We start from the raw sequence: 62,416 nt of genomic DNA on the forward strand, positions 1-62,416 counted from the left end.
TTTTGGGGTTTAATTCATCCAAAATTGCCGTAACATGCCACCTAACTATCAAGACCAAATAGTCACAATTACTTCAAGGCCTTGCTGCCACGTTGGTTGATTTCAATCTTATCCAAATATCTCTAATCACTTGATTAACTTGTTAATATCTCATTAACCAATAATTATCCGCTTATTCACATAACTAAGAATTATCTTAAATTACTTAAAATATTGTTCATTTTTAGCACACCTTGTACATATCACTATCATGGTCATGTGGTACCTTGTATGGCACTAGTCCATAAATACCGGGTATTTTAGCTCGGGCCGCATTTTATCCCAAAATGTCAAACTTCGACAAAATTCATTTCCTTCGATTTGCTTACCCTCCCACCTTCACGAATTTACTCATCACTTGTTTGAAACATCATAATGCTTATAATATCCAAACTAATCTCATTTTCAAACTTACGTCGATTAACTTACGACGAAACTTTATCATACGAAAATGCAGGATGCAACATCTCATTTTTCGAGCTTCCATCAATTTACTTATGGCGTACTTCCATGTACGAAAATATGGGATATAACAGTTTTAGTGAGGGCTTCTTCCCATAAAATTTCTCATATGCAGACTTGTTTTCTAGTACAGAACTTGGCATTCTATTAATCAGATAGGCTGTAGCTAATACACAATATCCCCAAAACTTTATAGATATGTGTCCCTAAAATCTAATTGCTCGTGTAACTTCTAAGATATGTCTGTGCTTTCTTTCAGCCACATCTTTCTGTTGTGGTGTGTAAGTACAGGTTGTCTGATGGATTATCCCAAGATTATTATTGTTGCGGGTTGTATTGACAAACTCAGTGCCATTGTCAGTTCTGATGACTTAAATTATTTTGTTAAATTGAGTCCCTACAAGCATTATGAACTGTTGAAGAATAATGCAAACATCAGACTTAAGTTTGAGCAAAAACAACCATGTTGTTCTGAAAAAGTCATCCACCACTGTTAAGAAATACTTGTTACCATCAAACGTAGCTACTTTATATGGTCCCCAAAGATCTACATGAACCAAATCGAATGAAGCAGTAGTTTTAATGCAACTAATAGGGAAATGTTGCCTTGTTTGCTTTGCACATGGGCATACGACACACTTATTCACTTTTTTTGCTATAAGCTCTAGTTTTATAGGTAGTAACTTCCTAAGTACATTTGTTGATATATGTAACTTCACTTATGTTTCCTGCTGCTTGACTTCTTAGTATGTACAGACCATCATCTTCCTTACCAAGCATTTTCACCTTCCCAGTGAAGAGCTCCTGAAAAATACAAAAATCAGGGAAGAAGGCTACTAAGCATCTCAACTCTTTTGTCAGTTTAGAAACTGAGAGTAGATTGAATTTGAATTGAGGAATGTAAAACATATTAGTTATTGTATTTCTACTTGCTAAGGTACTAGCTCCCGCGTGTGTAACATGTGTCACATCTCCATTAGGCATAAACACTTTTTTTCGATACTGAGTTTGAACTATAGTAGACTTGTCCAACAAGTCCATGTATGCTACCATATGGTTGGTAGCTCTAGTGTCTATTATCCAGTCTTAAAATACTTAGATGTACATACTACATTAGCATTAGAAGTTGGCCCAGCATTGTTGTTTAGCATATGGAGGATCTGCTCATACTACTATTTAGTAAAGGTGCAACTGGTCAGCTGACCTTGCAGGTTAAGTTGATTACTCATGTTCTGTCCCATTGATTGGTTTGCAGTATCTATTGATCCAGTGAACTGGCCAAATATATTTCCTACAGTCTGATTATTCTACAAATTGTCTTCATTTAGAACATTATAGGCAGTTGCATTATTAAACCTTGTATTTCCTGTGTATTGATTGTTTTGAGCTACAGATTCAGTCGGTGTGTTATGAGCAGTATAGTTCCCAACTCCCCCTTTCTTCCGGAGTTTAAAGTGTGTGGGATCATATTTTTATAACACTTTTCTTTGTTATGACCTCTGAGTTTGCAAAACTCACATTGAACATTGTAGTTCTTCTTTACTTTCTGATTAAACCTTTGATTTCCACATGTTCTTGAGTACATAGCCACATCATATTGTCCAGCAACATTAGTTGGATTTGCACCTAATAATCCTGCTGAAGTTGCTACTGTTTTTTGGCTTTCATCACTTATGATCATTGCATATGCCTGATTGACAGCAGGCATGGGACTCATTAATAGAATCAGGCTTCTTGCTTGACTGTATGAGTCATTTAACCCCATCAAGAACTGAAACAGTTTCAATTTCTGCAAATGCACTATGAATTCTTTTGATTTTTCACAATCACATCGAGGGGATGGAACCAATGCTTCAAATTCTTCCCACAAATCCTTCTATTTTGAAAATTAAACAGACAAATAGGCAATTCCTTTACTTAAGGTTGCAATTTCTTTATGCAAATTAAAGGATCTTGCATCATCTACTTTGTTAAACCTTTCATACAAATCATTCCAAACAGCTCGAGCACTTGAAGCATATATAATACCACCTAATAATCCACTAGCTACAAAATTCATGATCCAAGAAAGGACTATTGCATTAACTCTTTCCCAATGATTCCATATTATTTCTGGAAATTTTTCTTTAGTGCAAGAACCATCTACCAACCTCAATTTGTTCCTTCCCAATAGAGCTACTCGCATAGATTGATAGAGTAGTTTACAATACCCGTCAATTGGAATGATATGATTTGAATTCTACTGACATCTGAAGGAGACAGAAATGACGGATGATTGTAATCTATTCCAAGTGCTTGATTCACTCCCGTTGTAGGAGTTGGAGCTAGTGCATGAGTATGGTGCTCAGTTGTATGATTCAGCAGATCTTCGATCGCCATTGTCAACCAAGAATTCAAGAACACTAACAGTAATTTGCAAGTAGATTCTGTGGGATTAAGATCGAACCACAAGCTAGAGATTACTAGCTATGCTCTGATACCATGAAATTGTATTAAGAAGAAGAAGAACATAAAGGTACAGACCCAGTAGAGAAGAAGAGAAAGAAGACGAAAGAGAGAAGAAGATGATGAAAAATGCGAAATGTTATTCTTGCATTATATGTGAAGTGCACATACATATGTGTATATATATATATATTAACACTTGTCTAACTAACTTAACCACCTACTTAATTCTAATTGGTTGAGTATAGTAAAATGACTAATCTAGTCTCTAATGAGTTTATGTAACACCTTTCTCAATAAAGAAAAGAGGATGCATTTTTGGTATTGGGAATTCCCGGCAATTGTAAGGCCGTAAGGTACAATCTTGTTTTCTTTGTGTTGTGTTTGAATCAACTGCTAAATTTTCAAAGTATCATCCGATTCTGATCTATAAATTGTGAACTCCATTTGGTTTGTATTTTAATAGTTTCAAGAATGATAACAGTGTTACGTTTTATTTTCTGTAAAAGTTGCAATCATTATTAAAGTTGAAAATATGTGTCTACTCCTTCTACAACTAAAGTATTAGACTTTTATTACAACTGAAAAATTGAATATTCTAATAAATCAAATATTGGACTCTTTCTACATCTAAACAACTAATTATTCTAAAAAATATTATTGCAGTAACATATTCAATCTTTTTTTTGAGAAATAATCTTCTTTTTTTTAACTTTTTTTGTTTTGCTGGTTTAGGACCTTTACAAGGATGAGGGAGATGTTGACCTTTTCTCTTCATAATTTTTGCTGACTTTTCTCCTTTCTTTTTTCGTTAAGCATAAAACATAACAAAGTTTTCTTCTTTCTATAAACCATCTCTACTGCTGCGGCGATAATGCTACCACTGACTCCAACAATAAGTCACTCTCACTCTATTTAAATTTTTTAGCTGGATATATAAAAATTAGCTTGAACTTTGAAGTTTAATTATTTTTTTTCCTCTTTTTTTTACAACAATTTCAAGTTTCTTGCCCTATTCAACTTTGCACTATTTTAAGGGTTGAGTGTAGCTTGTCGAGGACAATTATAAATTAATGATATATTTTTTATGATAATAGTAATATTATTGAAAGTTTTATGCGTTGCTCCAAGAAGTCATAGTTCTTAAATTTTTCGTTCAATGTTTGTCTAGTACAAATAGCGAGTTGCTTTTTCATAAGGTCATTGAACTAATGAAAATTGGTTAGGAAAGTCACTTTTCTTTTATTTTGTAATTGAAAGGTCACTCAATTTTACCCCTGAAATGTCACTCTATACTTGTAGAGGATTTTTTACGGTTTTATTTTCAACCCAACTATTTTTCCATGATCCGACTCGTTAGACCTGTATGGATACCTTATTTGGCTGTGTAAATAGCGCGAACTGAAACTCAAAATAGATCAAACCGACCAAATGAATACCCCATTTAGGTGTCTGACAGTTTTGTTGCTCTATCTTATTTGTAATCATTCAGAATTTAGCACTTCAGGGTTTACAATCTTTGTTTTATGTCTTTCGCATTGTTTTAATTCAAATTAATTCCCATAAGATGGCTGTCACCTTCATAAATTTGATAAACATTTAATTTCCTACTAAGGCGATATTTATTAGCTTGGATAACGATAGAGTATTTATTGGTAAGGTATTGTAACTTCTAATCTTATTTCTAGGATCATATTGGTTTTAATCATGAGACAAAATTCTCTTTTACATGCACCTCATATAAAAATGGTTTTGCCAAAACTAAAAATCTCTATATTCTCGAGATTTTTTTCGTTACTCACTGGTTAAGTGGGGCATGTATTATATCTATGCTTCACTTTGAGGGAAAGTGTTTCTACGAGTTATGCGTTGTAATTACCTAAACAACAATAATAACAACAACAACAACAACAACAACAACAAACTCAGTATAATCCCACAAATGGGGTATTGTAATTACCTGAAATTAAGGTATTTCTGCATATTAAAAATTTGACAAGTTCACCATCATCACTATACTGTAATTAGAGAGCATTTCTTCCGAACCAAATTTCGTTGGCATTCATTTCATCTCGTGTATTCACGAGATCGCAAGGAAATGGTATGAATTTTGAAATCAAGTTAGTGAATCCTCATAGAACATCTCTGAAATCATGTTCCTCTCGTTCCTTTTTGTTACTACTAGAATGAGTAATGATGTTTGTTTTCTGTCTACAGCAACTTTTGAAAAAAGTAATGATATGTGGGTTGTATTTGGTGCACATTAATGACTCTATAATTCGGATGTTGTTTATCATTGGTGAACTGTTGTTCCAAAAAAAAATGGTAGCTAGGTACAGCTAGGCCGGGAACATCCAACCATCGTACTATAAAAATTGGATAGGTTCGATCTATAGTCGTTATGGCCTCCTAAAACGATCTACTAAATTCATCGAGTTGTTCCAAAGGATCAAAACAGAAACACAAAAAAACTATAAGGGCCGAAGGGGAAGAGGTGTGGACTGTGGAGTTGAAAAGTAAAGAGAACAATATGTACTCTTCGTTTTCTGTAATCTTGAGAAGTGGAATCACAACACAAATACTTTGAGAATAATTCATTAAATCTTCTGTTGAGAATATTGAAAGTCCCTTGTTGGGGACTGAACTCATCCTTCTCCATTCATTATATATATATATATATATATATATATATATATATATATATATATATATAAGTGTGTGAATAGCTATGAATTCATACAAACATATCAAGATGTCTCAGAAAACTGTTCTAGTTGAACAAATAGTATCTCTTAGTGCTAAAAAAATTGAAGGCAGTGATGATCTTTTAACCAAGATTTTACTCCTCCTCCCACCAAAACCGCTCTTCAGGTTCAAGCTTGTCGAATACGGGAATCAAAATGACTGAGATTCCTCCACTGATGAAACTCTCTGAGCTTCAGAGAGAAGGTTCTAGAAGAGAAAGGAATTGGGGAAATGAATCTCACCCTTTTTCCATTTCTGTAAAATGTGTATATATACACGTGCGTAAAGAATAAGGAGAAAATACGGAAGTGCCTAACTACAAAATTACCACTATTACTAATTCCACTACTCTATTAATACTACACAGCTAATACACACATAAATATAATCATTCTCAATACCCCCTTCAAGTCGGAGGTGAGAAGTTCACTGCCAACTTGCTGAGAAGATCTGAATGTTTGACCCCTGTGAGGGCCTTTGTCAAGATGTCAGCCAGTTGAGCGGAGGTGGAAATTTGATGCAGTTCAATTAGTCCCTCATGTATCTTGTCCCGGACAAAGTGGCAATCCACTTCGATATACTTTGTCCTTTCATGGAATACAGAATTTCTTGCAATATGTACAACTGCTTGACTGTCACAGAACACAGTTATGAGATTGGCACACATGACTGTCAATTCTTCGAGCAACCTCTTCACCCATACCAATTCACCAACAACCTTCCTGATTGACCTATATTCTGCTTTTGCAGAAGACAATGAAACTGTAGTTTGTTTCTTTGACTTCCAACTGATAGGGTTGTCCCCAAGTAGCACAATGTACCCACTTACAGACTTTCTTGAATCAGGGAAAGCAGCACAATCTGAGTCACAGTACGCACTGACAGTATAGTTAGGATCATTGGATAGAAAAATTCCCAAAGTAGGATCTTTCTTCAAGTATCTGAGAGCATGTATAACAGCCTTTAGATGGGGTTCTCTTGGTGCCTGCATAAACTGGCTCAAGTGTTGAACACTATAGGCTATGTCCAATCTAGTATTTGTCAGAAAGTTTAGTTTCCCAACTAGTTTTCTGTAATACCCTGGATCAGACAGTAAGTCTCCATCTTCACTCCTCAGTTTGATGGTAGAGTCAAGTGGAGAGCTGACAGGAGAGTATGTCAAGCAATCATACTCCTTTAGTAGATCCATAGTAAACTTTCTCTAGCAATTCAGTACTCCATCTGTCTTGTATAACATCTCTAGCCCCAAGAAGTAATGTAACTTTCCAAAATCCTTTATCTTGAATTGGTTATGTAGGAATGCCTTCAATTCTTTAATTTCCTCCAAATTTGTCCCAGTAATAATCACATCATCTACATATACGGCTACAAAGACTGCTGAAGTCCCCTGTTTCTTGTAGAATAATGAGTAATCACTAGCTGAGTGCTTGAACCCCCTGGAATGCAGGGACTCTGTCAACTTACCATACCATTGCCTGCTAGCATGTTTTAGACCATATAATGACTTCCTAAGCCTGCATACTAGATTTTCATTAGGCACCATCAGTCCTTTTGGAACCTCCATATACACTTCTTCATGTAGATCCACATGAAGAAATGGATTGTTTACATCTAGTTGGTAGAGGTCCCACCCTCTCTTTGCTGCAATGCTGATCAACGTTCTGGTTGTGGTTATCTTTACCGCTGGTGAAAAGGTCTCTGTATAATCAATTCTTACTTCTTGTGTGTATCCTTTCACCACTAGCCTTGCTTTGAATCTTTCCACACTTTCATCAGCCTTGTGTTTGATCTTGTATACCCACTTACAGCCTATAGCTTTCTTACCTACAGGTAGTTCAACTAAATTCCAAGTATTGTTAGCATATAAAGCTTCAAATTCCTGTGTCATTGCCACTTGCCATGCGGGATTCATGGATACCTCCTCATAAGAAGATGGCTTACAATCATGTGAAATGTTTCTAAGCAATTGTTGACTTTCAGAATGTAAGACATTGAGAGAAACATGTTGTTTACTGTTACAAAATGTATTGAATGATGTGGGAGTAGTGTGATATTCAGGTTCTGTGTCATGATGTTGGAGGGTTGGTAAAGAATACACATAATCTTTGAGGTGTGCAGGAATTGTATGTGTTATGCCTGATCTTCTAGGTTGTGAGGGATTTGTTTGTAAGGGATTTGGTTGAGAATTATTAGTCTCAATGCCTTGAGACTCAACATGATGCATCTGTGTGGGTGGTTGAAAAACAGGGTTATTTTCTAGAGATATGCATATCATGGTTAGATGTTGTTGGATTAGGTGAAGAAAGAGGTGCAGCATTGTCTGATACATGGCTGTTGGTGACAGAAATTGATGCATCCTTATCATACAGATTATAACTATTTGGAGTCCCAAAAGTAGAATGAGTACAAGGTGGATTAGAGTTCATCAGATGTAATACATAAGGAAAGCTAGAATTTTCAGGTGAAACTGCAAAAGAAAAAATATTTTCATGGAACACTACATCTCTAGATATATGTATTCTCTTTGTGGCCAGATCTAGGACCTTGTAACCCTTTGTACCAAAAGGATAACCTATAAATACATGAGGTGTGGCTCTTGGTTCAAACTTATCTCTGTGAGGTTTTAGTACATAAGGATAGCATAGGCATCCAAAGCTTTTGAGCTGTGAGTATTTGGGCCTTTTGTTATACAGGAGTTCAAAAGGACTTTTGTTATTCAGAATAGTTGATGGAAGCCTATTTATTAGATAGGTGGTTGTTAGAATACACTCCCCCCCAGTACCTTATAGGCAGTTTGGACTGGTAAAGTAGGACCCTTGTTGTCTCAAGCATGTATTTGTATTTTCTTTCCACCACACCATTTTGTTGTGGTGTGTATGGACAAGTTTTCTGAAGTACTATGCCCTTTTCTTGGAAATATGTCATGGTTTCATTGTTGACTAATTCAATACCATTATCAGATCTAATGGTTTTAACTGAGGTGCCAAACTGGTTTTCAATTATGGATAGAAATCCTTTAATAACATGAAAAGTGTTGCTTTTACAGCTTAAGAGGTGAGTCCAGGTTGACCTGCTAAAATCATCAACCATGGTAAGGAAATATTTGTATTTATCATGTGTGGATATATGGTAGGGGGCCCATAAGTCTACATAGCATAGTTCAAATATTTTGGTGGATGAAGTGGTTCTTTCACGGAATGGCAACCTTGTCTGTCTCGCCATAGGGCAGATTGAACAAATGAAGGGTTGTTTGGGAGCAAAATTGACTGGTATAGTAGATATTTCCTCATTTTTACAAAGGGTACATGGCCTAGCCTACTGCGCCATAAGTAGTCAACATTATTTTCAGAAGATGTAGAGCATACAAGAGAAGAACTCACACTAAAAGGATCAGTTTTATTGCATGAATGGATAGTATTTACATTGTTCAATGGATAGGATGACTCATTTACAATTGACAATGAATGAAATGGACGAGTCTAATTCTTTTTCTTACTAACATTGTTGTTAGGAATGGAAAAGCATGAATGAGGTAAACTGGAAATTGAAGTAGAAGATGTACTAGAATCTGGACAACTATGACACTTCGAACAGAGAAAATACAGTCCACTTCTTGCCTTACCAATCTCCAGAGGCCTCTTCATTGAAGGGGGCTGCATCAGACAAAGGTATTTGTTGAAGTTAACCATGCAATCAAGGTGCATTGTTAATGAGTGGATTGAAATGAGATTGTATTTAAAACTAGGTATATACATGACTCTGACTAAAGTTAGTTTAGTACTAAGGGGAGCATCACCAATTTCTGTCACTTTTACCTTATATCCATTAGGTAAGGTCACAAGAAAAGGATAAGGTAGGGTTCTAATATTAGTGAGGAAAGACTTTCTATATGTCATATAGTTTGAAGCTCCACTGTCTAAAATCCATAAGTTAGCAATTGAATTTGAACATTTACATGTAGTTGTTTCAGCTATCTCTTTATAAGTACAGCAAGCTAGAATACCTGCAAAGTTCACAGCTCCACTGGTGATTATGTTTGGATTTTCCCCTACAGTATTGACTTTGAAGTTCTCCAACAAATTCAGCAGTTGGTTGTATTGTTCCCTCGTCAGGTTCTAAAGGTTTTGGTTGTGATTCCTGTTGTCAGCATCTTCACCATTACAAGTTTGGATTTCTTCACACTGACCATGAACATTTGCAGCAGATTCTGTATTTTTACCTTTTGTAAACTTGAAGTCTTGTGAAAATCCATGTATCCTATAGCACTTCTTCCTGGTATGCCCCGGCTTTTTGCAGTAGTCATAGTATAATTTAGACATATTAGGAGAAAAATTAGGTTTGTACGAGTTATGTCCTGTAGTATTAGCTTGTGGAGTGTAATTGGTTCTGAATCTGATGTTTCCTTGTCCATTTACATTCAAAGAGGTGGATTATATGGCTAGGCGACCACTTGGTTTAATTTCTCTCTGTTTTTCCTCCTGAATAAGGATAGAAAAGGCATGTGCAATACTAGGTGGGGGATTCATCATTAGAATACTTCCCCTAACAACTGTGTAGACTTCATTAAGTCCCATTAGAAATTGAATTAATCTTCGATCTTGCTCTGCTTTGTACATGTTTGTTTTGGCACCACAGGTGCACTGACAACCACATTGGGCATGTGCATTTAAGGTATTGAGTTCCTCCCAGAGTTTTTTCATCTTCGTGTAATATCCGGTTATATCTAGGGTTCCTTGATTTAGGTCATTGATTTTCTTTTGCAATTGGTAAAGTTTTTGCTCCATTTGTTTGGTCATACCTGTACTCAAGCTCTTGCCATAGCTCTTTTGCATCATTCACGTATTGTAATCCATCAGCTAAATCCTTTGAGAGTGAATTCAGAATCCACGAAGTCACCATATCATCACATCGTGCTCGTTGATTGTAGGTCGCTTCTCCAGCATTAGGCTTTTTGCACTTTCCTGTGATGAATCCAACTTTGTTCTTCATAGAGAGAGCTCTGAGAACGCCTCTTCTCCAAGATTTATAGCCGGTTCCATCAAATACCTACTAGCACAGTCCCAACACTTTCCGATGGGTGCATGTATAGCGGGTTGGTCGAATCCAAAATTGTGGTAGTATCATTGGTATCTTTGTCTCCAGCCATGAATTGATGTAGAAAATGTTAGGAATTTGAGTCGATTGAGGGTTGAAAGTGTATGAACCAGTGATTTCTAGGAGAAATTACGAATTGAAAAATTTCCGATTTGCGATTTCAAATCGGGTGAACACGACGAAGAAGAAATTGAAACACAGACTAGACGTAGATCGGAGGTTGCAAACCTTGCTCTGATACCATGTCGAAGACGGGAATCAAAATGACTGAGATTCCTCCATTGATGAAACTCTCTGCGCTTCAGAGAGAAGGTTCTAGAAGAGAGAGAGGAATTGGGAAAATGAATCTTATCCTTTTTCCATTTCTGTAAAATATGTATATATACACGTGGGTAAAGAATAAGAAGAAAATGGTGAAGTGCCTAATTACAAAATTACCGCTATTAGTAACTCCGCTCCTCTATTAGTACTACACAGCTAATACACATATAAATATAATCATTCTTTTCTAAACGGTGGTTGTTTCTCATCTCTGATCCCCGTTTTCTTCTCTTTGGAGGCCTAAATCTTCCCAAAGCACACTCATTCTGCAGTCGTTACAAAGTCTCCATGAGTCTTGTTACATTCCTGATAAAGCAAATTCTAAGGCTTCTCTTAGATTCTTGGATTTTATCAAAGTCGATCCCCATGATGTTGTTCGAGTTTTGAATTCCTGTGGTGGTTTAAATTCTTTGTAGCAGGTGCTACTACGAGTACGTTGTTTGTAACCCAACTACAAAGCAGTTCACTACTCTTAATTCCAAGCCCAACTATGGATTCACTAGAAATGAGTTTGGCCTTTGACCATTCACTATCACATCATTACAAAGTTAGTAATGTCGCCTTTCACATAGAAAGAATTGGGCTCTATCTCCATATTGAGATATACTCTTCAGATACTAACTCTTGGAGGCGATCTCGAGCTCGATTTCCAAAACCATTTGAACCGTATTTCCCATTTGAAATGAGAGTTTTCTTCAGTGGAGCTATATTTTGGATGTTTAGGCAGTTAAATAGATTTGAAAAGGGAGTTTTCTTCAGGAGGTCCTGCCCGTTGTCCTACTTATATAGATGACTTTGTTTTGTAAAGAGTGATATGTATGAATGTTTAATCTGCTTATTTCATAAAACGGTACAGATCCAATTTTCTTTGAAGGTGATTTTTATCAGATTGTATAATGGTTGAGTATTCGTTGGTAAGGTGTTACAGTTTTATTTCTCGGATCATATTGGTACTTTTCATTAGCCAACATGCTCTTTTACGCCCCAAAATATTGGTGTGGCCGAAAGGAAAAATCACCTCATTCTCGAACAATGTACCTATTTTTATACTTCAAAACTCCTTTAGTATACATTTCTGCCTTAGCACTTTGACCTAGTGAGTGTTTTATACCTATCTCATAGCTCAAGTTGCTACTTAACCTAAATGTTGTCTGGCTTCATCTTAAAACAAGCAATAATATTCTCAGTTTTATGTATCATACTCTAAGAATGAAAAGAATGAACGAAATCTTCTCCAGTATTATACTAATGAATTATGAAGCTCCATCTCTTAAAAGGTTTTAACCTATTGATTGATTAGGCCTTCAAGACGTATTTGCTATATAATGACAAAGCTGGATCTATCTATGAACACCTGGCTATGTATTTGACTTTTTCCTGTTTTCGTTATTTCCATTCTCCCACTGTTAAACAGGATCTGTTGAAGTATGATCTACATATATATATATATAAACTAGGAAAAACATGAAAGTGAGAATCCAACAAAGTACTTGCTTATGTTTATGTTAACCTCTTGTTAACATTCAAGTGTTTATTTGGAAAAGTTCTTTACAAAATTCTTTACATTGTAGCTCATCAGTGAGCAGAATTTGCCTTTGATTCTTTATATTTTCAATCAGTTGTTTCATTTACAAAGCATGTATCTAGGAGACTAATCTGTCGACTAACACTAAAAGTTGTATGTACATGTGGTAGAGATTCCTTTCTTATAAAGAAGCTTAAGAATATAGCTGAAAGTCCTGTATCAATGTTTCCCTGACTTCCATTCTTTGATAGCAGAGAGAAGTGTGTAATTTGCCAGCAGTTGTTTATGTGGTAATGGTGAATTCGTCACTGGTGAATGATCGTTGTCCTTTAGCCATGACTCTATTGCCTTCCGGTCATAAGTGTATCCATCAGCCGCAACACAAGGGTCATGCATCACTTCCTGTAGCAGAGTTTCCCTTTAGTAAATGAAGCAAAGAGCAGGTACTGACTTTGTAATATGCATTATAGATATAGCCTAATGTAAATTAGACCTGCTTTATATTTTTTCTCGGCTGCATATTTACTGTCAAAAATCAGACCGAAATATTACTAACAAATATAAGTGTACCTTGAGTATGGGGCATTTGAAGTGGCTAGGAGATGGAGATAGGATATATATCAAATCTCGAGCTCTATCAGCGACTTCTTTCAATCTCTCTAAAGCAGGGAGAACTTCATCTTTCAAGTCAGGTCTGTCTCTACGTCGAAGCTCAGTGCATTTTATAGCAAGCACAGCCAATTCCTTTGTCTCTTCAATAGGCCATTCACCGGCTTCTTGATCCAGCAACTCCACTAAGTTATTGTCTTCGATTGCCATTTCTACCATATGGGCTAAAGCTATGGCACGTTTCGCAGTAAGCAACTGCAGAATGACCATTCCAAAAGCATAAACATCAGATTTTGTAGAGACTAATCCTGTCCTTTGATACTCAGGATCTATATAGCAAAGTGTGCCAACTGGACTCGTGTCTTTGTATGCCGTCATTGCTGAGGAAGAGTCTGAGTGAACCATTGTTGAAAGTCCAACATCTCCTATTTTGCTCACCAAGTTATGATCAAGCAGTATGTTAGCTGGCTTTAAATCACGGTGTATGATCGGTTTTGGCTTCGTGTAATGAAGGAAAACAAGAGCAGAAGCAACTTCCCAAGCTATCCGAACCCTGTCAAACCATGCAAGTGGCGGTGTTTTGTTTTTCCTTATCAACCTATCCTCCAAACTTCCATTCTCCATGTACTCGTATACTAGGCAACCGCGTTCAGGGCATGCGCCAAGTAGAATTAACAAGTGAGGGTGATGAATTGTGCTCAATATTTCAAGCTGTAAAATAATTCAAAAAAATGTAGTTAGTTGTATTCAAAGCCTGATTTGAGTAGTGGCAGAGGCAAAACCAGGATTTGATATTTATGGGTTCAGGATTCTGGACCTTTTAAATGACTGTGTTCTAAACTAATAAAAGTGGATTTCTTAAGATAAATATAGAGTTTGGATCAAAGTTACTGGGTTCGGCCGAACTCATACTTTGGTTCAGGGTTTGGGGTGAAACTAGTACACTTTATTCAAAACTCCTTTATGCATTCTTGTTTACTTATTTCTCAGTTTAGATATTTCTCATACCTCTTGTTGAAATTGCTTAGTTCTATGAGCCTCGGTGGAATGAAGAACTTTCACTGCTGCAGTTGTATGATGCAAATAGCACTTGTAAACCATTCCATATGATCCCATTCCTATCTTAAGATCCTCAGAGAAAGATGCGCTAGCCGTCATGATCTCTTCCCACGTGAATTTCTGGTAGTGATGGAGAGGTAGTATTAATGATTTCTCAAGCTTTTCTTTAGCTCTAGCCTCCCGGTTTGCAATGCTTTCTGCTGCTCTTCTTTTCTCAACTTCTCTTTCAGCACATTCCATTGCATAGTCAGCTTCCTTCTTTGCTGCTTCACATTTTAACTTCTCTTGTTCTGCAAATTCTTTGGCTTCCTCCTCCTTAAGGTTTATCTCCATCAGCTTATTCGCTTCATCCACTCGAAGCTTCTGAAATTCATTCAGCTGACAAAAAACAGAACCAATGAGAATAGGCATTCATATAAGTTAGCAGTGTAGTCCACAAGTGGGGTATGAGAAGGGTAGTGGTTCCGATATTTGCCACAAATTCAGTTTGAAATTAAAATTACCTTCCGAGAAGCATCTATTGCCTCAGTTTGAGCTATTGCATACATTCCTTGAATATGTTTGAGCTCAATTCTCAGTTTTTCTAGGTCATAATTGATGTTAACCTGCATATATGTAAGAACTTTAGTGTTGAAATTCATAAAAAGAACTAGGTCATTTTTAGGTAACTGCTACCACATAATATGACTATGCATAAAACTGCTAAACCAAGACATCCTAAGATACACTAATCCTTAAGAAAGTTGCTGGAGGCAATAGGAAGCTCCTCATATAAGCAAAGTGAATGTATATTACTGCATGTTAAATGAAAGAAGGCATAATTGGGCAGCCTGGTGCACAAGACATCCCGCGTTCGCGCAGTGTCCGGGAAAGGGCCGCACACCAAAGGGTGAGATGTAGACAGCCTACCTAATGCAAGCATTAATGGCTGCTTCCACAGCTTGAATCCGTGACCCATAGGTCACACGGAGACAACTTTACAGTTACTCCAAGGCTTCCCTTCAAAGAAAGTATAATTGAAAGAAGAATATGATCACCTGACTTCCAGATGAAGAATCTGTTGGAGCATCTGAGTTGGAAGACTGACTTGTAGACCATTGTTGATTGTCTAATTTTGCTTTCTTGAAACTTGAATTAAGACTATTTGGATCAGTAATTCCTGAGCTACTGAAATAGCAACTTTTGTCATCCTCAGCTTCTCCGGTAGCAATAGTCATAGCTCTAGGATGGATGACTTCATTCAGATTTGCTCTTTTAGTATTGTTTTTAATTGAGAGGGCTTGAAATGCTTCTCCAATGTCGATAGATGAAGTTCTAGATTGGATGGTTTCACCAATATTTGTTCTTTTATGGAGAAGTGTCTGCAGGGCATGGTGTGTTGGGGATTTTGATTGATAGCGTTGCAATTTACGAGTAGGAGAATACAAATGAGAGTATGAAGCAGGTGAAGTTGAGCTGTGATCCGTCCTCTCTGAGAATTAAAGGACAAGATATTAATGTTATGACAATAATTGAATAGGTACAACTTTCTTTTAAGATTCTTGTTTATGACATATACAATTAGACATCTCTATAACAGTCATCTTCTATAACAATATTTCATTATAACGGCCAAGTTTTCTTTGAAACGTACTTTTCATGTTATGTTATGTTATATGTTCTGTATTACAGCATTTTGCTACAGCAGCCAATAATTTTCCGAACAAACTATGCCATTATAGTGAGGTTTGACTGCTTCTGTTTTCCTCAGGATGGACCTATCAAATCATTGAGATTTTCAAATGTCTCCAACTTCTAGCTGGTATTAAGTATCTTCTATTGGTTCTCACTTCATCACTTGTTCACATTGTTTTAATGTAGTTTGTTGTAGCCTTCATTAATTCATATGAAAGTGAACACATATATGAATAAGAAATTTGTACCTCCTTGTGAGCTAAAACTTTGGCCTGTAGAATTGTTGGAAGAACTACTTGTATCACTGCTATCATCTATAACAGCTCCATTGTTTTCATAACTCGATGGACGCACTGACGACAGTTTTCCCTTCGACACAGCATAAACTGTGCAAAAGGTTGGAGCAGTTTCTGAGATACTTGCAGATAAGTTTCTTCCCCTGTGCATCAATTAGAAGTTATCGCATCGTCATGAGTTTATACCGTGCTAATTGCAACAAGAAAATGTCGCGATATCTGAATGGATATACAACTAAAAATCTTCAGTTAAGACATAGCACTCTCTAAACTTCTGAATTTTGAATTTTTATGTCTTACCAGCCACTTATTCTTTTGAATTTTGAAGAGCAAATATAATTGGTACCTTGAAAATAGGCCAGGGGTTGAGGTTCCAATGACAAGCTTGTTGATAGAACATTTAGATACCACCCCTGCTATTGCATTTACAACATCATTTGATTCAATTTGAACAACTCCTACTTGCACCTGCATTTAGTTAAACAATGAGCATTTTTTACCATACTGTAGTTCCTTAAGGTTTTTCAAGCGTAGGATATAAGTCGAACCTTTCTCCTAATAAACATCGTCTTGTAAGGAAGAAGCTTTTCACTTGCTTGCAACTCGACTTCCTTCCTGAAGGCATCTGCTACATCCTCTCTTACTTGTGCAATAGGAATCAAGTTTCCCACTAGAAAAAAAGAAAATGTGACAACTTGCATGTTTAGACTCTAATTACAACGCATGTAACAAAATGTACCATGCTCTAATGCTTCCATTAGGTCAATTGTGTTATATAAAATTACACACCGTATAGGAGACAAAGCTAGGGTGGTGAAAGGGATGTTCATCTGAACCCCCTTCAACGGAAAATTACAACTATATATATAAGGTCAAAAATATTTTACATGTATATATAATAGAGTGTGAATCCCCTTGGCTTCTTCGAGTGTTCACTTCTTTATATTTTGAATCCTCTTGGTGAAAATCGTAGCTCTGCCACTATATAGGACAACCAAAGGGGTCTGTAGAGGTTTCTTTTTTAGACACTCCATCCATTGCTTTAAGGTTTCAGTTGGATGCTCAAATTCTTTCACATGGTATCAGAGCCAACTTTTACATCATCCTTGTAGTTGTAAAACCATATTAGAGTCCACACGTCAAAATCAGGTTATGCTTGTGGAAGGGTGTTGAACTATAAGGTTTTATATTAAGTATACAAGGATATCAGAAGGAATTTATACAAAGATTGCCACAACGCCATTGCTTTAAGGTCTTAGATTGAATGCTCAGGTTCTTTCAACGTAAGATGTTCTATCATATATTCTTTAACTAATTCCATGACTTGAGCAATTGTAGGCTTGTTTCAAAAAATTCAACTTCTTGATTGAAGAACAGACCAAAAAAGAGACATAAACTTACTAGGAGTTGGAACTGCAGTGATCTCCGGACGGACATGTAGTAACATGAAGCGTGTCTCTCCCTCTGGAACAAATTTGTCCAATGCCCATTTCACCACATATTTGCTATTCTTGTTCCCACTGATTGCTATAGCAACAACTGAAGATGTTGGAGACTGCACTGTTCCTTGCCCTTCTGTTTTCGATATATCATTCTCCTCCATACTCTGCCACTCCTCTTCAGTAATGAAAGTTCTGCAACAACCACAAAAATGAAAGATTAACTCGTGTATTTAGCAAACACGGATCAAAAATTTGTTCTGTAGGTTTAACTCAACACATTGCTTTCAGATCGAACTATGCATATATATGCAAAAGCATTTAAAATGTATACATATACGATCACGCTCATTCTGAATCTACTGACTCCAGATCCTGAATTTGTCTTCATATGCAGATTATTTACATTCTTGAAAATGCCCAAGAAAACACAAAAAGGAAAGAAAAGAAGACTAACTCTTTCCAACTTAGTGCTCTCTTAATACGTGATGGACTTCTTATGTAGTTAAATGCAGGCATTAGTGATCTACTTTGGACCTCAGATATCTTTCAAAATGAAATTGAGTTCTCTTTATCATACTAAATAAAGAAGCAAACAAGGTTAAATAGGAGTATCACAAAACCTTTGACATGATCAGTGCATTGACTATATCTCCTATCATTTGTTGCTGAATGGAATTAAATTATAATTTTTAATTAAGGATTAGTAAACATGCATTAGCACTAACAAAATTAGAGAATATTAAAATCTAAAAGTAGGAAATCTTGGTATATTCTTGTGATCATTGCATACACAGATAAACTGTTCGGTCAGCTCTCACTAATTCTATTTTTGACTTTATAATCTTCAATTGTTTGTTTAATGAAGTCTATAATCAAGAAACTGATTGGTCCAGTGCTTATCTTCAATGCATCTTAATTATAAATTAGTCATTTCATTTGTGATGGATTAAGTTGTACTATAAAAATGTATTATTTAAGCGTTGGACTTTGCAGAACAAAATTAGTTGCAAACACGTCCTATATATGATACATCTGTAGTTCTGTACTAAAGGAATGTTATTTTATATTTATCACATTGTTGGATAGAGGAAGAAAGGTTTTTTTTTCCACTAGGTATTCGGTGTCTAGCGGTGAGCACCCTCCACTTCCAACCAAGAGGTTGTGAGTTCGAGTCAGCCCAAGAGCAAAGTGGGAGTTCTTGACGGGAGGGAGCCGAGGGTCTATCGGAAACAATCTCTCTACATCAGGTAGGGGTAAGGTTTGCGTACAAACTATCCTCCTCAGACCCCATTAGTGGGATTATACTGGGTTGTTATTGTTGTTGTTGTCGATATTCGGTGTTTGGTATTCGGTACTCGCATTGGAATCTCGAATAATTTGAACTCGCACCATGTAAGATCTATTAAAGAAAAAGGTGTTTCGTACCGATATTTTTTTTCTTTCCTAGAACAATAGAGGAAGAAGTAAATATATTATTCCCTCTCTTTTTTGGTGAAAGAAAAATGATCCTGTGAAAGTATAACTAAGTATAGAGTCAACCTCTCAAAGAAAGAAAATTGAAGAGTGAGTTACAACTTTAACTTTTTGTGTATGCTAATATATATTCTCCTTTTCTTTCACTTGTTAAAAGCAAAAGCGACAAGAGTGAGTTGATTTCAACAAGATTTTGAATCTTTCTCTTATGACATAGTTTAACTTATTTACACCAAAAAAATTACATTATCATGTCACTCAAAATATATTTACAAGTAATTCTTCATACAAAGTAGAATTTATAATCTTAAATAAAACAGGTTACATATTACAATAAATAAAAGCGATTTGGTAGGTATAAATATTTGAAGGAGAGTCTTGGCGTAACTGGTAAAGTTGTTGCCATGTGACCAAGAGGTCACGAGTTCGAGCCATGGAAACAACCTCTTGCAGAAATGCAGGGTAAGGCTGCATACAATAGACCCTTGTGGTCCGGCCCTTTTTCGGGCCCGTGCATAGCGAGAGCTTAGTACATTGTGCTGCCCTTTTTTTAACGATGGATATTAGTTAATTTCATCATATAATAGATCATTTCCCGCGAGTTATTCATTTTTTTACTAGATAATATGAGTTGACCAATGTTTGACCCGCTTTAAGTGCATCAGGTATCTAATCTATTTTTTTAGCGGATAATATGGATTAATATTTGCACATTTTATCCATTTTGCCATCTTTAGTTGTGAGGCATGGAGGAACCAATTTAATATTGACCAACATTAATACTAAAATACTCCATGTGGCATGATTATTGTGCAACATTAATATTTAATACTCCATATGGCATGAATATTAAGCAACATTAATATTATATTATTGTGGCATGCTTTTCAGTGGAGGGTTACCTCAAAATACCAATCAGTCATTGTAAAGATCATTGTCTGACCATATAGAATTTGGTGGTGACACAATCTTTTTAAATACATATTGTAGGAATATCCAGTATCTCCTAAGAATTTTTGAAGTTGACTCAAACCAAGTCCAAGTTTTTCTTCCTTTTGGGACTAAATCAATATTTTTTTAATTTCATCAAAAAAATCAAATAAATAATAAACAAAAACTACATGCTCGGCAGCTTTTCTCAAAAGTTAGAACTCAATTATGCAACAACACCACATGAAATTTTGAATAAAGCAATTGATAATTTTAAATTCAAAATTTTAAAATATTGTAAAAGAACAAAAACCTACACCCTCATCTAGTTTCCCAAGTAAATGATGGGATACGCACGGAATATGAGAGCCAAACATCTTATGTTTTGATTTGATTTACAAGGGGAAGCCTAGAAAGGCATCCGAGTGCGCTTCTGGTAGATGAATACTGACTCAGTCCATTTCTGTTGTGGGGAATCTCAGTCGATTGATGTCGGATCGACTCCTAAGGTACTACTCGCCTTGGGAGTGGTTCGGCTATCAAGTTACTTTGTGGGGTAGGAGACCAAACTGGTGACTGTTACGACATAGCTACAAAGTATATGACATCCCCAAGTTGACTAGTGCTAAGCCAAGAGATTTTTCTTTGGATCATTACAGAGGCATGCCTAACTCTTTAGAATTAGAAAATATACAAATGTTGAAAGAGTGAAGTATGGGGATAAAGGCAAGTTGTATATGGAAATGTTGTTTGAAACTTCAAATAATAACAGTATGGACAAAGATAGTGTAAACATTAGAAGAAAGAAAAAACATTGAAGTCTAATCCAGCTATAAACTCATCGTGATATGGACATTCCAAATAGAATCGTGGAAATTGAGTAGGTTTTAGCTGGGAAAGTTTGATCAGATCAATTTGTCGCGTCTAACTTATTATTATGATTTAGACTAAGGTTACATTATTAAATTTGCCTTATGGGACTTCTTTGTTTCTTTTGTGCCTCATAAATTAAAGACCATTCATCTCTCTTTCGGTTATATATAAATGGAGATTATTTTAGAGCTAGATTTAGAATTTAAATCAGTTGATATGAAGTATTATCATATATGCTACCTTTTTTTTTTTTTTACGATATTGGTATCGATTTACTAGAAATATACAATTTTAAATTTTTTTTAGTCGAACTGCGTAACATTCAAAAGAATTCCTAGGCAATGTTCTTGTCTAAACCGGTGTTACACCAATTATTTGTTCTAGTATTGAACCCCAAATCAGAATTCTAATTTGGATCTTGTTGTAGGCTTGCTTTAAATATCTAGTATCAGAAACCCACTAGCCGAATAATTTGCACCGAATATATCCAGTTTTTAAAAAGTATTTAAGATTTTAGCCAGTTTTGGCAAACTTCAGACAGCTCATGCTGTTGTTGTTGCTTCTTCATCGTCTTCTTCATACCTTGAGTCAACTCCAGACCTTCAGTCTGAATTTGAACTACATTCAAACTTTAGAATGTAGATCTAAAGTTAGACTTTCATAGAGGCTCATTTCAGAGCCGACAATCTGAAGTTGATTCTAAGACGGCTAAACTTTAAAAAGTTTGTTAGTTTTTTATTATTTTTTAAAGGATCTTTATACATATAGTGGGTCATATTTATTATTTACTTTTCTAGTCATATACATAGATTATACATGTATAACATATAAATTATGCATATATTATACCTCCAGACCGGCTACTTTTAGTTTAAATGGTTGAGTGGGCGGCTATTTGTATTAATTCTTCATTTTTTAAACAGGGGTCCTAAAAACGGCTATTTGTGCATTTTCCCCTTCAGGACCATAAGAGGCCCAGCAGAAAGAGACCAAGGAAATGGTGGCCCAATATCAAGCCCAAATGGTTTAAGCCTAAAACCGCCCTTTTCAAGTCGCAGTATTATCCAAAATCTAAACTTAGATTCACGATATACTCTCTCTCTCTCTCTCTTTCTTACAATCCCGCTTATATTTCCTCTCTTCAATTTATTCCTCCCTTAATTCGAATTCCAATGGATTCCCAATCCCACCCAGTTGCTCCCTCCGAAGCCCTAGCTCAAGACCCTTCACAAAACCTAAATTCATACGAACAGTACCCTCCTCATTCAGATCCGTACTATCAAAACCCTTCACAAACCCTAGATTCATATCCTCAAGATCCCCCACCAAGTGTTCGTGAAAATGCCCAGATGAACAAGATGAGTTCAGACAATCAGAACTTTCTAGAAAACTCATCTCATGAGAACCAAGCTCATGCAGGTGATAATTCGGTTCAACACCAGCTGTCTTTGGAGCAAAATCAGGTCGACCCGAATTCGAATTCGGATCCTATGTTGCAGAAGCCATTGTTGTCGGAAAATGGGTTGACTAATAACACTCATAGTGGTGCAGAGAGGGACCAATCAGGGGGCGAAGAAGAAACGAGCAGTAGGAGGAGGAGGAGGAGAAGCCGATGGGACCCACCTCCGACTGAGGATGGTACTGAAAATGATGGAAGTGGGACCGGGCGAAAGAGGAAATCAAGGTGGGCAGACGATGAACCGAAGCCGGTGATTCAGTTGCCCGATTTCATGAAAGATTTTGCTGGAGGTATTGAATTTGATCCTGAAGTACAAGCTCTTAATAGTAGATTACTTGAAATTAGTAGGAAATTGCAATCTGGTTTACCTTTAGATGATAGACCTGAAGGCGCTCGTTCGCCTTCCCCTGAACCTATATATGATAATATGGGTGTACGTATAAATACTAGGGAGTATCGTGCCCGAGAGAAATTGAATAGGGAGAGACAAGAGATTATATCGCAGATAATAAAGAAAAATCCTGCCTTTAAGCCACCAGCTGATTATAGGCCTCCTAAGCTTCAGAAGAAGCTTTACATTCCGATGAAGGAGTACCCGGGTTATAATTTTATTGGGCTGATTATTGGGCCGAGAGGGAATACTCAGAAGAGGATGGAGAAGGAGACAGGAGCGAAGATTGTGATTCGAGGGAAAGGGTCGGTTAAAGAGGGGAGGTTACAACAGAAGGGGAATTTGAAGCATGATCCTGCGGAGAATGAGGATTTACACGTGTTAGTGGAAGCTGATACTCAGGAGTCGCTTGAGGCGGCTGCAGCTATGTTGGAGAAGCTTTTGCAACCTGTCGATGAAGTACTTAATGAGCATAAAAGGCAACAGCTCAGGGAACTTGCAGCGTTGAATGGAACGATTAGAGATGAGGAGTTTTGTAGGCTATGTGGTGAACCGGGTCATAGGCAGTATGCTTGTCCTTCTCGCACCACCACGTTTAAGAGTGACGTTCTCTGCAAAATATGTGGTGATGGGGGACATCCCACTATAGATTGTCCAGTGAAAAATACTACTGGAAAGAAAATGGATGATGAGTATCAGAACTTCTTGGCAGAATTGGGAGGGACAGTTCCTGAATCGTCAATTAAGCAGAGCTCGGCGACCCTAGCTCTTGGTCCTGGAAGCACAGGCAGTAATCTTCCTTGGGCCAGCAGTAATAATGCCGGTGGTGGTGGTAACACGTCACACCCTGGATTAGGGTCAAATATAATCAAGCCAAAAGAGTATGATGAGACAAACTTGTATATTGGTTATCTTCCCCCTACTCTGGATGATGATGGTTTGATTAATTTATTCTCTCCCTTTGGTACTATTGTGATGGCTAAAGTTATAAAGGATCGTCTCAGTGGTCTTAGTAAAGGTTATGGTTTTGTTAAGTACGCAGATGTTCAACAAGCTAATAGTGCTATTGCGGGCATGAATGGTCATTGTCTTGAAGGGAGAACTATTGCTGTGAGAGTTGCGGGTCAACCCCCTCAGCCTACTGTACCTCCGGGCCCTCGTGCTCCAGCAATGCCCACATACCCTGTTCCTCATCAGGCTGCCGGACTCTATCCGTCTCAGCAGTATGCGGCTGGTGGTCCCATTGGCACTACTCCCCCTGGTGGCTATGCTGGGAATCCAGTTCCTTGGGGACCACCTGTACCTCCACCATATGCCTCTTACCCGCCTCCTCCTCCTGGCTCAACCATGTATTCTCCTGGTCCAGGTCAATTTGTTCCTCCATATGGTGCACAGTATCCTCCACCAATGCCACCGCCATCTTCTGGTGTCCCTGCTCAAACCGTTTCTTCTGGTGAAAACCAACAAAATTACAGCTCTTCTGGCGAGACACAACAAAGTTATCCTCCCGGAGTGCCATCACATAATAGTGCACCTGTTCAATCTCTTCCCACCTATGCCTATGGCAATTCTGTCACTGCAATGCCACACAATGCCCAACCTGCATACCCAACATCTTCATACAGCTATCCTTCTTATTATGGCATGGCACCACCACCTCCTCCAACTGCGTCACAGTCCAATGTGGATCATTCACAGAGTATGAGCAATGTTCCCTGGGCCTCAAATCCACCAGAACCTGCACCTGCCCCTCCGCCTCCGCCTCCACCATCATCTTCTGAGAAACCTCCCTATGGTACAGATGCAGAATACGAAAAGTTCATGGCAGAGATGAAATGATGATTGCAGTTAACTTTGTATTGGCTTGCAGTACAAGGTATGGAAATGTTTCATTCGCAATGTTTTGTTGTATGTACAGTTTGGTTTTCACTTTTCATAGCTATCTACATGTGTATACACTCGTACCCACACTTACACTGGGACAGCTTGATTTCTTAGCAGCCTATTTGTTGAGGAGAATTAATTATTTTTATCACAGCTGATGATAAATCACCTCTTTTCCACCTTTTAGGAAAAATGGCCCTTGGAGGTGGGCGGTTATTCTTTTATATAAGGCATACACTTTATGCTTTCAGTATCTAACCTCTTCAGCATATTTTGTGACTTCATTTATTAACTCCTCCACTTCCAGAGAGTTTCCCCAGAAAGAAAAAAGTATTGACGAGAAGGAAATAGAAAGTACGAAACCTAATTTTATAGTTGATTAGCCATGTCCATTTCACATTGTTCGTTTCCTTTTTGAGTTGTTGCAAGTGATGCAGATGGGCATATTCTACCTGGACAAGTATCTATTTTCTAGAGTTTGGTCCTTCTGTTCCACTTGTTGGAGTTTGACGTCTTTCGAGATTTCTTTATCTTTTCTTTTTTACCCAAGTTTGAAAAATCCTTATTTTAATTTAGTTTAATGTATTAAAGAAGTGAGTGTATTCTTTGATGATTTGATCTTAACATGTCTCCTCTGTTGATGTTGCCATATTTGACAGGCTGATTTGTTGGAGCACTTCACCTGATTTCTTACCTCTTGCCATGTCTTCTCTTTGGAGTTTCGGACTCACATCTTTAACCTTGCTGTACTATTATGACATTTGCAGAGAGATGAGGAGTTTGGTTCAAGTGTTGGAGCAGAGGTCTTTTGTCGTAGCTGCCTAGCATATCATTTTCAAACTTCTTAATTATTTTGTTGGAATTTCTTGATGACTGACTGACATTTTTGTCTGTTATGTTTTTTCTCGACTTACATATTCACTGCTTATCAATTTTGGTTCTCTGCTAACTGGTTTTCGCTTTTAGCTTTCTCTACTAATTTAACTATGAATATTCAGACAGCAGCCTGATGCTTCCCTCTGCTGTTTCTCTCCAGAAGGTGATGCATCTTCAAAATGTGAAGGTCCTCAGGGTATGTGACTCGATAGTATGACTACTGCATTCGCATGTCTCTGGATTAACTCTTTGTTATTTCATTCTGATATATTTTCCAGATGTCTTGTGACAGGAAGATGGTTGTAGTGGAATGGGCCTTCCTATTCTGCACTGATTTCTTTTATGTACTTGCTTGCCTCATAGATAGTTGTATTAAATGAAACCTTGTTGGATTTATTAGGTCACTGATTAAGCAATCAACATGGAGCTCACTGGAGGGATTAGAAGCCTAGGGGCTGTACATAATGATTCCTGATTGATTCCCTTAGTATATTTTATCCTAGCAGTAGTAGACTATGTTTATCATGTCGGAGTGGGCGTTAAGGGGTGAGGAATTACTTGATTTAGCTCTTTGTTAAGAGGGAAGAGCGTATTTTTGTAAGAGGTAGCAATCACTTAGAATGTGGATTGATGCTTTCAGATGGTTGTGGTTGTGAAGTCTTGGAGAATAAGGAGAAGGTTAACATAGTACCCTTAATGACATAATTTTATCCCCATAGAAACTTCATGGTATGTTTAAGACTACAAACTTCAAAAAGTCAAGTCTTTCTTTCTTAGATTCCATGTTAAGCAAAACATTTTCACATAGCATGAAACAGATGGAGTCTATGTTTAGGGGCCTTCTTGTGAACATGTTGAACACATCTCAGAACTTATCTTTGTTTGAAGTTATCTTACCTAATTCTTCCCTCAGTATTTACCTGCTATTCCAATCGTTTTATTGAAGATGTGTTTTTGCATATTTGGAGTATTAAAATTAGCACCTGTGAGTTGAACAATTTTTCAGTGTACAGTTGTCTTAAATTTGAATGGAATGTTTTCAAACTATAACTAATGACGGAATGAATCTCATACACTGATGACTTGTGTAAGATTTAGTTGGACTGAAACAGGTATAATTGCTTAAGATATAAAGTAATTATGCATCCACTTTGATTACTTTACGATTGAGGCTCGTAAGTCATAGCAGTTGCAAAGAACAGTAACTGTGGAGTGTCCAACTCTTAGCTTGGAGATTGCAAGAATCGAATAAGACTTTAAGTCCGATTCAGTTATCTTGGATATTTCGCATGTTGCAAATAGCTTTGACTACTCGATTCAAACTTTACCCAATCAAATTATCATAAACCTATTAGAAATAGGATAAAAAATAAATTGAATAACTAATATAGCAACACTAAGATACTCTTTTGGCGGATCCACGAATTTATATATTGAGATTGAAAAGCTCACTAGATTACCACATCTAAGATTTGAACATATAATCTAAAATAATTTTAGACCCCTTTTGTTATTATTGACCATATTAGAATCTGCTTTTATGTTAAGAGAATCGAACAATTTATATATAATCAAGAAAAAATTGTAATGTAATTTTTCAGCGAGAGAAATTTGATTAAACCTGCTTGCATGTACCTAACTGTTCTTTTAAAGATATGTATCAAGTGGTTAAACGAAAAAACAAGAAAATGACTAACTGCCATGGTCATGGGTTTTTAAAGTAACAATATGAAATAATTTACATGAAAAAAATAATTGTATTACCCTATCATAAGCGGACAAAGCTCCCTTTTGTGCCCGATATACTGTGCCAAATTCAGTAAAACTCGAAAATTTAAGCACAAACTCGTGAAAAGCATTACTCTAGATTTTAGTTTTTTGACTTATTTTCTTGAATAGACTTTGCGTTTCAGTGTCGATTATCCAAAACTTTCATCATGTAAAATTACCGTTTTTATACTTTCCGGGAAACTATAGCAATTTTCCACTTCTCTTGAAAAACAATACTCTTATCTATCTTATCGAAAGAAGGACCAAAATACTGAAAAGTGAATCACACAATCTTTTACGAGAAAAGAAGCTAGTACTTGTCCGTTTGGACATAAGAAATTTTTCAGTTTTTTTCAAAAATTTTTTACTTTTTTTCCGAAATCAGCGTTTGGTCATAAATTTTCTAATTTTCACTTGAATATGCATTTTAGAATTTTTCGAAAATTTGAAAAACTTCAAAAAACTGTTTTTTAAAATTTTCACTCAGATTACTCACAAAACTTCAAAAATAACCCAAAATTATATTCATGTCCAAACACAACTCTAATTTTCAAATAACATTTTCACTTGAAAAAAAGATTTATTTATTTTTTTTGGAATTTTACAATTCTTATGTCCAAACGCCCACAAATCTAATTGAGTTGACATACAGTTTTTACAAAATTATAGTAAGTTAATAATGATTAGTCCTAACAATTATTATTTTAACTTATTGACAAACCTGTGATATTAAACATCTATAGAACGGTTTTCAAATGTGTAGGCGTAAAGATATGTTTTTTTTTTTTTTACAAAATCAATGTATTATATTACCTTCGTACTATTAACCATGCCCATCGAAACGTCTTTGTTATTGATTTACATTCAAAACTTTTATATAAGTAGTTCCCAATTCACTTGTTAATTTAGTCTTAACACCGCATGCTTGTAGCGAACTATGAGTCTATGAATACTTGATTTTAAAGTGTTGATAGAGTAATTAATGGATGATGGTACGTAGAAAATTAGAAGATCAAGATATGTTTGATAAGCCTGAAATCATTTTCTTTTAGAATATTTTTTTGGTGTTAGGTTGGTATAAGAAAAATATTTAAAAATATTTATTTAAAAGTAATAATATTGTTATCAAATCGCAAGTGTTTTTACTGAAAATTTTAAGTACTAAGATTAATAATAATATCAAAACGTTATTTAGAACAACTAATATAAAAATTAAGATACTTCTAAATGACTTCCGTCCTAAAGTAATAGATGTCATATTACCCCTTTTGATTTTCACATGAAAATGATTTCATAGAAGAAAAAAAAGGGTATTATCACTTTAGCCCGCGCCAGAAACTATTTACATTCGATAGCCAAAAATGGTGTAAAATTTGTAGTATAATTTTTGTATATAACATACACAATATATATATATATATATATATATATATATATATATATATATATATATATATATATATATATATATAAAAAAATATTCGGCTATTATTTTGAAAGCAGTTATACAGTGTCATTTTCCCAAAAAAATAAAAAAAGGACTCCTGTCGTACCAAACAAGCAAACACATTAGTGGAAATAGGATTACAAAAATTTACCCCCTTCTCGGTTATTTTACCAAAAATTAGATCCATGGTTTATCAATCTTTATCATTTAATTATAGTTAATTAATATATACTCTCATATTAGTTTGTCACTTAAACCCATGATAAATGAAAGTAAACTCTTTGTACTATGAAAAAAGGTTCAAATATTATATTTTCCAAAACCCTAATAAAAAGAGTTGTCAGGTCAATTGGTCACAGAGTTATTTTCCCTGGGGAACGTTTAGGGTTCGAACCACGTCGTACACATTATTTTTCCTTCTTCTTCACCATCTTCCTTGCAGCTTTTTTTTGCAGAATCTTCTGCAATTCTGGTTCAGATCCTTTAATTCTCGTTCATATTTTTCACAATTTAGCTTCAACTCTTTCAAATTCTGCATATGGATCCAGATTTACCCTCATCTCCTCCCAAAACCAGAAAGGTTTTCAAATTCCCAATTTTTCTTCCATTATCCTCCAAATTTATTCTCTCACTAATATATTCATTTTTAACTTCTATTTTTTACAGGTTAAATTTGCTCCGAAAGCACCTCCCCGTCGAAAGAAGCAGAATCCCGTACAACCTAAAACGTACTCCTATTTTATATTTTCCTTTTCTTTTTGGCATTTACATTGTATTTTTTTACTACTGCTTTTATTATTATTCTTATTCTTATTTTTTTGTTTTATTTTTGCAGTGAAGCAGATGGAAATGAAGATACCAATGATAATGAAGCTGCCGAGGCTATTCGGCGCCGTGTTAATGTAATTCGCCCTTCCTTTTTCTTTTTATTTATATGTTGTTTATGTGTTATCTCTATTTTTAAAAATAATTATTATGTGTTTATAGTTTTAGCACAATAATTAAGAGATCGTAGTTCTATTTTGTAGTGTCACGACTTCAAATTACAGTTATATGGTAGGTAAAAAAAAGTATATTAATTATTTTGTGTTTATTTTATGGATTTAAGTTAATAAGAGGTCTCCGTGTTTGAGCTCTCAAATGAAAAAAATCTAGGGAAGAAGTGTTTCATGGATACCGGGCACCGGGTGAAAAATTCAAAAAAAAAGGTTACTCCCTCTGTCTCATAATATGTGTCATGCTTTTCTTTTATACGACACTTAAGAATATTAATTAGAAAAGGGATTTGACTATTCTAACATTATTTATGTCTTAAGATATAATCTCTCTTCGTTGAATATTTATGTATTATCTCAATTTTCAAAAATAATTATTACTAAGGGTAAAAAGGAAAAAACAATCAATTTTGTCTTGAAATTCTAAAATGACAAATAATTTGAGACAATTATTTTTAGTAACCATGACTGTTAATATGAGACAAGCGAGTATATAATACTCTAATATTTTGTGCATTATCATTTTTACAAAATGATTATCATATAAATTTACTTGTAATCACTTTTTACCTTCATTCATTAAAAAAATTGCTACTTGCAATCACCTTACACGAGACTTGGTTCTATAAATTTACTTTACATTAGTACATAAAACTTAAAACCCTTATTTAATTAGCTTTTTGTCTAGTATTTTATTAGCTTCACTTCGAGAACTGAGAGGAACTTTAGTTGGATGTTTGTAGTTAGCCAGTTGGTTTTGCTTTTTGGATTTCAAGAATTTCTTTTTTGTTTCTGTTGGTATTTTGTTTATTTATTTATTTGTTTTAAAATTAACTATCCAGCTTTTCATGTAGTAGTATTATTTGCATTGCTCCCCTAGTCTTTCATGCTCAAACATCCATTAAAACTATGTTTCAACCTTAAATTAATTGGAGTTGGCTATATCAATCCTCGTATTTCTATCTCGCTTTATACAAACTCTTCCTACCTGAGATTTTGCATAGCTGATCTCAAGGCCAAATAAGGGAAAAAGGCTGCAGTAGGATGATGGTCATTATAAAAATAGTTGTTTCCCTTCGGGGGACATTCGATAAAATTATAAAAATAGTTGTTTCCAAAAATAATAGAGAAAATAAAGGTGGTTTAGGTGAGGTGGCCCTGTGAATATAGAAAGGGGGAGAAGAAGAAGAGGGAAAGACTATAATGGGGATTTGAATCCAAATGAATGGAACTTTAGAGTAGAGTTGCAATCAATAAGTTTACATCACTTTGGACAAAAAAGATATAATGTGTAATACACCATTACACCTTAGATGATATGGGTGATTAAAATGGAATTATTACTGAAATTTTATGTTGCGTGGAATATCTGATAGAGGATTTGAGAGGATGTATTTCTTTATTGATGACAAAAGCTGAATAACAGAAGAACAGACACATTTGTAGACCAGGTCGATGCCATTTATAATTGAAAATATTTCTATAGGGTCTTTTTCTATTCCTTCAACGTCGCAGGGTTAAACCAAAAAAAAAATTGTTGTTTTCCTGATGTTTTCTCACGCTTTCGACAAAACCTACTCGTGAAAAGTATACTAACAATATTTTCTGTAATTAGTAGATGATATTCGGACCATCCTTTTCTCCATCCATATCACCATTTCGTATAGAAGTTATTATCTTAGCTACATAGTGATAGTTTAGACTTTAGATCATTTTAGTAGTATTTCTGTTACAAATATACAATTCTAGTCTTCTTAAGTCTTTTTCCAATAACAATTCTCTTTCATCTGATCAGGAGCGCCTGACTAGACAGAAACCTAAAACAGAGAAAAAAGGTAAGCTTTCTCTTCTCCTTAAATGATTAATTGATACTTCAGTTTAGTGTCAGTTGTAAAGGCTGATCTCACTATTCAAGTTTTTATGCATATAGCATACTGCAGGCATAGTAAACAATGAGATACGTTGTGATTAATATATTGAGTGTTTAAGTCTGGTTTTTGGAAAGGGATAGAGGAAAGAAGGGAAATATCAGTGCCTTCTACCAATCAAAAATTTTTTAAGCCTGAAACGGCTTTCTCAACTGAAGCTACATTTTTACTGTAAGAAATATAAAGATTACTTCATTATTTGTTATGCAATGTCGAAAGACTTGGAAGAAGGATACAGAATTTTCATGTGCCGGTTAGTTAGCATATCTAGATAAAGCTTGATGATTTCAGTACCCTAACTGGTGATTTTATAACATGAATCCGATAGTGATGCTAATTTTTGTAGGCACGTCAGTTATTTCTCATCATGCAATTTCATGCATATAGAAAGTTATAATTGGTGTTTATCTTCTCTTTGGGGGGGGGGGGGGGTTTGTAGCTCATACACTTTGAGTTCACCAACTCTTGACTTCTAAGTGACCTTCCTCTGTTACTTATGCAACCTGCATGGGTTTTTATGTTTTATTTTTTTCCCCGGGTCTGGGATGGGGTGGGGGTATTATTGCGATCAAAGCTTGTAACCCCATAATGTTGTTCCATGTACATAAACCTATAACTATGAGCACCTCAATTAGCAATCAATATTCATTTGAGATTTTGCGCTCTATGAAACATCGCTATTTCTCTTTGCTACTGTAGTAAGATAGATGGTGCTCATTGTGCATGTGTCTATGGTGCAGACTGCATATGCTAATGTATTAAGGTACTTGATATTCCTGACAAGGAGAAGCTTTTACGTACTTACTCCTTTCAAACAAGATTTTCTAATGTTTGAATCTAAAGAAGACTAAGGATGTTCAAACTTGGATAGAGTTAAATAACCAAGCATATTTTCAAAAGAGTGATACATCAACATATTTGGGGCAGAAGCTACTGTTTGGATGGTTCCTAGATAGAGATATACTAGTTTGATCGATCTATATATGTTCTATGTATCATGGCGCCTTCTAAATACATAGAATCCCAAATAAGTGGCGCACGATTGCATGTGCTCCTGATCTTTGGATGAACAGCTTTGTAGCATAAGGTTGGATTCTGATACTTTGTCAGGGTTCTGCCATGAAAGTTAGAACCTCCTATTTTCTGGATAAATATGTGCTCCCGAAAGTTTATTTATCATATTGGTTATTGGCAGTTTTTTCATTCCTTATCGTGTATGGTCATCAATGATTTTTTTTTTTTTTAAATGCAAATGCATTGGCATTCAAATGAAAGCAGCAGTTGAGGTTGCATTTTCTCATGGAGTAGCATCACCAACTTCCATAAGGACCTTTGGAAAGCCTAAGGAACTCACTGTCAATTGGGGTAGTACCGTGAAAGACCCTGAATCTGATGATAGGATGGACATCGATTCTTCACCTCCTTTACCTTCAAGTATTGGAGCAGATCTTGCTGAAATTTCAGTCAGTAATTCAGATGCTTTATTTAAAAGGAAGAAGAAAGAGTATAAAGAGCCTTGGGTAAAGGATTTTCCTGCATCACTTCTCTTTATGCACACAAAGCACAAGCCAACGTCCATGAATTCTAACCCTTTTGCTTCTTGATGCTTTGGCAGGATTACCATCATACCAACTATCCTATAACTCTTCCTCTGAGAAGACCTTATGCTGGAAACCCAGGTATTTCTGATTGAACAGAATATCTTTACGCAAAAATAATCTACTCCATTTGCCCCTAATTGACTAGTTTACTTTCCTGTACATTGCCTCAAAAGTATGTCCATTTCTGTAAATTAAAAACTTGTCCCTATAATTGTCCATCTCATATCACCAAACGGAAAATACCTTTCTCTCAGTTTACCATAAAAGTGTGAATTCATTAAAAAAAGTTAAATGTCTATCCACTTTTAGACCTTTTTCCACTTTGAATACTGAAACTTCAGTTTTTGCCTTAATATCGGTGCCTGCTGTAGTATACTTAATCTGGGACGTTGTCTGAAGTATTTATCTGTTATAGTACCGTGCTACTGTCTTTCTCTACGATTTCGAACTATTTTGCTGCAAGTGGAAGAGTATAGTTTGGTCCCTCTTGTTAGTGGAGTTGCTTGGGCGCATAAAATTTGTTTCAAATCATATACTCTTTTTAGTGATGAATGTTGATAAAGAAAAAAATTATTGTGCTCCCGTATGTAATAATTGTTGCCTATTAGTGAAAGGATATAGTCTTAAAGAAGATGTTATCACTCTGGTGCTCGTTTCTCTTGTTTCATGTCATGATTTCGCATATAACCTTTATTCCTGTTCTTTGTGGCTTGTAGAAATTTTAGATGAAGCTGAATTTGGAAAGGCTGCAGTAAATGCAGAGTATGATGAAAATAATATACATCCTGCTTCAGAGCTTGGTTTACTGGTATCTGCTCTAGGCAATAAATTCAGAATACAAAAACATATTTTAGAAAAACAAAAATGTCTTCACATGGGTTACCAATATGGATATTTGATTAACAGGAAAAGAAGGACGATGTACAGATTCTTTTTCTTCAGCTTCCGGCTAATTTACCCCTAGCTACCAAAGGAGGTAGAGATACTGCTGGCTGCTTGTCATCGCCTATGCTTAAGGGAAAAGAAGCAACTGGCACTGCTCCTAGACTTCTTGCCAGTGCAAAGGGGAAAGAGATAGTTGACAGCTCTACAATTTCCAGAAGGCATAATACTGCAAAGGAAGCTTGCAGTTTGGAAGGGTTGCCTGCAGGAAACATGGGGAAAATGCTGGTTTACAAGAGTGGAGCAATTAAGTTGAAGCTTGGAGACATCCTCTATGACGTGAGTCGCATCGCATCATTCCCTTGCTTACAATCTAAAACTTTTTAGTTTGATGATAAACTCTTCTTCTCAGTTAAAAGATTTTACGTTTCTGAAAGATGGTTAAAATTTTACGACTTAAGTGTGTTTAAGTTAGCACTGTGAAGTGTCCATGAAGGAGCCGAGTCATAGCATTTTGTTACACAAGGAACCAAGTTATTTACCAGAACATGTGTCACACCTTTTTTCTGTTTGTTTTTTTCCCTTATTTCCACTTTATACTTTTGGTTCAAACAATTTGTAAGCTTCCCCTCATTGTCACACAGCGATAACTTTTGGACTTTGGTACTTTGACTTTAAATCCTCGTTCATCTGCCTTGAGTTTGAAGTTTGTGTTAGCAAAGCAAAGTGATCTGTGCAATGGAAGTGAAAAATAGAAGTGCAGTTTTTCGCAAATGTACTCCTTTTCATATTGTTTCTCACTTGTTGAGATTATTACCCTTCTTTTGAAGTTTAGTCGAACCAATATCAAAGCAGCATATGCTTCTCCAGATGCAGTAAGCTTGTAACTTGCCTTCAATATGAAACTCCTCTAACAGCAAGAAAATACTTGCAGGTTTCTCCTGGTGTAGATTGCTCTTTTTCTCAAGATGTTGTCGCAATCAATACTGTCGAGAAGCACTGTTGTCAACTTGGGGAAATTGGCAAGCGAGCTGTTGTGACTCCTGATGTTGATTTCCTCTTGAACAATAGATTTAGAGCTAACTAAGACCACTTTACCTTGTCAATCTAGAGTGAGGTTTCTTTTTGTTAGGGTATGTCTTGGACTCTTGGTAGGTAAATATTTACTTCGATTTCTAATTTCAGTGGATATGCTGAGTCCTGTGCAGAGAAATTACATTTTATGGAAAAAATGAAATTATATTTTATAATTTATGATTCCCCTCCACCCTTAAGTTCGAGTCCCGGGTATGAAAAAAATACTATTTTTAATGGGCCTTACGTGGTGCGAATCCGGATATAATTGGACTCCAATGAGGGTATCAGACACCAGGTGGATAAACCCAACCAGCTACAACAAATTAGAAATGGCGTGGGATAGCCACTTTTTAACATGGTATTTAGTTTTTATCCAGTATTTTTAATGTTGAGCAAAAATAGCCACTACTCTATTAAAATTTATAAGAAAAGACGTTTTTACTCTTTCTTCATGAGTGTTGTGTAAATATTAAGGACATGGTGTCCTTAATATTTACAGTGTACACATGAAGTTAAGAACGCCATGTCCTTAACATTTACGCTGCACATATGAAGTTAAGGACACGATGTCCTTGTTACACCATGTGCGTCTCAAGGTGACGTAATGAATATGAGACTTGTTAATCATGATTTAAATGATTTTTAAGTCATAATATGTCTATATATGATGTTTGGATAGAAAATATGAAGTTTGGGAAAAATCGGTTTAAAGTTGCGGAAACACCGACTAAGGATTTGTCCTGTAACAATGCTTTTTGAGAAATATATTTCGTGTAATATATGAGGTCTTTTTGGTACATATTATATACCAAATTGAAGGTCTTGGAATGTAGTTTCCAACGCTTTTAACCGTTCGTTCATACGATATCCGGATAAAATGATATAAGCGTCGGAAGATGGGCGAATCAGAGGGTGCCAAGCTAGTACTTTTTGACTTTTCAAAAGTTGATATATATTTTGTTAACTCACCTCTCTCTCTCTCTTCATTTTTACATAGCATCTGACCAGATAACTCCATAAAAACGGTGCTTGAGCTCTCTAATAGTGCTTCAAGCAAGACTATCATCTCGGACACGAAATCAAGAAGCGATAACATTAAAACGATCCCTACGACGTAAGTATCGCTATATCGCCTCTCTTTTTCTTTGTAGTTTGAGTTTTGGGAGGTACTTAATAATTAAGAAACGTGTACCTTCTGTATTTAAGTGTTTAAATATCAAGGAATGTTGATAAATTCGTTTCCTAATAATTAGAACTCACGGAACGGTGATCGAAAGTCGCGAGTTTGAGTTATTTGACTTGTAGTGGACTATTTTGTGGGTTGTTTCGTGTTGCTTTTGGGCTGTATATTTTTCTACTATTTAATGGAGTTTTGGAGGATAAATGGTGTGGAGAAACACCACATAATGACGGAATGGTGGGTTGGTCGTTCGTCGTGATATTTTTTTAAGTTGTTTGACACTATTTTGGTTGTCGTTTTATGTATGAAGTGATTAGGGTGTGTGGGTTATTTTGTGGTATATTGTGATGGAGATAAGGTTGGAAAATGATGCTTATATTTTTGTATTGTTGTGTTGTTGGGACCAAACGCACACTCACGCAAGTATACGTGGTCGTCAAGTAATAGAGTAATGAGTAGAGTATCGTTCCCACGAAGACCTATGATTAACTTTTGACTGATTCTAACTCAAATGCCTTATTGATTCAAAAGATTTCTCATAAAATAGATAATTTTCTGAATTACTACCTAAAGACTATCAAGTAATGAAATACTAGGAATCAACCACAACACTTAAATAGTTTTGAATAACAATCAATAGGATATAATATTCCAGGGTCACGGGTTATCTAACAATCATGTTGCATTCTTAGTTTAAAATAACTAATTGATTTATCTGGATTGTTGATTGACAAGGTTGATATTACTCATAAAAATCTGTCAAGTTCTTACTCGCCTATTCAAGCTAACTTAATGCCTATATGTCTATGGAATTAAGATTAACAAGAACGCATTTACAATTCATGTATTGCAACCGAGAAAGGTAATTAGGTATATTTCTATCCTAATTGCGAATCCGTTCCCCGATGCCCGGGTTCAAGAACTTGCTCTATTTAATTTTATATGCAATCTAGAATTCCCACTTTCGAGTTCAACTCTAGATTCGTAGATAGTAATTCACTGTTAGCTACTCAACAAATTAATTAAAAACAGAATTAAATAAGCAACCCAATATGATAAAATCAACTTTGTCAAATTAAATTTCAAACATCAACATCCATGTATCGCCCATGACCCTAGAATAATAGGGTTCTTAGCCACTCATGTTCATGCAATCATCAAATAATTCACCAGAGTGCATAAGAATCAATAAAAGAAGGAAAAATAAGAACTCAAGATGAATTCTGTGGTTTCCCAGCTTTGTCGTGGCTTTTTCCCCCTTTCCAATATGTTCGATGACCTAAAAGAGGCGTTTTTAGCTTATATATTACGTACAAAAGTCGTGGGCCAAAGTTCTCATATTCCTAGTCCAAATCGGCTTCAGGGATTGATGCTAAGGTGGATGCGACGCATCCACCTCGTCCTCCATTTCTCAGCTTTGCATGCGAGGGTGGATGCGACGCATCCACCTCGTCCTCTACTTCTCAGTTTTGCATGCGAGGGTGGATGCGACGCATCCAACCCTTGTTCCTCCATCTCAGCTTTGCCCAGGTACGGATGCTATGGCGGATGCTATGGGTGGACTTCACTGCTAAGGGTGCACGAAATCTGATTTTTTTCTAGATTAGATGTGACGCATCCAATCTCTCTTCCTATACCTAGAGCACCTTTTCTTCATATTTTTGTACTCCAAACACCCTAATTCACCACACACAACTCAATTAGTCATAAAACCAATAATTAAATCATGTTGGGCATTTTAAAGATCAAATAACATCAAAAAGCGGTTAAAACATGGGTAAAGTAACATCAACACATATCGAAATATGCCAAACATCACTACCCCACACTTAAACCTTTGTTCGTCGTCGAACAAACCATCACTATAGTAGACAAAATAAAATTAAGATCTTATCATTCAAAGCACACCACAACTATGACCATGGTTATTTGCCACAATTAGGCTCTAGAATATGCATCATATGCACTTACCTTTACTTGTGTCATTCTTTAAAAATATTCGAACAAAGACAACATGCTCACAACAATCCTAACCTCAAAAACCGACTCAATGTCACTATGCACTCATGGCTTGAACACCCAACATCATAGAGAAGTCTAATAACGTTACCTATCCCTCGTGAAACCATGTGCCCTCACAACAAGAACAAGAGAGCGAGTTCAATCCACACATTCGAATCTCATGATCAAATATATTTTAATGACTCACATATATCAAAGAAAATCACTCACTCTCACAAAGAAGTCACATGCATGCAATTGGTACCATAGGCTTACCCTTAATGTAAATATCTACTAATGTAAGCTCGCTCGATCTAGAATCAATTAGGACTTTTTCATGGTTGTAATGTGGGCTAAGGGACGGGTAGGATATATTTTAGGAATAGTGACTCAACCTCCTAAGCACTTTAATACATCACCAAATAACTTAAGCGCAAATTCTTCAACACCATTTCAATTTCAAAAATAATATCATCCCCAACAATATTTCCTCTTTCTTTAAGCACTACTTTAATTCATACCCACTAGCAAGAACAAGACAACAATTTATTTATCTATATTTTTCTTCTTCTTTTTTCCAGATTTTTCTCTTCTTTTTTTTTTCTTTCAATTTCCGCTAGTGTTGTATTATTTTACAAAATAAGTGCACCCTTCTTTCTTTCATTGGTTCCACTCAAAAGTCACCCCACACTTAATCCCTTCTTACTTCTTTTAGCGCTCATCTAACAATTAAAGTGCTTTAAGAGGTAAAAGGATTAAAACAATATCAATTAAGAATAAAAAGGGTATAGGCTTGTAATGTGGGTACCAAATAAAAGTCAATAGGCTCAAAATGGTTAACTAGGGATAAATTTTATTTGTGATAAGCACTAAGCTCAAAAAAATCAAAGAAAGCCTAAAATCATTTTTCAAATCGAGCATCACCTCAAATTTCGCTTCAACTCACATACCGGGCAAGTTCTAGACACAAGTACAATACATGAACAACACAAAAACCTCACCCCACATGGCACATGACTCACTAAGGACGATCACATTCCGACTTTCAAACAATGTAAGTATTCACGAAGCAACGAGATATTAAGCATTAAGCACAAAGTGAACATAAGTCATGTAAACGAGACATAGGTGTCACAAAACATGCTATCCAATTTATAAAGGCTTCATGATCAATTTTAAAACATAGGAAAGGCATTACACATGCCAAAGCCTGAATATGCTACTATCAAACAAGTCAAGAGCCCTCTAGGAATCTCATATTTCTTCCTCCATTTATTTTCTAACTCTAATCTATTCTAAAAGAAAAAATTTACTACCCGGTTCAAAATACATCCCATGAAAAAGAACCGATGCACAAAGAAAAACCACAGGGGATTATTACTATTTACACAAAATTTTTACTAATTACTCAAGGCTACTACTCTATTTTTGTGCTTTTCTTTAGTTTTCTGTCAATCTCCTAATACTAACACTAATTTCAAGAATCAACTGAGAGTTACTCCATATAGATGAATTTACTACTATCACATGCCATTAATCCAGTGAATATTACAGCCCCCAACAGTCAAATTGTAACATTTAAGTACATTCATCCACACAAAAAATATGAATAACCCCCACCCCACACTTAGAACTGTGTGTTGTCCTCAATGCACACAAATAAGGTAAAGTAGGGTGAGAAGAAACTCCCTCAAGTCAAGGTGGAAGGCTCATCCGCAGTCTGTGGAAGAGCATCTGCATCCATGGCATTCATCAAGACCCCCTCCGGCCTTGCAATATAATCCTCACGCATAGGGAGAGCTGCCATTGTCCTATCATCACCAACTGGAGTTGATTCTGTAGCAGGTGGTACAGCGACCTCAGTAGGCCTGGTGTGTGGAGCCTCGGGGACTATAGGAGGAACAGGAGTGGATGGTCCGGTAGTGGACGATGCAATCAGCTGTGAGATGTCTATATTTGCACGTTGAACCAGAGCTCTGAAGAGTAATGATATCTCCCTCATCATCGTGGCCTGCTCAGTCTGGACTCGGCTTAGATCCGCACGAGTCTGACTCAACTCATCTATGGTGGCACTCAACTCTACACGAGTCGCTATCAACTCAGCCTTGTTCTCTTGCATATCCGCTTGCATTTGCTCAAACAACTGTTGAATGGTGAGCTTAGAAGACCTTCCCTTGTTTGGCTCTAGTACCTGAGTAACATCATATGGTCCTGGAGCTTTAGGCTCAACGTCGTCATTCTCCTTGTCCCATAGTACTCCCATCTCTGTCAAGAAAGCTAATAGGGTATTTGCAAAGAACAACCTCCACTTGTAGTTCATCCTGGTACGTTGCATTTGGTCATGCATGATGGCTCCCAAGTTGAGCGGTATCCCTTTCAATAAAGCATACAATACTAGTGCTCGGTGTCGAGGGATATCAGTTTTGTGTTGGCATGGCATCAGGCGGTTGCATATGAAATTTAACATACGTGCTAATGCACTCATGAATTCCTTGGCTATAGAATGGTACTCCATACTCCCATGCTTCCAATTTACATCCTTCCTGGTAGGGCATAGGACAGACTTAATGTGTGCATAATCTGGTGTTTTGCATATGGAGTCAAACCTATCTGTTAGTGTGTGTGGCACCCCTAAGAAATTATTCAGAGCTTCAGCTGACACATTAATATCTACCCCTCGTACTCTCACAATGCTTCCACTGGAGTGACTCCAATTGGCGTAAAGCTCTCTGACGATAGTGAGGTTGGCCTTGCCGTGGCCCTTCAAAATAGGTCCCCATTGTTGCACCTCTCGAATTGATTTTAGAAACTCTGGGTACTTTTTCTTAAGTGCTCCGATGTTGATAGGCTTTTCTGGAATGTACTTCTTTGAACCCAGTATCTTATTATAAGCTCGAAATGCCTTTTCATTAACAAAGCTCTTCTCCCAAGAAGCTCGGTCTATTGGTTCACCCTCATCTTCGTCACTCATGTCGCCATGTAGAAGCTTATTATCTGAATCTGACTCGGACTCAGATTCTGCAGTAATCTTCTGCTTTCCTTTATCATTCGGGTCACTCTGCTTGGAGGCTTTTCTCTGGTATGTCACAGGTTCTCTTATCTCTATCCCTTTGCTTGGCGGATTTAATGATGTTGTTGTAATACCCTTTTTCAATGTCCTCCTTACTAATAGTTCTTCCTCTTCTTGCTCTGATTCATCAATCAACTGCCTAGTCTGCAGTTCCTTCTCCTTCTCAGTCCGCTTTCTTTTTTCTGTGGATTTGGGGCACCTGCTGCCTTTCCGGTAGGCTTTTTGGGCGGTTGCTTGTTATTATCTTTGTCTTGTTGCTTGGACGGTTTACTCGTTGCTGCCATTTATGAACCTAAGTACCTGCAATGCAAAGAAATCAACAATTAGCGTATAAAACAGTGAAGTTCAGCTATAAAGCAGTTGCAATAGCTTGCACTTCCAATTATTCGCAAAGTCATGCCATTCAATACTTCATGAAACTATAGCTCATGGCTTTCAGCAGGGATGTGATAACTCTCTTCAAATTTTACAAATAAGCATTGCGCTATATAGATCTCATTATGCCCAACATGAGGTTTATCCGAGCGACGCTCACTAACCATGTTCAATTGCACATAGCACCTCACTCGACCCCACACTTATTCTCACGACATATCATTACGCATAGCGCTCACACAATTTAAATCGAGTAACACTTTATAATTCACGATGTCTAGCATGTGCCGGATGTTCAATTTATTTAGACAATATATCATAGGCTCAAAACATTGCTGTACACAATCAACACAAACGACCTCACACTTATTCACTAGCATATACTAATGTTGCTCGGTTACTCAGACTTCACCGGCGTCTAAATTTACCTCACGGGCAATTCGTCGAACATGTGATATGCAACAGTTGTGCCTAGTTCATTCTATCAGTTGTGTAATTCGACTACCCTTCCAAAATTAACGAGATGAAAGAAATTATAGTTTATCATCTCGCAACCATTACAACTAACAAGAACGACATCCCTAAACCTCAAACTTTTTCAGATCCTCTCTTAATCACATGTGTGATATTTGAAGTTGGCAAAACCTAACTTGTTGCTACCATTGAGAGAGGGAAGAGAGGAGAATTAGGACAGAAGAAAAGGAAAGAACGAGGAAGACGATACGTACCTGTCGCGTTTGGATGCGTCGCAAGACTGCGGATGTTTCAAGACTGCCAATTAAATTAAAAGAAAGAACGAGGAAGACGGGTTGAAGGGAAAATTGTGAGGGAGGGGATTTAGGTGGTTTAAGTGTTTTAAGTAATACTTACCTGGGATGCGTATTTGGACGCGACGCGTCCTAAGTGACTTCTCTGAATTACTTTTGGACGATGCTATGGACGCGATGGGTAGACTTCACTGCCTTGTGCAATTAGTCCATCAATTTTTTCATGTTGAGGGGGATACGACGCATCCGCCTCGTTTTCCCATATCTGGACCCTTTTTTTAATTTTTATATATACATACAAGATCTAATTCCTACAAAACAATGAACTAACTAACTTGGGTGGCCTCCCAAGAAGCGCCTGATTTAACGTCGCGGCATGACGCAACACGTTCTCCATGCCTCCACTAAATCCATCGAGGTCTTGTGACGTGCAATGTCACCACCCCAACAGTGTTTTACTCTCTGGCCATTTACTAAGAATGTCGTATTGGAACCCGTATCACGCAATTCCACCGCACCATGAGGTTTCACACTAACCACTTCAAACGGACCCGACCATCGAGATTTAAGCTTTCCTGGAAAAAGCTTTAGCCTTGAATTAAACAAGAGAACTTCTTGACCTGGCTCAAACTCACGATGTTGGATGTGCTTATCATGCCACCTTTTGGTCTTTTCTTTATACAATTTGGCATTTTCATATGCATGCAATCGAAACTCATCAAGCTCGTTGAGTTGTAGCATTCTCTTCTCACCGGCCAAGTCCATCTCCATATTTAGCTTTTTAATCGCCCAATATGCTTTGTGTTCAAGCTCGACGGGCAAATGGCATGCCTTCCCATAAACCAACCTGTACGGAAAAGTACCTATGGGGGTCTTGTATGCAGTGCGATATGCCCATAATGCGTCATCCAGCTTCCCGGCCCAGTCCTTTCTATTCCCACTTAATGTTTTTTTCCAAAATCTGCTTTACCTCTCTGTTGGAAACTTCTACTTGAACACTCATTTGGGGATGATAGGCAGTGGAAACCTTGTGCTTAACTCCATATTTTGCAAGAATATCATTCAGCAATTTGTTACAAAAGTGAGTTCCCTCGTCGCTTATCAACACTCTTGGAGTCCCAAAACGTGTGAAGATGTGCTTCTTTACAAAGCTTACCACTACCTTTGCGTTATTAGTAGGAAGAGCAATGGCCTTCACCACTTAGAAACATAGTCGACCGCCACCAAGATGTACCTGTGCCCATTAGAATATGGGAACGGTCCCATGAAATCAATCCCCCAAACATCAAAAAGCTCTACTGCCAGAATATTTTGCAAGGGCATCTCGTGCTTTCTCGTGATAGTTCCGGTTCTTTGGCATCTATCACAATTTTTAACAAAGGCATGTGCATCCTTAAACAATTTTGGCTAATAGAAACCTGATTGTAGCACTTTTTGGGCGGTTCTATCCCCACCGTGATGACCTCCATATGGCAAAGCATGGCAGTCATGCAGTATAGCATTCATCTCTTCCTCAGGAACACACCTTTGCACCAACTGATCTGCGCACTGCCTATATAAGAATGGCTCGTCCCACATGTAGAGCCTCACATCATGTAAGAATCTTCTTCTATTGTCAGGTGTCAATTCTAGTGGCGTCACCCCCACTTGCAATAAAATTCACATAATCTGCATACCATGGGGCTTCACCTGAGGTGTAATTGCTCATCAGGAAATGTTTCTTTGATTGACCCTCCTTCAGCTACATGGTTCCGACTTTCTAATCTGGACAAGTGATCAGCCACTTTATTTTCTGTCCCTTTTCAATCTCGGATCTCTAAGTCAAATTCTTGCAAGAGGAGGACCCATCGAATCAGCCTCGGCTTGGCGTCTTTCTTTTCAAACAAGTATCTGATAGCTGAATGATCTGTGTAGACGATGACTTTGGTTCCCACTAGATAGGATCTGAACTTGTCAAACGCCCACACCACTGCACGCAACTCCTTTTCAGTAACTGTATAATTCATCTGAGCTGGATTCATAGTTTTGCTCGCATAATAAATGGAGTGAAAGATTTTATCCCTCATTTGCCCCAAAACCGCTACGATTGTTATGTCACTTGCATCGCATATCAACTCAAATGGTTGTGCCCAATCTGGGCCAATGATAATTGGTGCAGTCACCAATCTTCCCTTCAGCTCCTCAAATGCTTTCAGACATGCATTATCAAACTTGAAGGTGACATCTTTCTCTAGGAGCCTGCATATCGGAGAAGAAATTTTCGAGAAATCTTTAATGAATCGACGATAAAAACCTGCATGGCCCAAGAAACTGCAAATGCCTTTGACGGATGTCGGTGGGGGAAATTTTTCAATTGCCTCCACCTTTGCTTTATCCACCTGTAGACCATCTTTTGACACCTTGTGCCCCAAAACTATACCTTCACGTACCATGAAATGGCACTTTTCCCAGTTTAGCACCAAGTTCGTCTCTTCACACCTAGCAAGCACTTTATCAAGGTTCATCAAGCAACTATCAAAAGAACATCCAAACACAGAAAAATCATCCATGAACACTTCTACAAATCTTTCAACCATGTCAGTAAAAATAGCCATCATACACCTTTGAAAAGTCGCAGGTGCATTACACAAACCAAAGGGCATTCTCTTGAACACATACGTGCCATAAGCACACGTAAATATAGTTTTCTCTTGGTCCTCTGGGGCTATAGCAATCTGATTATACCCCGAATAACCGTCCAGAAAACAGTAGTATTCCTGGCCAGCTAACCTATCAAACATTTGGTCAATAAAGGGAAGGGGAAAGTGGTCTTTCCGGGTGGCATTGTTCAATTTTCTATAATCTATGCAAATTCTCCATCCAGTGACAGTTCTTGTAGGAATTAAATCATTATTTTCATTAACTACTATAGTCATCCCCCCTTTCTTTGGCACACATTGAACGAGGCTTACCCATTTGCTATCAGAGATTAGAAATACAATACTTGCATCAAGCCACTTAATCACTTCTTTTCTTACCACTTCTTTCATGATTGGATTTAGTCGGCGTTGATGCTCTACACTTGGCTTGTGTCCGTCCTCCATGAGGATTTTGTGCATGCAGAAAGCTGGACTAATGCCTTTAATGTCAGACATTGTCCACCCAATTGCTCGCTTGTGCTCACGTAGCACTCTCAATAGCTTTTCTTCCTGCAATTTAGACAAGTGAGAAGAAACAATAACAGGTAAAGTGTCAGAACTACCCAAATAAGTATATTGAAGGTGAGGGGGTAGGGGTTTAAGCTCCAGTTTTGGAGCTTCTTCAATTGACGGCTTTGGAGGATGCCCGCTTGGCTTATTCAGGGGCTCAAACGGGTGTATTCTTTGTATGTAAGCACATGATGTATCTAGGATATGCATCATCTCCTCAACCTCATCATCAATCGTCAAGCTATCGAACACTATGAGTGCTTTTTCTAGAGAGTTGTCTAGATATACACTTGTGTCAAGAAGTTGCTCGTCCGCCTCCACAACAGATATCATAGAGAGCTCCTCATAGTAACGGGGAAGTTGGATTGCTTTGTAGACATTAAAGACTACTTCCTCGTTGTCCACCCTCATAATCATTTTTCCCTCTCTCACTTTAATTATTGCATCACCAGTAGCCAAGAGAGGTCGTCCCAATATGATTGGAACTTGTTCATCAGCCTCAAAATCTAGAATAATGAAGTCAGCTGGGAAGATAAATTTCCCAATTTGCAGCAGCACATCTTCAATCACTCCTTCCGGGTAGGCTATGGACCTATCAGCTAATTGCAACATCACAGTGGTTGGTCTTGGAGCTCCCAAACCTAATTGCTTAAATAAGGACAAGGGTATTAGATTTATGCTTGCCCCCAAATCACAAAGAGCACGACCCACATCACTATTACCGATTCGGACTGGGATAGTGAAGCTGCCAGGATCCTTAAGCTTTTGGGGAAGCTTGTTTTGGACCCTTGAAGTGCACTCCTCAGTAAGTGCAACTGTCTCGAACTCAGTCAATTTCCTCTTGTGAGCCACTATATCTTTTATGTACTTAGCATACTTTGGAATTTCACAAAGTACATCCACCAATGGAATATTTAATTGAACCTGACTCAGCATAGAGAGAAATTTGTTGAACCTTTGATCGTCATTCTTTTTCTGCAATCTCTAGGGGAAAGGTGGTGGTGGCCTTACAGCCTCCACTGGCTCTGAACTTGCATCATTTTTCTTTGACTCGTGTATTGCCTTAGGGGTCAGCTCCCCCTCAGGTATAGGTTTGTCCTTTCTCTTCTTTGGCACTTCCTCTAGTTCCCTCCCGTTTCTAAGTGTAATTGCATTAACTTGAGGGTTCTTCTCTGTATCACTGGGAAGAGAGCCTGTAGGTCTAGTATTTTGATTTGCTGCTAACTGCCCCATTTGCCTCTCAAGATTTTTGAAATCGGTCCTGAGCTGTTGATTGTCTAGCAACAACTTTTTCAGCAAGTCATTCGTACTCTCTTCTATTTGTTGGGGTGGCTTCTGAGGCTGATTAAAATTTCCTCGAGGCCTATACTGATTCTGATTCTGTTGATTTCCGCCCCATGAGAAGTTAGGATGATTCCTCCAATTTGGATTGTAAGTGTTCCCATATTGTGCATGTTGATTCATAGGACCTCTGTTTTGTTGCCCCCACATAGTATATAGATTCAGGATTCGTGGGGCACATGTCACTCATATGACTGTCACCACATATTTCGCAACAAATAGACATCTTTTGTACATGTTGCGTTTGTTGTGTTGTCATTCGGTTCATCTGATTTGCCATCTTTGCAATATCTGCTCTCATGGCTGAGAAGTCATCAAGCTCAATCAACCCGGTTGACTTCTGTTTAATTGCTCTTCTTGCATCCCCATCTCATTGCCAATTATGATCACTAGCTGTGAAGTTGTTTAGCAAGAGTTGAATTTCACTGTACGGCCTCGCCATGCAACTACCCCCACAAGCTGAATCCAGATTCATCTTTTATGCCTCGTCTAGCCCATCAACAAAAGTGTGACCCAATACCTCATCAGTCTGACAATGATGCGGGCAGTCTCTGAGTAGCTTCTTGTATCTTTCCCAAGCTTGACGAAGTGTCTCGACATCCCGTTGTTGGAACCCAAGAATTTGGCTCCTCAACAATTTTGTCTTCTTAGTAGGGAAAAACTTGATTAGGAATTTCCTTGCTAAATCATCCCAAGTGTGGATTGAGTTTGCGGGCTCCTTTTGCAACCATTCCTTAGCTTCCCCCAACAGTGAAAAGGGAAATAATGTCAGCCTAACATAGTCCTTGGAAACGTTCGGATAATTGTAAGTGTCCGTAATTTCCAAGAAGTTCTGAATGTGCCTCTGCGGGTCTTCATGAGATAGACCCACATATTGTCCTGTGGATTGAATCAGCTGTACCATGTACTGTTTGAGTTCAAAATGCCTCGTGATGTCAGGCTTCACGATAGCCTGAGTCATATTAGCAAGATTGGGCCTTGCGGCTTCTATCACCGGACGCTCTTCATTACCTGCCATCTCTATTGGCTGTGGTTGAACTACAATGTCCAACTCCCTTTCTATTCTCGTTCTAGCTTCGACTTCCTTTCTCACTCTATGAAGTGTTCGTTCAATTTCTGGATCAAAAGGAATTAGGTTGTTTGCACTTCTACTCCTCCGCATTCAAGAGAAGAGCCTGCGTTAACACAAACAAGGCAAACTGAAAATTAAAACTTGAACAAATAAGTAATAAAAGCTTAACTCAGTCAAGTAGCTAATTTCTAGGTCCCCGGCAACGGCGCCAAAAACTTTTTGGGACCAAACGCACACTCACGCAAGTATACGCGATCGTCAAGTAATAGAGTAATGAGTAGAGTATCGTTCCCACGAAGACCTATGATTAACTTTCGATTGATTCTAACTCAAATGCCTTATTGATTCAAAAGATTTCTCACAAAATAGATAATTTTCTGAATTACTACCTAAAGACTATCAAGTAATGAAATACTAGGAATCAACCACAACACTTAAATAGTTTTGAATAACAATCAATAGGATATAATATTCCAGGGTCACGGGTTATCTAACAATCATGTTGCATTCTTAGTTTAAAATAACTAATTGATTTATCTGGATTGTTGATTGATGGGGTTGATATTACTCATAAAAATCTGTCAAGTTCTTACTCGCCTATTCAAGCTAACTTAATGCCTATATGTCTATGGAATTAAGATTAACAAGAACGCATTTACAATTCATGTATTGCAACCGAGAAAGGCAATTAGGTATATTTCTATCCTAATTGCGAATCCGTTCCCCGATGCCCGGGTTCAAGAACTTGCTCTATTTAATTCTATATGCAATCTAGAATTCCCACTTTCGAGTTCAACTCTAGATTCGTAGATAGTAATTCACTGTTAGCTACTCAACAAATTAATTAAAAACAGAATTAAATAAGCAACCCAATATGATAAAATCAACTTTGTCAAATTAAATTTCAAACATCAACATTCATGTATCGCCCATGACCCTAGAATAATAGGGTTCTTAGCCACTCATGTTCATGCAATCATCAAATAATTCACCAGAGTGCATAAGAATCAATAAAAGAAGGAAAAATAAGAACTCAAGATGAATTCTGTGGTTCCCCAGCTTTGTCGTGGCTTTTTCCCCCTTCCCAATATGTTCGATGACCTAAAGGAGGCGTTTTTAGCCTATATATTGCGTACAAAAGTCGTGGGCCAAAGTTCTCCTATTCCTAGTCCAAATCGGCTTCAGGGATTGATGCTAAGGTGGATGCGACGCATCCACCTCGTCCTCCATTTCTCAGCTTTGCATGCGAGAGTGGATGCGACGCATCCACCTCATCCTCTACTTCTCAGTTTTGCATGCGAGGGTGGATGCGACGCATCCAACCCTTGTTCCTCCATCTCAGCTTTGCCCAGGTGCGGATGCTATGGCGGATGCTATGGGCCGACTTCACTGCTAAGGGTGCACGAAATCTGATTTTTTTCTAGATTGGATGCGACGCATCCAATCTCTCTTCCTATACCTAGAGCACCTTTTATTCATATTTTTGCACTCCAAACACCCTAATTCACCACACACAACTCAATTAGTCATAAAACCAATAATTAAACCATGTTGGGCATTTTAAAGATCAAAAAACATCAAAAAGCGGTTAAAACATGGGTAAAGTAACATCAACACATATCGAAATATACCAAACATCATGTGTTCTTGTTGTTGTTGGTATATGGTATTGGAGGAGGGCCTAGTTACAGGGGAGATGCTGCCCAAATTTACGTAAACGAGCTATTAGTTTAAGTTGATGACTTAGCCTTTACTCAACACTGATTTTGAATTTTCTTATGATGTGGTAGATTGGATTGAGTTGTTTGAAGAATTTCTTGGAAGGTATTAAGGACTCAACTGAGTTAAGGTATGTTAAGGCTATCTCTTCTTTCCTTTTGGCATGATCTAAATGATACAAACGAAACGAGCAAAATACGCAACTTTCATAAATGACTTTATTCATAGAAATACTAGGGGTGTCTATATTCTTGATTCCCCATGTGAATTATTATTATATCCTCTGTTCATGGGTCTCAGAAAAATACGTATTTGATAAAGTTTGTCCGAAAGGCATATTGATTTTATGATATTCGAGAAATCTTATTAACGTATTTCTTATGCATTTCATGCATTTACACATATACATTGACCTATGACCAGAAGGCGTTATATACGCGTATATTATATGTATATGGGATATGGAAAAAGGTTATGGCGTTATATACGCACCACCACCTGATCAGCTGGTATACGTTGATGATTTGCCCTCAGTGGCCGAGATGATATGATTGGATGCCCTCAGAAGCTTGATGATGTTATGAACGCATATACCTATGCATGGTATGACATTTATACGCACATGCATGACATTATAATATTAAATGATTCACAGATCTATTCAGACTTATATGTCGAGTCTTTTACTCCATGTTTCTCTCATGTCTATAATTTATTGATTTTCATTCCTTACATACTCGGTACTTTATTTGTACTGACGTCCCTTTTGCCTGGGGACGCTGCGTTTCATGCCCGCAGGTCTCGATAAACAGGTTGAGAGTTCTCCTAGTAGGCTATCAGCTCAGCAGAAGGTATTTGTGCACTCCACTTGCTCCAGAGTTGCCTATTTGGTCAGTATGATTTGAATATGTATTGTTTGGTATGGCGAGGATCTGTCCCGACCTTTATGATATTTATGTACTCTTAGAGGCTTGTAGACAGATGTTATGTATACAGATACTAGTATGGCCTTATAGGCCAGTACGTAATATATATAAGTCGGTATATCAAGTTAGGTCACCCTATATTGAGTATTTTCTTATGTTTTGTTCTACTTATCTCACGACAGCTTCTCCAACTCAATTACCTATGATAGTATGATACGAAAGATACGTTACGTTGGTACTCGATTGGGTAAGGTACCGGATGCCCGTCGCGGCCCATCGGTTTGGGTCGTGATAGTCCTAAAGTTTAACAAATGAAGATGCAAATACAGGACACTTTGTCCTTAAAATTTACACATCATTCATGAAGTTAAGGACACCATGTCCTTAATATTTACACAACAATCATAAAGTTAAGGATATCATGTCCTTAATATTTATACAACACTCATAAAGGTAAGGACACTATGTCCTTAACATTTACACTGTACATATGAAGTTAAGGACATGAGGTCCTAAAGTTTAACAACAGAAGGTGCAAATACAAGTTAAGGACATTATGTCCTTAACATTTACACTGCACGCATGAAGTTAAGGATGCCATGTCCTTAATATTTACACTGTACATATGAAGTTAAGGATATGATGTCCTAAAGTTTAACAACGGAATGTTCAAATACATGACACTTTGTCCTTAATATTTACATAGCATTCATGAAGTTAAGGACACCATGTCCTTAATATTTACATAACACTCATGTCTAGCATAAGGGTATTTTCATCCGGGCGGGTAAAAATTTATTAAGCACTAGCTAAAGAGTAAATATATTTTAAACAGTGGCTAAAGAGTAAGGACATCTCTAATTAGCGGCTAACTGTGCACTTCTCTAATTAGCAGCTAACTGTGCACTTCCCTAATTAGCGGCTAATTAAAGACATCTATAATTAGCTGCTAATATTTACACAACATTCATGAAGTTAAGGACACTATGTCCTTAATATTTACACAACACCCATGTCTAGCACAAAGGTATTTTCGTCTGGGCGGATAAAAATTTATTAAGCACTGGCTAAAGAGTAAATATATTTTAAACAGTGGCTAAAGAGTAAAGACATCTCTAATTAGCGGCTAACTGTGCACTTCCCCCTACAACAAATCCAGTGTAATCCCACAAAATAGGATTTGGGGAAGATAGTGTGTACGCAGACCTTACCCTATCTTGTGTAGTTAGAGAGGATGTTTCTGATAGACCCTCGGCTCAATGAGATGAAATAGAAGCCGAAACAATAAAACATTAACAATAACAAGAGAAATGAATAAATAACCAAGGCGAAAGAAACAACATACAGTAAAAGAAATCTGCGGATAAACAAATACTAGGATACAATACCAAAACTGCCAAAACTACCAGCACGAAAGGACACACACTGCTATCTACTGACCTTCTACCCTAATTCTCTACCTCCACACCCTCCAACCAAAAATAAAATAAAAATTATATTTTATGCATCTTAACTCAAAAAAATTCCTTGAAGTCTGAAGAATTACAATTTGACCATCTGACTTCTCTAATATTACCCTTTTTTCTTAACTAATATTAGCAATTTCGTTTTTAATAAAATCCTTTAAGAAAAAGTTATTCCTAATACCCTAGGCTAATGTAGTTCATGCCGAATAAATTCCTAATTGACATTGTTGTACAAAATTTGACCTTACAGTTGGAGCACATTAAGAGATATCATGCACAATTTATTACTACCATTTCAAACAATTCAAGATAAATAGAACACTTTGTTTGTTTGTTTGATATTGTTTTAACGTAAATGTTTCAATATTGTCTTAACATAAATTTAAATATGTTTCATTCAAAATATTCAAGTTTCAATTAAGTAGTATTTTGATTCCCTTAGTATATATAGTATTTAAGTTCATTTTGTTAAAGAAAAACAAATAACGAAAAGTAGCGTGGAGAACTCCTAAATATTTGGATTGGGCAAAAGTACCAACAACATCAACAACATACACAGTATTATCCCATATTGTGGGGTCAGGGGTAGTGTGTACGCAGACCTTACACCTACCTTGTGAGTATAGAGAGGTTGTTTCCAATAGACCCTAGGCTCAGGAAAGCATAAGCACCACATTAATGAAAATATATACAAGAAGGGACAACACCCAAAAGCCATATACAAACAGAATAAAAACAACAAGATAGAAAGGTGATCAACAACGAAAGAAAATAATGGTTAGTCATAAAAATCTACTACCAACAGAAAGTGATATTGCGTACCAATACTACTGTTATGAACACTCTAGACTACCTACCCTACTACTCTAATCATCGACCTCCACACCTTCCTATCAAGGGTCATGTCCCCGGTCACCTCCTCACCGGAGCGTTTGTGCTCTTCCTCCTCACATGACCAAACCACCTAAGCCGCGCTTCTCGCATCTTGTCCTCAATAGGGGCCACACCCACTTTGTCGCGAATAACCTCATTCCTAATCCTATCTAACCTGGTGTGCCCGCACATCTATCTCAACATTATCATCTTTGCTACCTTCATCTTCTGGACATGAGTGGTCTTGATTGGCCAACACTAAGGGTATTTGGCGGTCGGTATAGTACGGTATTTAGACATTTTGGTTCGGTATTTTCGGTATTCGGTTTCTTAAAATCCTATACCAATACCGTAACTAATTAAATTCGGTATGGTTTGGTTTTTCTCCCTTCGGTTTCGGTTTATTCGGTTCAGTAACTAGTGCATAGAGTCATAGACTCTAATATTCTTAATTAAAGTACTCAAAAATACAAACTGAAAATGTTTTGACAAAAGTTTTGTCCAAAACTAATAAATATCGACCCAAGAGAGAAAACTGTACATAAAAGAATAAATTTGATCATTAAAAATTTCTTGTTACGTGTTTATAGTTAATTGATAAACTTAGAGAATAAAGAAAAGTAAAATTTAGATTTTTTATATTTATGTTATAATTGATAATTGATAATATGTGTTTTGTGTAATATAATATATATTTCGGTACAATATCGTTATTTCAGTATTTTATTTTAAAATACCAAATACCATACCTAATACCAAATTTTTAAAAAAACTTAAACCAAATACCATACCAAGTACCAAAATACCGAATACCAAATACCAAATTTTTTGATTTCGGTACGGTAATTCGGTAGTTACCAAATTATGCACAACCATAGCCAACACTCAGCCATATACAATATAGTCGGTTTGACCACCACTCTGTAGAACTTACCTTTAAGTTTTGGTGGTACCTTCTTGTCACACAAAACAGCGGAACCGAGTCTCTATTTCATCCATCCCGTCCCAATACGATGTGTGACATCTCCATCAATCTCCCCTTCCTCTGAATAATAAACTCAAGATACTTAAAACTTTCTCTCTTGGGGATGACCTGCGAGTCCGTCCTCGCCTCTCTTTCCCCTCAACGAGTCCCACCGCTGAACTTAGACTCCAAGTATTTTGTCTTGGTCCTGCTCAACTTGAAACCTTTCGACTCCAGGGTCTGCCTCCATACCTCTAACTTTGCGTTCACACCGCCTCGCGTCCCGTCAATCAATACAATATCATCTGCAAATAGCATGCACCACGGTACCTCCTCTTGGATGTAGCGCGTCAGTACGTCTATCGCTAGGGTAAACAAAAAAGGGCTGAGTGCCAACCCCTGATGCAACTCCATCTTGACCGAAAAATAGTCCGAGTCCCCACCCACCATCCTCACTCGGGTCTTTGTTCCATCATACATATCCTTAATCACTCTAACGTATATAACATGTACACCTCTAGCCTCCAAACATCTCCACAAAACCTTCCTCGAGACTTTATCGTACGCCTTTTCTAAGTCGATGAACTCTATATGAAAGTCCTTATTCCTCTCTCTATATTACTCCATTAATCTCCTAAAAAGGTGGATGGCTTCTATAGTGGAACGCCCCGGCATAAACCGGAACTGGTTCTCGAAAATAGACACACTCCTTCCCACCCTTAGCTCTACCACCCTCTCCCAGACTTTCATAGTATGGCTAAGCAGCTTGATACCCCGATAGTTATTGCAATTTTGGATATCACCCTTGTTCTTGTATACATGAACCATCGTGCTCCACCTGTATCTTATTCTTTCTAAAAATGACATTAAATAACTTAGTGAACCACTCCAAGCCCGCCTTGCTCGCACTCTTCCAAAACTCCATCGGAATTTCATCCGGTTCAGTCGCTTTGCCCCTGCTCATCTTACGCATAGCCCCCTCAACCTCATCAACTCTAATCTGCCTACAATGCCCAAAGTCACAACGACTCCCGGAGAGTTCCAAAGCACCCAGTACAATGCTCCTGCCCCCCTCCTCGTTCAAGAGACTATGGAAGTAGATCTGTCATCTCCGACGGATAAGCCTCTCATCCAACAAAACTCTACCTTCTTCGTCCTTGATACACTTCACTTGGTCCAAGTCACGAGCCTTCCTTTCTCAAGTCTTGACTAACTTGAACAACCTCTTATCCCCACCTCGACCCTCGAGTTCCTCATACAAATGACTAAAAGTTGCAGTCTTGGCCGCTGTAACTACTAACTTCGCCTCCTTCTTAGCCAACTTATATTGCTCCCTATTCGCCCTCTTCTCCTCCTCGTCTACACTTTCCACTAACTTCAGATGCATCGCTTTCTTGGTTATGTTAGATAGATCAAATAAGAAATGAATTCATATAAATAAAATTTAAATTAATTTAATGTCCTAAATATTATGGGATTCTTTACATGATTCAAGTAAGGAAAGATTTTATAATCTAAATTTTAGTTGATTCAAAGTCCTAAATATTAGAAAAATATTTTAAATTATAATTTTATTTGATTTGAAATATATTTTTAAAGAATAAAAAAAGGGAAGGATATTTTATGTAAGGAGTTTAGTTTATATATTCTTTTTCACTCAGTATGAATTGATATAACGCTGTAAATATTTCCTAGAAAACTCCAAGGGGTTAAGTAGAACTCGTTCAAATATACCCGGTTCAACTACACACTATATAAACCACGTCGAGCCGTTCAACAACACAAATAGTATTTCACGCTCATAAACTTTCTTAATCAATCGACATAACAGAAAAGAAACAGTTTAGGCGATGTCAAAATCAAGTGAAAATGGAGAGCGTCCGGCGAATTTATCTCACACATTCAAGTACTTGCTCGGTCAGTTATTTTTCTTCTCACTTTATCCTCGTTCAATTTCACATATTTGTTTAGTAATGTGTTTATATTTGTAGCTACTCAATTTTTATCAAGGGGAATACCATTCATATTCAACTCTTGGATCGTTCGACACCTCGCTGAAGAAGATTATGCGGTGATTCTAATTTAATCACTGTTCTATATCGTATCCATATTTTTTGATTTCAATTTTTGTAATTCTCAGTAATTATCATCTTCCCATAGAGTAAGCGATCCAATTAGAAGGTGTTTCTGAATTTAAAAAGACAAATTATTGAGCATCTCTGAGTCGAGCGTCTATCGGAAACAACTCTCTACCCGCACAAGGTAGGGGTAAGGTCTGTGTATACACTGTACTCCTCAGACCCCTCTTGTGGGAATATACTGAGAATGTTGTTGTTGTAAATTATTATGCATTGGAATAAAATGAGCCCAAATAAAGTAGATTGAATATAGAAGATCCCAAGGGTATGACCTAGCGGTCAATAATTATACATATTCAATGAATTTCTTAAGACAAATATAGGGTTTGAACCAAAGCTTTTAGGTTCGGCCGAACCCGTAACTCAAAGGCTAGCTCCGTTCCTGCCATCAATGAAGTGGAGGCACCCTGGTCTTTGGTAGATGATAAATGTTAGGTGATTTCTTCCCATCTGCCTAAGCGTTGGTAGATACTTGTACCGGTGGAAGTAGCAGGTATCCTGTGGAATAGACTAGGTGCACTCAAGCTAGCCTGACACCACCTTTATAAAAAACGAATATAGAGGATTCTTATAAGCGATCCCAACTAGTTCATGATTGAAGGTTTGTCGTTTTTGTTGTTTTCTGTATATGAATATATTTATAATCGCAAATTTGAACCCTGGTCCTTGGAGACTAGAGTTCAAATACCGGCGGACACAAAAAACGCTAGGTGGTTTCTTCCAATACGTCTAAGACTTGGTGGGTAGAGTTATCCGGTACCTGTATTGATGAGTAGTGGGAGGTAGCAGGTACCAAATAGAGTAGTTGAGGTGCGCTAAGCTGGCCCCAACACCACTTTTATTAAAAAAGTTGAATGTAGAAGATTCTTATAAGCGACACCAACTAGTTAGGGATTGAAGTTTTGTTGTTTTTGTTGTTTCCTGTATATATCAATATATTTGTAGGTGCAATTTTGTTAATAAGTTGGTTTGCAGTTGCTTGTTCTCACTAGTTGTACTCTTCTTGGCGGTGAGAATACAACATTTGGAAAGATTACTATAGGTAAAAGTAAGAAAAGGGAAACTGCTATTCATTTCGTGGTATTTCATATTATATTATACTGAATAGAAGTTTGTAAGCCCGAACAGGTGATCAAAGTTGAACAAACGAAAGTATGAATTGGTCGTTGTATTAGAGTTAGTATTTCGGATATATTCTGAAATAGTAGTTGAAGTATGTAATAGTTTGCTGGAGAGGTTCCATAGTAAGTTTATTTAGTTATTGGCGCTAAGCTTATCTCGAACCAATAACATACAAAGTCTCTCTAGAACCTCAAAAACATCAGGAACATGGTAGAGAAAAAGTTCCGGGCAAGGTAGGGGAAAGTTAAGTATGTCCTCGCAGGAGTTTGATAAACTTGTAACTAAATATTCCACTGCATCGATTACTTTCAATGGTTTTACAGAGGGCACTCAGACAATGTTATGGTGAAGTGAAACCTGATAGTTGCTGGTCAATAGTTTAGGAGGACTTGTTGCCTTGCAATGGATGGGGTCAAGATCCTGGCATCTGGTTTTGAGATGGATGAAAGCAACAGAGCATTCTATGGCCGAGACTCTTCCTTCTCTTCTTCTTCCTAAGATTCCACCACACCCATCAAGAGCCAAGCTTCCCGCGTCCAAACCCCAGTAAAGTTCTTCGGCAACCGAGCCCTCACGCGCCGCCAACTCGCCTGTTTTTACGGCGACATCTCAGCCACGCGCCGGCGCGTGTGGCTTTTTTCGGTGACTTTTCAATTTTTTTTCTTCAGACAACCTCTTCTCGAGGCTTTTCCGAGCCTTCCCGTTTCAGTTTCACCAAATTCCAACGACTTTTTCTTTTTCCAACCATTAAACCCCACATTCTGGCGATTGATTCCTTTGTTCAGTACGAGAAAACCTTCCTCCCTTCCTATGTACTGATTTCACCCACTGTGATTACTGTTATTCCAACTATTGAGGCTTTTTCCGGCCAGCTTTTTCGGGACAGCCGCATTTAGAATATAATGGATTGTACAGAGAGAAGCTCTTTCTTCTCTCTAGAATCTAGAAAACTGGAAAATATGTCTTTTATCAAAGCTGTCTCTTGGCCAGCCCTAGAACTTGGGGGAAGATGCTATTGAAAGCTCGACGTAGGGCAGGAGCCGCACTTCTCGCTGTCCGAGGAGCACACTCTCAGGCGCAAGGGTTTCTTGGAATCTAGTCTCATTGGGTCTTTCTCCAAATAGGTTGGTTCTCCAGAGGCTGTTAGGAACTGGGCATCAGAGGCATGGAACGTCAAGGACGGGCTGAAAATATCGCAACTGGGGGACACTCAATATCTCTTTCGTTTTGTTGACAAGTCTCAAGCTTCAGAAATTCTTGTCAGAGGAAACAGGTGGTTCGATGGGAACTTCTTAAATCTAGACAGATGGGTGGAGCATGATGGGTGTCTTGACCCTCGCTTCACTGGCGAAATATTGGTGGTCAACATGGTGGGTCTACCTGTGCATCTTTGGTGTCTTGACCTATTCAAGAAGATAGGGGAAATCTGTGGGATTTTTATTGATGTCACTTGCAGTTTACACGATCTCTCGCGATTGAGGATTGTGGTGAGGAAAGAAGGCAGAATCCCTGTCTCCACTGTGGTGGAAGATGGCTACTTGAGTTCTAGGGTTTGGTTGAGCCCTGAATTTCGCCCTATCTTTATGCCTGTGATAGTGGCGGAAGAAAACAGAAGGTCAAATAGAAGGGAGGGGAGGAGAAATCAGTCTCTGAGGGGAGGGGAGGGCTCACCGGATCACTGGATTAAGCCGGAATCAGACGTTAGATCGAGAAGAGACGGGAGTTTTGAAATTGGGGGAGGAAGACAAAATTTTAACAGGAGGAGAAGACGTATATGGGTTAGTGATGCGGGTTGGAAAGGCAGAATGAGCCGATCCTCTTCTAATTATCATAGGGCCGGGCAAGTTTTCAGCAAGTATAGGCCTGGGCTTCCTCACATGGGCCCAACAACTTTCCCCAATTCCATTAGAATTGATCTTAAGGGCCCCAGATTATTTCAAGCTGCGCATGATAAGACTCCTAAGCATATGGGAACAGTCGTTCCTCCTTCTTCTGGCCATGGTACTTCACACAGTGGCACTCCTTCACCGAGCTCTAGTGACCTGTGCCCCTCTACGATGGCCGCTGCTGCATGGGAAGAACCGGCTAAAGATGGTGCTGTTAATCCACGACCCCCCGCCTCTAATGGACCCAGTTCCATCAACCCTTCACCTGCTCCTGGGCTTAGTTGTGCTAAGGTCACACTTAAAGTTTCTTTTTCGTCTGGGGAGATTGTTGAGCATGCCCCAAATGTTAGTGTCGGACCAGTACTTTCAGTTAATATGCCGCCAAGGGTTTCATGCTCTCTTCCTCCATGCTACCCTACTGATGGTTCTGGACATTCCTATAGCAGCGGGGTGTTAATTTCAGAGGTTGCTGCCCCTCAAGGAAATGGTGAGACCCTTTCGGAGGTTAAAACTCCTAGTGCTAGCAATGCTATGGTCTTGTATTCCTCTGGTAGTAGCAAGGAAAGGGTACATATAGAAGACGCCTGCCCAATTTCGGCACGGATTGGAGGAGGGGATATGTCTTTCTGGATGGAGGATAAACTATTAAACTTTGGGAAGTTTCTAGGTGTTTCTGTTGAAGGGAAGGAAGATAGGGTGTTAGAACTGTTGAGGGAGATTGAGCAACAATCTCTTTACGATGGTGCAGGGAGGGAGGGGAGAGAGTTGGGTAAAGGTGTTAAGCAAAATAACTTAGGGGATGTAGTGGTGTATCAGAGAAGGGGCCGGGTGTGTGACAGGGAGAAAGGGACCTCGGCTAGGGGGGTGGGGAAATGGGGGCTATTGTCGCTTATGGAAGTTAAGATCCTTTCATGGAATGTGAGGGGATGAATGACCCAAACAAAAGGGTCATCATCAAAGTGGGAGTTAGGGAGTGGGGTGCCAACCTAGTTTGTTTTCAGGAGACCAAAATGGAAGTTTTGTCGGATGCGATCGTGAGAAGTGTCTAGGGAGGTAGTTGGGTGAAATATGACTGGATCCCAGCAGCGGGAAGTGCCGGGGGCATTCTACTTATGTGGGATGATAGAAGCTTGGAGGTAAAGGAGATTAGGAAGGGAGTTTTTTCTTTGGCAGCTCTCGTCAAAGATAGAGTGAGTGGGGTGGAGTAGGGATTTGGGGGAGTGTACGGGCCGATAGGGGAAGGGTCCAAGGTGTCTTTCTGGGAGGAACTGGCCAATATTATGGGGGAATGGGACATTCCATGGGTTCTAGGGGGAGACTTTAACACTATTAGATTCCCGGAGGAGAGATTAGGGTGTAGTTTGATTTCGAGGGCCATGGAGGAGTTTTCTGACTTCATCAATGATCACTTTCTCATTGACCTTCCTCTGTCAAGGGAAAGGTTTACTTGGGCCAGGGTGGAGGATTCCAACTCAAGGTCTAGACGTGATAGATTCCTGACATCTCCCTCATGGGATGAGCTGGTGCCGAATGTGCTGCAGATTCCTTTACCTAGGTTGACTTCAGATCATTTGCGTATTTTGCTAGATGGATGCAGAGGGAGGGGGGTGCGTGCTCCCTTCCGATTCGAAAATATGTGGTTGAAAGTGCCAGGGTTCGGTGACAAGGTGAAAGAATGGTGGACAAACTACGGGGTATCAGGGACACCTTTATTCCGTCTTTCGAAGAAACTTAAATTGCTCAAGGGAGATATTATTAGGTGGAATAAGGAGGTTTTTGGGAGGGTAGAGGTTAAAATGAGGAAGCTTATGTATGAATTGGGGGAATTAGAAAGAGGGGAAAGGGCGAGGGAGTTAGATGAATCTGAGAAAGCGAGATTGGGGGAGGTTAAGAGGGAAATAGTCGAGTTAGCAATAGCTCAGGAGACTAGTTGACGGCAAAAATCGAGGGCGCTCTGGTTAAAGGAGGGGGATTTGAATGCCAAGTTTTTTCATAGGGTGGCGGTTGCAAATCGAAGGAGAAACTTCATAGAGTCCTTAGTTGTGGATGGAGTGAGGATTGAGGGAGAGGAGGAGGTAAAAGGGGCGATAGCGGGGTTTTATGAGAACTTATATAAAGAGGAAGTTAGTTGGAGGCCGACTTTGGGGGGAATAGAGTTCAACCATATAGGGGAGGGAGTCAGCGAGTGGCTAGAAAGGGTTTTCGAGGAGGAGAAGGAGGTGCACGAGGCTGTGTCGAGTTGTGCTGGTGATAAGGCCCCCGGGCCTGATGGTTTCTCCTTGGCTTTCTTTCAGCTCTTTTGGGACACCATTAAGGGGGAGTTGATGGAAGCCATTGAATACTTCCATGTGAATGGTGTTTTCGAGAGAATTATCATACTTCCTTTATTACTATTGTGCCTAAGAAAGAAGGTGCATCTTGTATCAGAGACTACAGGCCTATTAGTCTCGTGGGGAGCATTTACAAGATTATTTCTAAAGTGCTTTCCAACAGACTTAATAAGGTTCTTGACATGACTGTTTCGTCCTCCCAGAATGCGTTTGTGGAAGGTAGGCAGATCCTGGATGCTGCTTTGGTGGCAAATGAACTTGTAGACTCCAGAAGGAAAAATAGAGAACCCGGCTTACTATGCAAGTTGGACCTTGAGAAGGCTTTCGACCATGTCAATTGGGAGTTCCTGGACTTCATTATGATGCGGATGGGGTTTGAGGCAAGATGGAGAGGATGGATCAAGTTCTGCATTTCCTCAATCAGATTCTCTGTCCTGGTTAATGGTAGCCCGTGTGGTTTCTTTGGCAGCTCCAGGGGTCTCAGGCAAGGTGACCCCTATCCCCCATGTTATTCATTCTAGTTATGGATGCTCTGAGCAAAATGATGGATCGTGCGGCGGGCAGAGGCTTCTTGAGAGGATTCTCAGCTCCGATTGGGGTGCTCAGTGCCCAAAGAGTCTCACATTTACTTTTTGCGGATGACACACTGGTTTTCTGTGATGCCGATATGGATCAGTTGACCTACCTGAAGCAGGTCCTGC

At 37.8% G+C, this 62,416-nt stretch overlaps 4 protein-coding genes across 9 annotated transcripts in view; 3 read left to right on the plus strand and 1 right to left on the minus strand.

Annotated features, from left to right (window-relative positions):
• Positions 1 to 12,850: 12,850 nt before the first annotated feature.
• On the minus strand, positions 12,851 to 18,244 carry LOC104101261 (U-box domain-containing protein 35-like). Its single transcript, XM_033657410.2, has 10 exons — positions 18,166 to 18,244; positions 17,671 to 17,903; positions 16,818 to 16,939; positions 16,616 to 16,737; positions 16,222 to 16,412; positions 15,337 to 15,770; positions 14,803 to 14,904; positions 14,249 to 14,677; positions 13,202 to 13,951; positions 12,851 to 13,033 (listed from the first exon to the last, which is right to left on the minus strand). Exons 1-10 carry the CDS (start codon positions 18,225 to 18,227, stop codon positions 12,851 to 12,853), a joined length of 2,628 nt encoding a protein of 875 aa, XP_033513301.2. The 5' UTR covers positions 18,228 to 18,244.
• A 3,801-nt stretch (positions 18,245 to 22,045) lies between these two features.
• LOC104101263 (splicing factor-like protein 1) lies at positions 22,046 to 25,670 on the plus strand. The gene is made up of 2 exons (XM_009608713.4): positions 22,046 to 24,713; positions 25,381 to 25,670. The coding sequence occupies exon 1, from the start codon at positions 22,160 to 22,162 to the stop codon at positions 24,674 to 24,676; it is 2,517 nt and encodes an 838-aa protein (XP_009607008.1). The 5' UTR covers positions 22,046 to 22,159; the 3' UTR covers positions 24,677 to 24,713; positions 25,381 to 25,670.
• A 3,501-nt stretch (positions 25,671 to 29,171) lies between these two features.
• On the plus strand, positions 29,172 to 35,474 carry LOC104101264 (uncharacterized). 2 transcript variants are annotated; one of them, XM_009608714.4, is made up of 9 exons: positions 29,172 to 29,394; positions 29,481 to 29,542; positions 29,650 to 29,716; positions 31,605 to 31,644; positions 33,016 to 33,257; positions 33,353 to 33,416; positions 34,055 to 34,146; positions 34,245 to 34,559; positions 35,155 to 35,474. In XM_009608714.4, exons 1-9 carry the CDS (start codon positions 29,353 to 29,355, stop codon positions 35,305 to 35,307), a joined length of 1,077 nt encoding a protein of 358 aa, XP_009607009.1. In that variant the 5' UTR covers positions 29,172 to 29,352; the 3' UTR covers positions 35,308 to 35,474. The 2 variants fall into 2 exon arrangements, with proteins under 2 accessions (XP_009607009.1, XP_009607010.1); XM_009608715.4 differs by having other exon boundaries at positions 29,187 to 29,394; positions 33,019 to 33,257.
• Positions 35,475 to 55,998: 20,524 nt separating this feature from the next.
• LOC104087475 (uncharacterized) overlaps positions 55,999 to 62,416 on the plus strand; it is an 18,789-nt gene continuing 12,371 nt past the window's right edge. For 4 of the 5 annotated variants that reach the window (XR_011415929.1, XR_011415928.1, XR_011415931.1 and 1 more), the window contains exons 1-2: positions 55,999 to 56,156; positions 56,231 to 56,310. Coding sequence is in view for 1 of the 5 variants with exons in the window: in XM_070202004.1 (XP_070058105.1) it covers positions 56,090 to 56,156; positions 56,231 to 56,310 (147 nt within the window). In the remaining 4 variants the exon portion in view is untranslated. The remainder of the gene's footprint in view (positions 56,157 to 56,230; positions 56,311 to 62,416) is intronic. The other variant, XR_011415930.1, reaches the window with a different exon arrangement.

The sequence above is a fragment of the Nicotiana tomentosiformis genome, chromosome 5 (assembly GCF_000390325.3).
Source record: "Nicotiana tomentosiformis chromosome 5, ASM39032v3, whole genome shotgun sequence".
NCBI classification, from domain to species: domain Eukaryota; kingdom Viridiplantae; phylum Streptophyta; class Magnoliopsida; order Solanales; family Solanaceae; genus Nicotiana; species Nicotiana tomentosiformis.

Bases quoted from the DNA above. Each gene is read 5' to 3' on its own strand.
- LOC104101261 (XM_033657410.2), bottom strand. From the start codon at position 18,227: ATGCCTGCATTTAACTACATAAGAAGTCCATCACGTATTAAGAGAGCA. The intron at 16,413-16,615 runs GTACCAATTATA...ATTGATGCACAG, and splicing joins ACCCCTGGCCTATTTTCAAG to GGGAAGAAACTTATCTGCAA. The intron at 14,678-14,802 runs GTAATTTTAATT...GTTTTTTGTCAG, and splicing joins CAATAGATGCTTCTCGGAAG to CTGAATGAATTTCAGAAGCT.
- LOC104101263 (XM_009608713.4), top strand. From the start codon at position 22,160: ATGGATTCCCAATCCCACCCAGTTGCTCCCTCCGAAGCCCTAGCTCAA.
- LOC104101264 (XM_009608714.4), top strand. From the start codon at position 29,353: ATGGATCCAGATTTACCCTCATCTCCTCCCAAAACCAGAAAG. The intron at 34,147-34,244 runs GTATCTGCTCTA...TTTGATTAACAG, and splicing joins CTTCAGAGCTTGGTTTACTG to GAAAAGAAGGACGATGTACA. The intron at 34,560-35,154 runs GTGAGTCGCATC...AAATACTTGCAG, and splicing joins TTGGAGACATCCTCTATGAC to GTTTCTCCTGGTGTAGATTG.